This window comes from Coenobita brevimanus, chromosome 103 (genome assembly GCF_032717465.1).
Source record: "Coenobita brevimanus isolate Jiangsu-jjx chromosome 103, ASM3271746v2, whole genome shotgun sequence".
Lineage (NCBI taxonomy): Eukaryota > Metazoa > Arthropoda > Malacostraca > Decapoda > Coenobitidae > Coenobita > Coenobita brevimanus.
In genome coordinates this window covers 28,463,461-28,535,549 of record NC_137056.1, presented here as the reverse complement: position 1 = coordinate 28,535,549, position 72,089 = coordinate 28,463,461, and positions in this window count along the sequence as shown.

Genomic DNA, 72,089 nt, shown 5'->3' with positions numbered 1-72,089 from the left:
TCTTCTGAAAGTAGCATTGAGCAAAGGCTAACCTCCCCTCTGTGTTGTTGTATCAGGCTTTCTATCATTGCTGGAATTCTATAGTGTATACCAGCGTCATGCAGCCTTTAAAGGTCTGACAATCAGCGCGGACACATCTCACTGAAGACTGTCCCTTATGGCCACCGCGATCGTAAGGGGTGTTGCCCCTGCTGCTGCGACAATAGCAGCATCTCCAGCCTGGGTGGTTCTTCGAGGGGCTCCCGTCCTTTCTAACATGAAAGTATTCGCTATTAGTAAATATGGCACTAATAAAAATCAACGCCGAAAGTCTAGTTTGGGAAAACATTACGAGTATGTATACTTGTGCTGAAATATATTGTATGATATGAAAATATTGTTACAAGGGCAACAGTTGTACTAAACAAACTGCTGCCTATAAAGATAGTGGCGTAGCGAGACTAAATGCAGCTCAAGGCCGGATATTCTAGTTTCATCCCATCACTGCACGGGACAGCCCTGCAGAGGCGATTGCTTGACGGTGGTTAAGGCTCTGCGCTGGCCAGACAGACCAGGGTTACACAACAACAACAACAACAGCTACATCAAGAGATGGGAATTGAAGCCTCGTTCTTAGAATGACTAGGACTGATTTGTATGTGACCACCTTAAATCAAAACCCTGTCAGCTCCATCCAAAGAAACGTAAACACAAATATCCATTTCAATGAGATGCCTGGATGCACAGCGTTCGAAATAATGTGGCACTATGCATTGGAAAAAGACATCCTAAGACATTTCAACAATTAACTAGTCATATACAAGAAAGGCAGATTACTAGTTAACAGATGCATCACAGAGCGGGTGAGAGGATGGGGCAAGGCTAGTGCCTCGTTTCAGTCGTAATGGGGGAGAGAAACAAGCAGAGAATTCAGAGGAACAGTGGTGCGTGTGTGTGTGTGTATAGAGGGAGAGAGAGAGAGACAGGGATGGCCCGAGGAGTATGTGATTGGGGGGGAGGGTAAGGACAATTTTGACCAATTTGATCCGTTTGGCGTTACGGTTTGACCAACTAAATAGATGGAAACAAACCAAATTTATGAGAAAGTAATTTCTATTGTAACAGACGTACAGTATTTCTTGGAAAGTAATTTATTTACTGGTGACAAATTTTAACAAACAATCATTCTGGATTTCTGGTGCATATAAACACAACTTAATTCAAAATTGCACTACTGTTCACTGATTTTCAGTCATACAGTGAGAGATACAAGATGCTTAAACTGACTACTTAAAAAAAAAAAAAATAACATACACATACACAAATCACACTTGTTAAGTCAAATAAGGAAAAAGGTGAAAAACGAATGTTGAGTCAACTTGAAGTGAATGTGGATAATGGATTAATAAGGATTCAGCAGTAACAACCTGTATATACAGAGTGTGTAATGATTATGGCTTTTAGAATTTTATTCATGTTTTCATGAGTTTCCACCAATTTGCAGTTTTTTTGAAGATCTAACTGATCAGTTAGGTCACTTTCACAAGCTAGAACCATCAGATAATGTAACGTTTTTTCTTTGGTTCGGTTTCGCAAATAGGCCTATGTTTTTAAAAGCTTAAGCCTGCTAAATGACTTCTCGATTTTTTACCAACTCGGTAATTCTTTGACCAACTCAGAACACACACTGGGGGGGGAACCCCCTCTCCCGGTCGCGAAATTTTTTTTCCTGCCCAGTTCCGTCACTTTGCACATATGGCAATGTTGCCCTATGTTTAGTTTGGCAACGCCGCGCAGCAGTGAGCCATATCGGATGCCAGGTTTAGTATTCATCACAATTATTTACTTTTTTTATGCTTGACTATAAATATAATACCTGACTATCTATATTTTACATGGATTGAAAGAATAATAGAGACATAGAGGTCATATAGTTTTCGCTGCCTTAGCTTAAATAAATATAAAAAGGGGCCATACCACTGTCTTTACTTCGTCACTCGTCTGCTGAGAGAGAGAGAGAGAGAGAGAGAGAGAGAGAGAGAAGATACTCTCTACACTTTGCTAAAATTAGTTATATGTTGATTTAATGAAAATGCGGTACGTCTTAGGGGTGGTACATGACTGCTCGTTGAGAACACTTATCAGTAACATATGTTGTAGGCCTACACTACTTTCCCTGTCATTTCTTGTCATTGCTCCCAGACGTACGATTCAATCAGCTGTGTTTACAATCGGCAATGGCGCATCACTGGATCTGCTGGTCATGAATTAACTTCAAGGTAAGCTATGGTGTAACGGGGTTGTTAATAACAGTAACTTGGTTAGTTTTTAGAGTGAGCATCATGCGTAGGTCTGCCTATTATATATAACCAGAGAGTGGACGCTAACAGAAGAATAAAAGGGATACAGCAAGGCCATGAGAGTCGGGTCAGGTGAGTGCAACAATGGGTTCTGGGAGGCCACATATGGTATGGAGAAGTGGGAAAATATATAGAGGAGAGACTGTTTTCCCCTATATGGAAAAGGCATTGTAGCAAGAGCAAAAATGGTGTATCTTGACAAAGCATGGAGGAACTTTTGTGTGGTAAATTCTAAGTTTTGGATGTCTCTGAAATTCATGTTTATATATATATATATATATATATATATATATATATATATATATATATATTATTTTTTTTTCATTATTTTAGACAGTTCTAAGTAACTTTCCTTTACCGTGTGGCATATTTACGGGAAATAATTTCAATTTTACTCATTAAAAGAACCAGCCCAACCTTACCTAACCTATCCTTGAGGAGTAAAATAAAAACTAGAGGGCACTCAGTAGAGCTCATATTCTCCGCCATGCCACATATTATCCAGAATCTGTATCCAGTTTCGGATCATCTCCAAAATTAAGTATGTTTGTCCTTGCCTTAGGGGCAAAATATCTATAAAATTTTGTGAAAATAGGTCAAGCCGTTTCCTCCGGATCCGGATCCAAAATCTGTTTTCAGATCAGGATCATCACTAAAATCTAATCACTTTGTCCTTGGATCATAACGAACATGTCCACCAAATTTCATTGAAATTGATTGAGTAGTTTTTGCGTAAAGTTGCTCGCAATCAAATGGATCCAAAACCCGGATCCGGATACGGATCATCTCAAAAGTCAGATATGTTTGTCCTTGTTATAGGGGCAACATATCTTGAGTTTCATGAAAATGGGTCAAGCCGTTTCCTCCGGATCTGGATCCAAAATCCTTATTCGGATCAGGATAATCAACATTTAATCGATTTGTTCTTGGGTCATTCCGAACCTGTCCACCAAGTTCCATTGAAATTGATCGAGTATTTTTTTTTGTAGTTATCCTGATGAGAAACAGACAAACAAATAAACACCGGTAAAACATAACCTCCTTTCTGGAGGTAATAATTTTCGGAAAAAATACCGGTAAAAATATCGAACCAACCAGGCTAGGAATTCATTGTTTTTTATACTTTTTTTGTCATTTTAGACAGTTGTAATAAGAAACTTGTCTTCTATGGCATATTAACCGGAAATTATTTAAATTTTACTCACTAAAAGAACCAAAGAACCTAACCTAACCTATCTTTACCGAGTAAAATAGAAATAATTTCTGAGAAAAAATGCCATTGAAGATGTCTTTCTTAGAATTGTCTAACATACCAAAAATATGTATAAAAAACAATGAATTCCTCACCTGGCTGGTTTGATGATAAAACCAATATGCCATAAAGAAAAGTTTCTTCAAATTGCCTAAAATACCAAAAAAAATAAAGTATATATATATATATATATATATATATATATATATATATATATATATATATATATATATATATACATACAGTAGATATACAGTAAATAACCTGTATATATATATATATATATATATATATATACAGTATATATATATATATATATATATATATATATATATATATATATATATATATACAGTATATATACTGTATATATATATATATATATATATATATATATTCATTTATATATATATATATATATATATATATATATATATATATATATATATATATATATATATATATATATATATATATATATATATATATATATACTGTATATTTATATATATATATATATATATATATATATATATATATATATATATATATATAAATGAATTCCAGAGATGTCCGAAACTGAAATAATACCTTCTGTCATCCATCCTTTGAGTTTAGTGAGGGTTTCCCAGAGACAAGTTCATACTCACCAACTCTTTACCAGTCCCAACTATTTTAGGCTATCCGAGAAAACGTCATTTTTGACTTGAGACATTCCTTACTCAAGATGTCTCATATTTTTAGAGGTGTATATACTGTATGGTGAGAAAAACATCCATAGAGTTCTTAGCAAAATCCACTCGTCTGGCTGTCTCTTGATTTGTATATTTTGGTATTTCAAAATGAACCTGTTTGTCTAATTTAAAGTTCAGATGCATTTTTGCATACCTTCATGGATCATAGCTTCATTTGCAAAAAGAATTAGGTCTTTACTAATTCCCCTTCTTGTGATCTATCCAACACAAATTGCTTTATAGGTATCAGTTAGCGAAGTGCAAGTTGCCCAGCAGCACATTCTTACTCAACAGTACGTATGTGCTTTGGTGTGGGCGTACAGTAATGTGAAATTATTGTAATTGTTGTAGCTAATATATTCAAATTTTCTCACTCAGATGTGCAGTGACAAGCTGAATATATGCTCAATAGAGTCACATACAGCTTCATTTCATCAGGATCTACAGCTACTTGATGTAAGCTAAAAGTTAAAGTTGTAAAACATATGAAAGACGAAGGTATGTGAAGATTAGCTGAGTTTGTAGGAAAACTGTAATTGATTGGATCTGCAAAATAGGTAGATTTGTGTGAGAACGAGAAAGGGTGCCAGCTTCTGAAAGTCTAGTATAATAGTGTTGAGCAAGGGTAGAATTTTGGCAAATGAGATACAGGAGAGTGGAGCAGGGCAGAAAAGTTTTTAAACATGTACAGCCGATAAAATGGCAAACCAAAGAACAGGTGCATGCCTATATAATTTTTTCAGGTATTTTCACTTTTCTTATTCATATTTTGATTGAACAATTAATTTTAGTAACTTTTACACAGCATTAAATAATCTGGCCTGACCTGACCTAACAACCCAGAGATTTGTCATAGTCTTAGTTGAGGTCAAGATAAATTAAGTTAAAAAGTTCTTTCCCCACAACTCTCTAATGCAAGAGTTAACCAATACTCTGTCCTTTAATATAGGTCAACTCTGGAACTGTCTCCCTTTGTCTGTATTTCCCTCTACCTATGACCTCCAATCTTTTAACCCTTTAACCGCGGGTGTCATTCCAGAATGACAGTGACAAAACTGGACCAAACCGCGGGTGTCATTCTAGAATGATCGTGAATATTTTGAACACCGCGCGTTTTCCTGGCGCGCAAATTGTCTCACGCAAGAGTAGCTGTCGAGTTCTTTCACGCCAGCCATCCCACACCTCCCTCCTCCAACCCCGAGGGGGCCCCCCCCACCCCTGCCCTGACCCGCATCAGTCAGTATCTGTCCAGCTCTGTGCGTGATAATGGGGCTCCGTCCCGACTCATCGTCGCTCGCTTCCTCCTCTACAATGATTAGTGCTAGTGTTCCCTCTACCTCTACGCCGGTAAAGGAACTGCCAACGGCGAGGCAAAAGGGGTTGAGCACTCCTGAAATTAGAACTGAGCTGGACAAAACTGTAAGTACTACTCTTGATTGTGGCAGTGAAAGTGACACACTCACAGCAAGCAGTGATGATTTGGCAGTGATTGGTGGTGAACCATTTTCCATTGATAGTGACAGTGATGAAAGTGATCGTGTTGTTTCCCCCCCACCACCCCCAACTTACTCTGGGAAAGGAAAGGCTCCTATGGGCAAATCTGGTATTGCACGTGGGAAGGAAGTGAAGCACAGGCTCACGTCTCCCACACCAGGCCCTAGTAAGCATTTCCCATCAATTTCCCGTTCCCCTAGCCCTATTGCCCTCACATCATCATCATCATCATCTGTCGTGCCCTCTCCTCAGTCTACATCATCTGAGGAGTACGAATTACCAAAGCCTGCAAAGCGAGGGAAGGCAGGCCGTGCAGGCCGTGCAGGCAGGCCAAGAACAAAGGGGATGCGTGGCAGTTGGAGGGCAAAGCTGGGCGATGAGCGAGGTGATAAGCGGGGTAGAAAGGGTCAAGTTTCACCACGCACCAGGTCAGAAACCCCCCCGCCTGCCCCCCGCTCAGCTCCCTCACCCTCGCCACCCCCCCACTCACCGCCCCCACACTCACCCCCCACCCCGTTGCCTCCTGCCTCACCCACCTCCCGCTTGCCTCCTGCCTCACCTCCTGCCTCACCCATTGCCTCCACCTCAGCTCCTTCTCACGGGGAAACGAGTGGAATGCAACCTGACCCTGCCACTGAACCACGCACAGGGCAAGTGGATGCATTTGTTTGGTCTGACGGTGCAGATTTTCAGCCACACAATCCACGGTTTGATATGACAAATGCTGGAATACAGCCTGCCTTCCCATGCAACGCAGGAGATGACTTTGTTGATTACTTCCTGGCCTTCATGGATGATGAAATCGTGCAGCATGTCAGCGATGAGACCAATAGGTATGCAGCTTAGTGTGCAGCAGAAGGACTGGGACCTATTGGCTCACCAAAGCAAGTGTCGTGGTTGCCTGTCGGGATCAGAGAGCTGTATGTGTTCTTTGCACTAATGTTTTTGATGCCCCATATAAAGAGACATGAGTTGGAGGAGTACTGGCTCGTGGATGACATCACTACTATCCCAATATTCGGGAAGTATATGTCACGGGATCGGTTCCGACAGCTGCTTGGATACCTGCACTTCGCTGACAATGCAAACCCGTCCCAAACTGACCCTTTGTGGAAAGTGAGGGATTTTCTCAACAGGATTAGGGATCGATTTATGCGATTTTTCCGGCCTATGCAGAAAGTCGTCATAGACGAATCCCTGGTATTGTTCAGAGGACGTCTCAAATTCATGCAGTACATCCCCAGCAAACGCCACCGCTTTGGGATAAAGTTCTTTGTGCTGTGTGACTGTGAGACGGGGTATATCCTGGATTTTGTCATCTACTCGGCTAGCACAATGGATGTGAACAGGAAAGACCCCCTTGGCTTCTCTGGCTCCGTTGTAAAAGTGCTGATGGAGAGGTATTTTGGTGGTAATCATGTGCTGTACACAGACAATTACTACACAGCACCGAAACTCTCCAAATACCTTGCTGAACACGGCATTGGCACTGTTGGCACTGTACGGAGCTATAGGAAAGAGTGGCCTAGTTTCCCCGAAGCATCATCATCATCCAGGGGAGATGTTCACCTGAAGAAGTCAGACAAGCTTCTTGCGATCAGGTGGCATGACAAGAAGGTCGTGAATATGATCAGCACCATCCACAAGGGGGAATTGAAGAGAACTGGGAAGGTCAGCTACAGGACGGGAGAGCCAATCATTCAGCCTGATGCCGTCATTGATTATAATGTAAATATGAGACTTGATAAGTCTGATATGATGATTGGTGAAATCGACTGTCTCAGGAGAAACACCCGATGGTACAGGAAGGCTTGCCTCCACATGCTCGATATGTGCATGCTCAACGCCTTCATTCTCTACAAGACACAAGTCGGGGGCATAAGGCAACCATCACTGAGACAGTTTTCCAAGACTGTCGTGCAGCAGCTACTTGCACGATTTGGTCAGGTGACGGCATTGATCCCGAGGCGACACTCTGACACACAACCTGACGGTCTTGAGTGCCGCAATTACACGAGCCAGCACCAGCTTGTGAAATTGCCTCTTACAGCAGGCGGCAGGTTGTCACAGGGCCGCTGCAGAGTATGTTCTACCACCACACGGAGGCCTAGGACGAGAAAAATGAACACACACCAGTGCCTGGAATGCCAAGTCGCTCTATGTGTAACTCCGTGCTTTGCCGAGTACCACTCTCTGAGTAAATACTGAAAGTGACAGTGATATATAGTGATGCGACAGTGACGTGCTTTGCCAATAATTGTATAATGGATAATGTAGTAATAAGGGATATTTTGCCTAGAAAAAAAAGGAAATATTGGCCAGTATAATAAGTGATATTGTAATAAGAGAATCTGCGGCACTTGTGGAATTCTGCGGCACTTATGTAATTCTGTGATGCGCCAGTGACGCAATATAGTAATAAGTGCATTGTAAATATAATGTATATTGCCCAGATTATATGTAAAATAATATTAGAAGTTAGAAAGAATGAAAAGATCGTATGAAACGTCAGTGAGCGGGTGCCGCCGCAGTGAAGTGAGGCGCAGCCGCAGTGAAGAGCGGGCGCAGCCGCAGGGAAGTGCCTTTTACCTACCTCAGTGAACACAGAGTGGGTGTTTATCGTATGTACAGTGTTCATATATGTTTATATTACTATTATGAGAGAGTGGTTGGCATTTGGTACTGGTGTTTGGGGCGTAAAATAGTTATTTCACACCCCTCACTTCTAACGGCTCTCCCCGTCCTGTGAAAGTCAACAAAGTCATGAAACCTACATCAATGGAAAGCTGAAGGTTAGTACTTTCTAATGGTACCTTATTTTTTTTCTCAAGCTTTATTCTGTGCAGAGTTATTAAGGTTTAAAGGTTCGTTTACATTTGGCTGAAACCCCCGCGGGAGAGGACAGTCAGACCAAAACAATACCCGCGGTTAAAGGGTTTAACACAATGTGTCCAGGCATCTCGGAGGAACTGTACATTGAATTTGTCATTTTTTTTGGCATTCTCTTGTTTTTCTTTCCGGGAGGGAACAACTTTTCAGGCCTTTGGTTCCCTCTTGTCTTCATAAAAAAAAAAAAAGGCCCATTCTTTTGTTTTACTAAGTACTGCAATTTTTCTTCTTTTCAGGCACTGCTACCTGATCAGTACCAGTACACAGTGTGTAAGTACTCCACTGCAACAGGAAGCATCCATGCTGTACTGAGATTGAAGATCACTTCGGGAGAAATTGCATGTAGGTGGATAAGAGAATTCCAAGAGAAAACCAAAACAACTTTACGATATGACAGGAAGAAGTATCCTACTGGCCCAATTAGTGTGTACAACTGACCCATGTACCACAGGCGAGCAATTGCTCATGCAAGATAATCCCATGCAGTTGACATATGTTCCCTTGCGACAGACAGCACTCCACGACGGTGAGGAGCAGGAATATTGTGAAGGTTTGGCTCCTAGGTGGAAGCTGCAGTCGCACATTCCACCCAGTTAACAGGGGCACCTCGGTGGGCTTCACATCACCCCCATGAAATGTAAAGAACAAGACAGAGGAGGGACAGCAAGCACAAGGGTAAAAGAAGGAAAGGAGGGACAGCAAGCACAAGGATAAAAGAAGGAAAGGAGGGACAGCAAGCACAAGGGTAAAGAAGGAAAGGAGGGACAGTGGAAGAGCTGAAAAGGACTGACTTGGGACCGAAGGGGCGCCAAAACCACTGCATAGGATAAACTTGCAGGGGCGATTGCTTGCCTATGGTAGATGGGTCAGTTGCACAGACTGTCTGAGATTATTCACGAACAACAAAGTAGACCCTTAATATGACAACAATAATTGCTTATTTTCCAATCATTATTTTACATTCAGTCCCTCACTGAAGATCAGCAAATGTGTTCCCAGCCCAATGCTATTACCAAATAGAATATATTAAGTGAGTTTATTTTTTTAATTCCTTGTTTCTCTTGATTTACTTATTTTGCACACAATGGTCTATAATGTCTCATGTCTGACCCAATGCCTGTCATCAGCACATGGGAAATAGCATATGGTGCCTGGTGCTGTGTAATATTTAATAAAGATTATACCGTAACATAAAGCTTTGCATTTCATCAAATACACAAACCCTTCAAGCATACTTAACATGAAATAAAGGACATGAGAACATGAAAATAATTTGAAATGTAACCTGACATATGATTTTACTAATATACCTAAGAAAAACAAGAAAATAATCTGAAATCTAACCTGACAAATGATTTTACTAATATACCTAAGAAAAACAAGAAAATAATCTGAAATCTAACCTGACATATATACCTAAGAAAATGTCTAATGAAACATTGATATTCAGGCATCATTGATACCAATATTTCCCAGCTTGCAGCAGAAATTACCAAGGTTAACCCTTAAGAATGATCATGAAAAGCGTTTTAGGTGATAAAATATTATGGGTCATTAACCTCTCTCTCTCTCTCTCTCTCTCTCTCTCTCTCCTGTAAACACAGCTGATTGAATCGTACGTCTGGGAGCAATGACAAGAAATGACAGGTAAAGTAGTATAGGCCTACAACATATGTTACTGATAACTGTTCTCAACGAACAGTCATGTACCACCCCTAAAACGTACCGCATTTTCATTAAATCAACTTATAACTAATTTTAGCAAAGTGTAGAGAGTTCCTCGCATACTCACTTTTTATTGATGACCCTGCATGTTATTATTTTATACTGTTTCAAGCTCTCTCTCTCTCTCTCTCTCTCTCTCTCTCTCTCAGCAGACGAGTGACGAAGTAAAGACAGTGGTATGGCCCCTTTTTATATTTATTTAAGCTAAGGCAGCGAAAACTATATGACCTCTATGTCTCTATTATTCTTTCAATCCATGTAAAATATAGATAGTCAGGTATTATATTTATAGTCAAGCATAAAAAAAGTAAATAATTGTGATGAATACTAAACCTGGCATCCGATATGGCTCACTGCTGCGCGGCGTTGCCAAACTAAACACAGGGCAACGTTGCCATATGTGCAAAGTGACGGAACTGGGAGGAAAAAAAATCTCTGGAGAGAGAGAGAGAGAGAGACCGAAGGGAGTCAGCAGAGTTAAGGAGACGAACAAAGCCTAAAGAATAAGTACAGTATGCATCAAAATCATTATTATAGATCACTTTCATCAAGATGCAAAATTATTTCCAAAGATCATATGAATATGTGAGACAGTTAATTGCTGTAGCTCAGTACCCATCTCACCCTTGCAATTTCATGTTGCATGACCGCCATCCAAAAATAAACAAACGAATAACTGCCCAACACTACACAGAGTATCTCAGCAACATACCCCCTTCTCCACCCAATAATACAAATCACAGATCACCCAACACTACAAATCACAGACATACAGTGCATAAACACAGCCATTAGCCACCACAGCCATCCAAACCCATCAGTCACACAGCATCCTTCGTGAACCACCACAAGACATACACTCCTCATGAACCCTACACAGAAAGACACGAACACACCTATACTCCTTTTTTTTTTAAATTGAGGCGAAGATGCACTTGACAGGTTGGTGATGATTGGCTGAATGCAACATGTCCGAATAACATCCTCGTATTTCAAATAATTACCAGGTAATGTCACATTACTTGATAATTATTTGAAATACACCTATGTTACTCGGACATGTCGCATTCAGCCAGTCATCATCAACCTGTCAAGTGCATCTTCGTCTTAAAAAAAAAAAAAAAAAAAAAAAAAAAAAACAGTATAGTCAGACTGCGATGTGGTCACCACTGTTCCCTGCTACGGTTCCGACACAAAATACAACTCACAAACAAGTTACTTTGCCCACACTGCAAGGCAACCCCCCACACCACAACACATTCATTCACCACATGCACATAACTATTGCAACACAGTCTTTAAATATAACCTCAACCAAAGACTTTTGGAAACGACGGGTAGAAGCTTCTGATTTCCATTGGGATCGCAACGAGATGAACCTGGGGTTGCAACAACAACAACTACAACATCCAAACCTCCGCCGACTTTCAAACTCGACTTTACTTTTTAACAACCTATCAAGATCCATTCTCTCTTCATGACCACACCAACTGTATATCATTATATTTTATCAATAAGCCTCCTCACACCAACAATTTTTCAGTTCCTATTATTCTCCATTCTCTCTTCATGACCACACCAACTGTTTATGTTATCAATAAGGCTCCTCACACCAATTTCTCAGTTCCTGTTATTCATTATTTAACCCACTTTGCACACGCCACACATTCCAAAACTGTCCCATTTCCAGTGCCATTACTCCATAATTTTCGTCCTTATGCCATACAAAGAGTTTAAGTGATTACACACCCACACCCACACCCAAACACACCCATAGCCAGACACACACCCTGACACAAACACATACACACCTATACCCACACCCACAAACTCACACCCACACCCATACCCACACCCCCACAACTCACCCATACCCCCACACCCCTATACTCCCCCACTCCCCCCCACTCCCACAACCCCCCCCCCACACACACACACTGTGTGGACAATGCATCACTGAACCGAAGTCTGATATTTTGTGAAAGATCAAGACAAGGTTCAGCAAACACTGGCTGGGAAAGTATCACTGAACATTATATATATTGCATGTAAATCACGACTTTATTAGGCTTAATGAATATTCGGATGTGAGGTGTGTGAACGTGAAAAAAGCAACAGAAGAGGCGAAGTGAACATCGGCCACCGTGCGTGGCCACGCCCGCTGGCTCTGGCAGCCACTAATAATTGTGGATGTAGTGTAGGGGATATTTGGCCATGAAAGTAATGCATAATAATTACTATTTTTACACCTGTTGCATATGCTTTACATTAATCACCCACACCACGTCAAAAAGTAAAATGGGAACGTTGACTATAATACTCAGGATGTAATTTGCCACTCTCCCAAAAACTGATGCTCGAGAAGGTTGCAACCCCGCTCCCACCCCTTTTACTACGCCAGTCCACTGTATAATGCTGTTTTCACTGACATCTTCCACAGGGACCGAAAACTAGTTTTAGTTTCTATTAGCACTGGCATATAACGGAGCTATTGTTCACAATTATTCATTATTAGCATAACATTACAGTAATACAAAAGACATGACTTACGTTGGTCCTGAAGGTTGGCACTCTCTTCCCATCTCTTTATCCACTTCATCACAGTTTTTGTAGTGAGGTCAAGTTGATGCGCTGTTGCCCTTATAGAAAAGCCATCATCACGTAGCTCGAAAAATTTGACCTCTGAACATTAATTTCTCGTCTCGCCGATTTATGTCAACTTGGTGGGGCACGTGATAGTGCTGATTTCACCTTTGAGCAGAGGATAGCCAAAACACCTCGGTGGAACACCCCCTCCCACACCCCACAGAGAGAGAGAGAGAGAGAGAGAGAGAGAGAGAGAGAGAGAGAGAGAGACCGACGGTTACATAGAGGAAACATCATGTTTGCTACTTCATCTTAAAACATATGATTTCCATTATTCCTTAGACTCCACCAATCGTTTTCATCTACTTTTGAGTATGAACATGAATTTTAGCTGTTCAGATACATCGTAAATGTTTGAATATCTTGCCTGCATACACATTATTTTTGGCTGCTTAGATTTTCCTTGAAACGGTAGAACTGTTCATAAATACTGAGCTAAGATGATTAGTTGAAAAACTGCCCGTGTCTAGGGATTAAGACATGCGATAACTCACTAACTCGCATAATCATATTGATTCATAGCCGAGCTTCTAATATTCTGTTATGTGCTTTTCTTCTGTTATTTTATTATTTCTTTTAATCCGGGCGAATATAAACATACTTTCATCATTTAATCAGCAGTAAGGTTGACTGATATATGTGAGTATGAAAATAAAATTCTCATTTCATTTAACAGTCGGTGAGCGAATGACACTGCTTTGATACTAGCCAAAGTCTGGTTGCTCGTGGGACGTCTGAAGCTGTAACCTGTCGTCCGGGAAGGAGGGGCAGAGACTAGCGCCTTCCACGCTGGGTGTAGTACGAACTTCTGAACGGAGCTGTACATTTAGTAAATCTCGCCCTATACAGGCACAGTCGATTTAAAGGATTCAGTGACCATGATATTACACTATATATGTGTAAAGGCAGGAACGTAGATACTTTATGTAAAGTTTTGCACCCACCCCAGCCCAACTGTATGGTGGGTGAGGTGAGTGACTGAAAATTTATACAGTAGGCCCCGGGTCGAGTCCCATAATTATCATAACCTTTCTGACTAAAAATCTTGCAGAATTAGACGCTTAAATATACCTTCCAAAGCATAAAACATTGGGTTCCTAAATAGCTCACTTGGTAAGCTTCTGTACTCACGCAGTTGCAAGCGCTTGTTCGAATCCTGGCAATATTTAATTTATTTTAAAAAGTCATGGAGATTTAGACGCTGAAATACACCTTCCAAAGTGCAGAGTTTTAGACTGCTCTATAGCTCAGTTGGTTGGTTGTGCTGTTATATTCATGGCACTGGCTGGTCAAACGCTGGTTCGAATCCTGGCAGCATTTCCACACAACTGAGTGACAGAGCGATACTTGCTGACTCGTCAATAGTCCCCTGCTGTGCGGGTGGGATGAAGATGCTGAGAGTGGGTGAGAAGGTGAGGAAGGAGCTCAAGAGGTTGGGGGTGAGAGTGGGTAGGATTAGTTTGATGATAGTGAAGGGGGTGGGACTGTATGCCCTACAGGTATGTTTCCAGGTCTTGGGTCTCGGATTGGTGGTTGTTGTGGTGCCTGTAGGGCTGGTGGTGTCGGTTGCAGCTGCCGTGTATCACCTGGTGAAGGCAGTGAAGAGGGATCTAAGAGAACGCGCGGCTCACGGGTGATTTTCTGAGTATCATGAGACTTAATTGATCTTAATAAAAATGAGATTCTTGTTAAAAAATTCAAAATTTTTCAAACATAAAATGAAAAATATAAAAATTGTAATCTTTCTTTTCGTTTTCTTTATTTTCCTGATTCTTACGCCAACGCCGACAACTTCCAGTGACCCCTCTATTCAGATCTTCCAGTCTCTTCCTTCAAATATACATCAATTTCATCTTCAGCTTTACCCTGACAATATAATCTAGTATAGTTTGTGAGACACAGAGGGATCCTTTATTATCTGAATAAACCCAGTGTATATTTCCTTCTTATGAACCTGTTCAGTAGTACATACCGACCGACGGGCATATGGTATTGGATACATTTACCTAAGGTACTTCATGGAAACACACAGAGTATTCGGTAAACAATAAAACCACTTCGTAATACTTAGGTGTAGAGGACAATATGCATAAAGTACATTATTTATGCACAAATGATAATTAAATGTTCTCCATATAAATGGTAATTTTCGAGCAATAATCCTCAGTCATCAACAACATGTGCAGTGGGAAAGACCGCGGTGTAACATAGACGCAAACAGCATGCCCAATACCCAGGCATGATGCAGGGATATACAACTTTTATTTTATTTAGATGCAGGATTAGATGATAATGATGATGATGATGATGATGATGATGATGATGATTGATGATGATTGATGATGATGGTGATGATGATGTTGATGATTGATGATGATGATGATTGATGATGATTGATGATGATGATTGATGATGATTAATGATTGATGATCGTTGATGATGATTGATGATGATGATGATGATGATTGATGATGATGATTGGTGATGATGATTATTGATGATGATGATTGATGATGATTGATGATGATGATTATTGATGATGATGATTGATGATGATGATGATGATTGATGATGATGATTAATGATGATGATTGATGATGATGATGATGATGATGATTGATGATGATGATTGATGATGATGATTGATGATGATGATGATGATGATTGATGATGATGATGATGATGATGATTGATGATGATGATTGATGATGATTAATGATGATTGATGATGATGATGATTGATGATGACGATTGATGATGATGATGATGATTGATGATTGATGATGATGATTGATGATGATGATGATGATGATAGAATTTTTGCAACATTTTAATTCTTCTCATCACGAGCACATCACACTGTGAGTGGAAACAAATATTTTTTTCAAGTACATTTAGTAAATCTCGCCCAGTACAGGCACAGTCAGTTTACTGATTCAGTGTCAATTATATTACACTATATATGTGTAAAGGCAGGAACGTAGATACTTTATGTACAGTTTTGCACCCACACCAGCCCAACAGTATGGTGGGTGAGGTGAGTGACCGAAATTTTATACAGTACGCCCCGGGTCGTGTCCCATAATTGTCATAACCTTTATGACTAAAAATCTTGCAGAATTAGACGCTTAAATATACCTTCCAAAGGATAAAAATATTGGGTTCCTAAATAGCTCACTTGGTAAGCTGCTGTAGTCACGCAGTTGTAAGCGCTAGTTCGAATCCTCGCAATATTTAATTTATTTTAAAAAGTCATGGAGATTTAGACGCTGAAATACACCTTCCAAAGTGCAGAGTTTTAGACTGCTCTATAGCTCAGTTGGTTGGTTGTGCTGTTATATTCATCGCACTAGCTGGTCAAACGCTGGTTCGAATCCTGGCAGCATTTCCACACAACTGAGTGACAGAGCGATACTTGCTGACCCGTCATTAGTCCCCTGACTGTGCGGGTGGGATGAAGATGCTGAGAGTGGGTGAGAAGGTGAGGAAGGAGCTCAAGAGGGTGGGGGTGAGAGTGGGTAGGATTAGTTTGATGATAGTGAAGGGGGTGGGACTGTATGCCCTACAGGTATGTTTCCAGGTCTTGGGTCTCGGATTGGTGTTTGTTGTGGTGCCTGTAGGGCTGGTGGTGTCGGTTGCAGCTGCCGTGTATCACCTGGTGAAGGCAGTGAAGAGGGATCTAAGAGAACGCGCAGCTAACGGCTGATTGGCTGAGTATCATGAGACTTAATTGATCTTAATAAAAATGAGATACTTGTTAAAAAATTCAAAATTTTTCAAACATAAAATGAAAAATTAAAAAATTGTAATCTTTCTTTTCGTTTTCTTTATTTTCCTGATTCTTACGCCAACGCCGACAACTTCCAGTGACCCCTCTATTCAGATCTTCCAGTCTCTTTCTTCAAATATACATCAATTTCATCTTCAGCTTTACCATGACAATATAATCTAGTATAGTCTGTGAGACTCAGAGGGATCCTTTATTATCTGAATAAACCCAGTGTATATTTCCTTCTTATGAACCTGTTCAGTAGTACATACCGACCGACGGGCATATGGTATAGGATACATTTACCTAAGGTACTTCATGGAAACACACAGAGTATTCGGTAAACAATAAAACCACTTCGTAATACTTAGGTGTAGAAGACAATATGCATAAAGTACATTATTTATGCACAAATGATAATCAAATGTTCTCCACATATAAATGGTAATTTTCGAGCAATAATCCTCAGTCATCAACAACATGTGCAGTGGGAAAGACCGCGGTGTAACATAGACGCAAACAGCATGCGCAATACCCAGGCATGATGCAGGGATATACAACTTTTATTTTATTTAGATGCAGGGTTACATGATGATGATGATGATGATGATGATGATGATGATGATAATTGATGATGATTGACGATGATGATGATGATGATTGATGATGATGATTTATGATGATGATGATTGATGATGATTGATGATTGATGATGATTGATGATTGATGATCGTTGATGATGATTGATGATGATTGATGATTGATGATTGATGATGATTGATGATTGATGATCGTTGATGATGATTGATGATGATGATGATGATGATTGATGATGATGATTGATGATGATGATTATTGATGATGATGATTGATGATGATTGATGATGATGATGATTGATGATGATGATTGATGATGATGATGATGATTGATGATGATGATTGATGATGATGATTGATGATGATGATGATGATGATGATTGATGATGATGATTGATGATGATGATTGATGATGATGATGATGATTGATGATGATGATGATGATGATGATTGATGATGATGATTGATGATGATTAATGATGATTGATGATGATGATGATTGATGATGACGATTGATGATGATGATGATGATTGATGATTGATGATGATGATTGATGATGATGATGATGATGATAGAATTTTTGCAACATTTTAATTCTTCTCATCACGAGCACATCACACTGTGAGTGGAAACAAATATTATTTTCAAGTACATTTAGTAAATCTCGCCCAGTACAGGCACAGTCAGTTTACTGATTCAGTGTCAATGATATTACACTATATATGTGTAAAGGCAGGAACGTAGATACTTTAAGTACAGTTTTGCACCCACTAAAAAGCAGACTTTCATGATCTACCGGATGACCCGCCGACATGTCGTAAAAGTACTCCCGCTAATACCAGTACACTAGTCCTGTATGAGACAGACCTAGCATGTATTCAATATGGCCGGTGGGTGTTAGCGCCGAAGTGGTGACATGTGGAGGTGTAGGAGGACTACTGGGCCTTGGGATGGGCCATTGCCCCCAAGAAATAGACCCTGAGCCTTTGCCCAGATTCGGACACGTAAAAAAATAAATTAAAAAAAAAAAAATACTGTATGGTGGGTGAGGTGATTGACTGAAAATTTATACAGTAGGCCCCGGGTCGTGTCCCATAATTGTCATAACCTTTATGACTAAAAATCTTGCAGAATTAGAAGCTTAAATATACCTTCCAAATGATAAAAATATTGGGTTCCTAAATAGCTCACTTGGTAAGCTGCTGTAGTCACGCAGTTGTAAGCGCTAGTTCGAATCCTCGCAATATTTAATTTATTTTAAAAAGTCATGGAGATTTAGACGCTGAAATACACCTTCCAAAGTGCAGAGTTTTAGACTGCTCTATAGCTCAGTTGGTTGGTTGTGCTGTTATATTCATCGCACTAGCTGGTCAAACGCTGGTTCGAATCCTGGCAGCATTTCCACACAACTGAGTGACAGAGCGATACTTGCTGACATGTCATTAGTCCCCTGACTGTGCGGGTGGGATGAAGATGCTGAGAGTGGGTGAGAAGGTGAGGAAGGAGCTCAAGAGGGTGGGGGTGAGAGTGGGTAGGATTAGTTTGATGATAGTGAAGGGGGTGGGACTGTATGCCCTACAGGTATGTTTCCAGGTCTTGGGTCTCGGATTGGTGGTTGTTGTGGTGCCTGTAGGGATGGTGGTGTCGGTTGCAGCTGCCGTGTATCACCTGGTGAAGGCAGTGAAGAGGGATCTAAGAGAATGCGCGGCTCACGGGTGATTGGGTGAGTATCATGAGACTTAATTGATCTTAATAAAAAAGAGATACTTGTTAAAAAATTCAAAATTTTTCAAACATAAAATGAAAAATTAAAAAATTGTAATCTTTCTTTTCGTTTTCTTTATTTTCCTGATTATTACGCCAACGCCGACAACTTCCAGTGACCTCTCTATTCAGATCTTCCAGTCTCTTTCTTCAAATATACACCAATTTCATCTTCAGCTTTACCATGACAATATAATCTAGTATAGTCTGTGAGACTCAGAGGGATCCTTTATTATCTGAATAAACCCAGTGTATATTTCCTTCTTATGAACCTGTTCAGTAGTACATACCGACCGACGGGCATATGGTATAGGATACATTTACCTAAGGTACTTCATGGAAACACACAGAGTATTCGGTAAACAATAAAACCACTTCGTAATACTTAGGTGTAGAAGACAATATGCATAAAGTACATTATTTATGCACAAATGATAATCAAATGTTCTCCACATATAAATGGTAATTTTCGAGCAATAATCCTCAGTCATCAACATGTGCAGTGGGAAAGACCGCGGTGTAACATACAGTAGACGCAAACAGCATGCGCAATACCCAGGCATGATGCAGGGATATACAACTTTTATTTTATTTAGATGCAGGGTTACATGATGATGATGATGATGATGATGATGATGATGATGATGATGATTGATGATGATTGATGATGATGATTGATGATGATGATGATTGATGATGATTGATGATTGATGATGATGATTGATGATGATTGATGATTGATGATCGTTGATGATGATTGATGATGATGATGATGATGATTGATGATGATGATGATGATGATGATGATTGATGATGATTGATGATGATGATTATTGATGATGATGATTGATGATGATGATGATGATTGATGATGATGATTAATGATGATGATTGATGATGATGATGATTGATGATGATGATTGATGACGATGATGACGATTGATGATGATGATTGATGATGATGATTGATGATGATGATGATTGATGATGATGATGATGATGATTGATGATGATGATGATTGATGATGATGATTGATGATGATGATTGATGATGATTAATGATGATTGATGATGATGATGATGATTGATGATGACGATTGATGATGATGATGATGATTGATGATGATGATGATTGATGATGATGATTGATGATGATGATGATGATGATAGAATTTTTGCAACATTTTAATTCTTCTCATCACGAGCACATCACACTGTGAGTGGAAACAAATATTTTTTTCAAGTACATTTAGTAAATCTCGCCCAGTACAGGCACAGTCAGTTTACTGATTCAGTGTCAATGATATTACACTATATATGTGTAAAGGCAGGAACGTAGATACTTTAAGTACAGTTTTGCACCCACTAAAAAGCAGACTTTCATGATCTACCGGATGACCCGCCGACATGTCGTAAAAGTACTCCCGCTAATACCAGTACACTAGTCCTGTATGAGACAGACCTAGCATGTATTCAATATGGACGGTGGGTGTTAGCGCCGAAGTGGTGACATGTGGAGGTGTAGGAGGACTACTGGGCCTTGGGATGGGCCATTGCCCCCAAGAAATAGACCCTGAGCCTTTGCCCAGATTCGGACACGTAAAAAAAATAAATTAAAAAAAAAAAAATACTGTATGGTGGGTGAGGTGAGTCACTGAAAATTTATACAGTAGGCCCCGGGTCGAGTCCCATAATTGTCATAACCTTTCTGACTAAAAATCTTGCAGAATTAGACGCTTAAATATACCTTCCAAAGCATAAAACATTGGGTTCCTAAATAGCTCACTTGGTAAGCTTCTGTACTCACGCAGTTGCAAGCGCTTGTTCGAATCCTGGCAATATTTAATTTATTTTAAAATGTCATGGAAATTTAGACGCTGAAATACACCTTCCAAAGTGCAGAGTTTTAGACTGCTCTATAGCTCAGTTGGTTGATTGTGCTGTTATATTCATCGCACTACCTGGTCTAACGCTGGATCGAATCCTGCCAGCATTTCCACACAACTGAGTGATACAGCGATACTTGCTGACATGTCATTAGTCCCCTGACTGTGTGGGTGGGATGAAGATGCTGAGAGTGGGTGAGAAGGTGAGGAAGGAGCTCAAGAGGGTGGGGGTGAGAGTGGGTAGGATTAGTTTGATGATAGTGAAGGGGGTGGGACTGTATGCCCTACAGGTATATTTCCAGGTCTTGGGGCTCGGATTGGTGGTTGTTGTGGTGCCTGTAGGGATGGTGGTGTCGGTTGCAGCTGCCGTGTATCACCTGGTGAAGGCAGTGAAGAGGGATCTAAGAGAATGCGCGGCTCACGGGTGATTGGGTGAGTATCATGAGACTTAATTGATCTTAATAAAAAAGAGATACTTGTTAAAAAATTCAAAATTTTTCAAACATAAAATGAAAAATTAAAAAATTGTAATCTTTCTTTTCGTTTTCTTTATTTTCCTGATTCTTACGCCAACGCCGACAACTTCCAGTGACCCCTCTATTCAGATCTTCCAGTCTCTTCCTTCAAATATACATCAATTTCATCTTCAGCTTTACCATGACAAAATAATCTAGTATAGTCTGTGAGACACAGAGGGATCCTTTATTATCTGAATAAACCCAGTGTATATTTCCTTCTTATAAAGCCGTTCAGTAGTACATACCGACCGACGGGCATATGGTATAGGATACATTTACCTAAGGTACTTCATGGAAACACACAGAGTATTCGGTAAACAATAAAAACTACTTCGTAATAGTTAGGTGTAGAGGACAATATGCATAAAGTACATTATTTATGAACAAATGATAATTAAATTTTCTCCACATATAAATGGTAATTTTCGAGCAATAATCCTCAGTTATCAACAACATGTGCAGTGGGAAAGACCGCTGTGTAACATAGACGCAAACAGCATGCGCAATACCCAGGCATGATGCATGGATATACAACTTTTATTTTATTTAGATGCAGGATTACATGATGATGATGATGATGATAATTGATGATGATGATGATGATGATGATGATGATGATGATGATTGATGATGATTGATGATTGATGATGACTGATGATTGATGATGATGATTGATGATGATTGATGATTGATGATCGTTGATGATGATTGATGATGATGATGATGATGATTGATGATGATGATGATGATGATGATGATTGATGATGATTGATGATGATGATGATGATGATGATTGATGATGATGATGATGATTGATGATGATGATTAATGATGATGATTGATGATGATGATGATTGATGATGATGATTGATGATGATGATGATGATTGATGATGATGATGATGATGATGATTGATGATGATGATGATTGATGATGATGATGATGATGATGATGATGATGATGATGATTGATGATGATGATTGATGATGATGATGATTGATGATGATTAATGATGATTGATGATGATGATGATGATTGATGATGACGATTGATGATGATGATGATGATTGATGATGATGATGATTGATGATGATGATTGATGATGATGATGATGATGATAGAATTTTTGCAACATTTTAATTCTTCTCATCACGAGCACATCACACTGTGAGTGGAAACAAATATTATTTTCAAGTACATTTAGTAAATCTCGCCCAGTACAGGCACAGTCAGTTTACTGATTCAGTGTCCATGATATTACACTATATATGTGTAAAGGCAGGAACGTAGATACTTTAAGTACAGTTTTGCACCCACTAAAAAGCAGACTTTCATGATCTACCGGATGACCCGCCGACATGTCGTAAAAGTACTCCCGCTAATACCAGTACACTAGTCCTGTATGAGACAGACCTAGCATGTATTCAATATGGCCGGTGGGTGTTAGCGCCGAAGTGGTGACATGTGGAGGTGTAGGAGGACTACTGGGCCTTGGGATGGGCCATTGCCCCCAAGAAATAGACCCTGAGCCTTTGCCCAGATTCGGACACGTAAAAAAATAAATTAAAAAAAAAAAAATACTGTATGGTGGGTGAGGTGAGTCACTGAAAATTTATACAGTAGGCCCCGGGTCGAGTCCCATAATTGTCATAACCTTTATGACTACAAATCTTGCAGAATTAGACGCTTAAATATACCTTCCAAAGCATAAAAATATTGGGTTGCTAAATGGCTCGCTTGGTAAGCTGCTGTACTCACGCAGTTGCAAGCGCTGGTTCGAATCCTGGCAATATTTAATTTATTTTAAAATGTCATGGAAATTTAGACGCTGAAATACACCTTCCAAAGTGCAGAGTTTTAGACTGCTCTATAGCTCAGTTGGTTGATTGTGCTGTTATATTCATCGCACTAGCTGGTCTAACGCTGGATCGAATCCTGCCAGCATTTCCACACAACTGAGTGACAGAGCGATACTTGCTGACCCGTCATTAGTCCCCTGACTGTGCGGGTGGGATGAAGATGCTGAGAGTGGGTGAGAAGGTGAGGAAGGAGCTCAAGAGGGTGGGGGTGAGAGTGGGTAGGATTAGTTTGATGATAGTGAAGGGGGTGGGACTGTATGCCCTACAGGTATGTTTCCAGGTCTTGGGTCTCGGATTGGTGGTTGTTGTGGTGCCTGTAGGGCTGGTGGTGTCGGTTACAGCTGCCGTGTATCACCTGGTGAAGGCAGTGAAGAGGGATCTAAGAGAACGCGCGGCTCACGGCTGATTGGCTGAGTATCATGAGACTTAATTGATCTTAATAAAAATGAGATACTTGTTTAAAAATTCAAAATTTTTCAAACATATAATGAAAAATAAAAAAAATGTAATCTTTCTTTTCGTTTTCTTTATATTTCATGTTCTTACGCCAACGCCGACAACTTCCACTGACATCTCTATTCAGATCTTCCAGTCTCTTATTTCAAATATACATCAATTTCATCTTCAGCTTCACCATAACAATATAATCTAGCATAGTCTGTGAGACACAGAGGGATCCTTTATTATCTGAATAAACCCAGTGTATATTTCCTTCTTATGAACCTGTTCAGTAGTACATACCGACCGACGGGCATATGGTATAGGATACATTTACCTAAGGTACTTTATGGAAACACACAGAGTATTCGGTACACAATATAACCACTTCGTAATACTTAGGTGTAGAGGACAATGTGCATCAAGTACTTTATTTATGCACAAATGATAGTTAAATGTTCTCCACATATAAATGGTAATTTTCGAGCAATAATCCTCAGTCATCAACAACATGTGCAGTGGGAAAGACTGCGGTGTAACATAGACGCAAACAGCATGCCCAATACCCAGGCATGATGCAGGGATATACAACTTTTATTTTATTTAGATGCAGGATTACATGATGATGATGATGATGATGATGATGATGATGATGATGATGATGATGATGATGATGATGATGATGATGATGATGATGATGATGATGATGATGATGATGATGATGATGATGATGATGATGATGATGATGATGATGATGATGATGATGATGATGATGATGATGATGATGATGATGATGATGATGATGATGATGATGATGATGATGATGATGATGATGATGATGATGATGATGATGATGATGATGATGATGATGATGATGATGATGATGATGATGATGATGATGATGATGATGATGATGATGATGATGATGATGATGATGATGATGATGATGATGATGATGATGATGATGATGATGATGATGATGATGATGATGATGATGATGATGATGATGATGATGATGATGATGATGATGATGATGATGATGATGATGATGATGATGATGATGATGATGATGATGATGATGATGATGATGATGATGATGATGATGATGATGATGATGATGATGATGATGATGATGATGATGATGATGATGATGATGATGATGATGATGATGATGATGATGATGATGATGATGATGATGATGATGATGATGATGATGATGATGATGATGATGATGATGATGATGATGATGATGATGATGATGATGATGATGATGATGATGATGATGATGATGATGATGATGATGATGATGATGATGATGATGATGATGATGATAGAATTTTTGCAACATTATAATTCTTCTCATCACGAGCACATCACACTGTGAGTGGAAACAAATATTATTTTCAAGTACATTTAGTAAATCTCGCCCTATACAGGCACAGTCAGTTTACTGATTCAGTGTCCATGATATTACACTATATATGTGTAAAGGCAGGAACGTAGATACTTTAAGTACAGTTTTGCACCCACTAAAAAGCAGACTTTCATGATCTACCGGATGACCCGCCGACATGTCGTAAAAGTACTCCCGCTAATACCAGTACACTAGTCCTGTATGAGACAGACCTAGCATGTATTCAATATGGCCGGTGGGTGTTAGCGCCGAAGTGGTGACATGTGGAGGTGTAGGAGGACTACTGGGCCTTGGGATGGGCCATTGCCCCCAAGAAATAGACCCTGAGCCTTTGCCCAGATTCGGACACGTAAAAAAAATAAATTAAAAAAAAAAATACTGTATGGTGGGTGAGGTGAGTCACTGAAAATTTATACAGTAGGCCCCGGGTCGAGTCCCATAATTGTCATAAAATTTATGACTTAAAATCTTGCAGAATTAGACGCTTAAATATACCTTCCAAAACATAGAAGTGAGTGGATTCTAAATGGCTCACTTGGTAAGCTGCTGTACTCACGCAGTTGCAAGCGCTGGGTCGAAGCACCGCAATATTTAATTTATTTTAATAAGTCATGGAGATTTAGACGCTGAAATACACCTTCCAAAGTGCAGAGATTTAGACTTCTCTATAGCTCAGTTGGTTGATTGTGCTGTTATATTCATCGCACTAGCTGTTCAATCGCTGGTTCGAATCTTGACAGCATTTCCACACAACTGAGTGACAGAGCGATACTTGCTGACCTGTCATTAGTCCCCTGACTGTGCGGGTGGGATGAAGATGCTGAGAGTGGGTGAGAAGGTGAGGAAGGAGCTCAAGAGGGTGGGGGTGAGAGTGGGTAGGATTAGTTTGATGATAGTGAAGGGGGTGGGACTGTATGCCCTACAGGTATGTTTCCAGGTGTTGGGTCTCGGACTGGTGATTGTTGTGGTGCCTGTAGGGCTGGTGGTGTCGGTTGCAGCTGCCGTGTATCACCTGGTGAAGGCAGTGAAGAGGGATCTAAGAGAACGCGCGGCTCACGGCTGATTGGCTGAGTATCATGAGATTTAATTCATCCTAATGAAAATGAGATAATTGTTACAAAATTCAAAATTTTTCAAACATAATGAAAAATAAAAAATATTTAATCTTTCTTTTCATTTTCTTTATTTTCCTTGTTCTTACGCCAACGCCGACAACTTCCACTGACTCCTCTATTCAGATCTTCCAGTCTCTTCCTTCAAATATACATTAATTTCATCTTCAGCTTTACCATGACAATATAATCTAGTATAGTCTGTGACTCACAGAGGGATCCTTTATTATCTGAATAAACCCAGTGTATATTACCTTCTTATGAACCTGTTCAGTAGCACATGCCGACCGACGGGTATATGGTATAGGATACATTTATCTAAGGTACTTGATGGAAACACACAGAGTATTCGGTACACAATATAACCACTTCGTAATCCTGAGGTGTAGATGACAATGTGCATCAAGTACTTTATTTATGCACAAATGATAGTTAAATGTTCTCCACATATAAATGGTAATTTTCGAGCAATAATCCTCAGTCATCAACAACATGTGCAGTGGGAAAGTCTGCGGTGTAACATAGACGCAAACAGCATGCGCAATACCCAGGCATGATGCAGGGATATACAACTTTTATTTTATTTAGATGCAGGGTTACATGATGATGATGATGATGATGATGATGATAATTGATGATGATTGACGATGATGATGATGATGATTGATGATGATGATTTATGATGATGATGATGATGATGATGATGATGATGATGATGATGATGATGATGATGATGATGATGATGATGATCGTTGATGATGATTGATGATGATGATGATGATGATGATTGATGATGATGATGATGATGATGATGATGATGATGATGATGATGATGATGATGATGATTGATGATGATGATGATGATGATGATGATGATGATGATGATGATGATGATGATGATGATGATGATGATGATGATGATTATGATGATGATGATTGATGATGATGATGATGATGATGATGATGATGATGATGATGATGATGATTGATGATGATGATTGATGATGATGATGATGATGATGATGATGATGATGATGATGATGATGATGATGATGATGATGATGATGATTGATGATGATGATGATGATGATGATTATGATGATGATGATGATGATGATGATGATGATGATGATGATGATGATTGATGATGATGATGATGATGATGATGATGATGATGATGATGATGATGATGATGATGATGATTGATGATGATGATGATGATGATAGAATTTTTGCAACATTATAATTCTTCTCATCACGAGCACATCACACTGTGAGTGGAAACAAATATTATTTTCAAGTACATTTAGTAAATCTCGCCCTATACAGGCACAGTCAGTTTACTGATTCACTGTCCATGATATTACACTATATATGTGTAAAGGCAGGAACGTAGATACTTTAAGTACAGTTTTGCACCCACTAAAAAGCAGACTTTCATGATCTACCGGATGACCCGCCGACATGTCGTAAAAGTACTCCCGCTAATACCAGTACACTAGTCCTGTATGAGACAGACCTAGCATGTATTCAATATGGACGGTGGGTGTTAGCGCCGAAGTGGTGACATGTGGAGGTGTAGGAGGACTACTGGGCCTTGGGATGGGCCATTGCCCCCAAGAAATAGACCCTGAGCCTTTGCCCAGATTCGGACACGTAAAAAAAATAAATTAAAAAAAAAAAATACTGTATGGTGGGTGAGGTGAGTCACTGAAAATTTATACAGTAGGCCCCGGGTCGAGTCCCATAATTGTCATAACCTTTATGACTACAAATCTTGCAGAATTAGACGCTGAAATATACCTTCCAAAACATAGAAGTGTGGGGTGTCTAAATGGCTCACTTGGTAAGCTGCTGTACTCACGCAGTTGCAAGCGCTGGTTCGAAGCCCCGCAATATTTAATTTATTTTAATAAGTCATGGAGATTTAGACGCTGAAATACTCCTTCAAAAGTGAAGAGATTTAGACACCTCTATAGCTCAGTTGGTTGATTGTGCTGTTATATTCATCGCACTAGCTGTTCAATCGCTGGTTCGAATCCTGACAGCATTTCCACACAACTGAGTGACAGAGCGATACTTGCTGACCTGTCATTAGTCCCCTGACTGTGCGGGTGGGATGAAGATGCTGAGAGTGGGTGAGAAGGTGAGGAAGGAGCTCAAGAGGGTGGGGGTGAGAGTGGGTAGGATTAGTTTGATGATAGTGAAGGGGGTGGGACTGTATGCCCTACAGGTATGTTTCCAGGTGTTGGGTCTCGGACTGGTGATTGTTGTGGTGCCTGTAGGGCTGGTGGTGTCGGTTGCAGCTGCCGTGTATCACCTGGTGAAGGCAGTGAAGAGGGATCTAAGAGAACGCGCGGCTCACGGCTGATTGGCTGAGTATCATGAGATTTAATTCATCTTAATGAAAATGAGATAATTGTTACAAAATTCAAAATTTTTCAAACTTATAATGAAAAATAAAAAATATGTAATCTTTCTTTTCATTTTCTTTATTTTCCTTGTTCTTACGCCAACGCCGACAACTTCCACTGACTCCTCTATTCAGATCTTCCAGTCTCTTCCTTCAAATATACATTAATTTCATCTTCAGCTTTACCATGACTATATAATCTAGTATTGTCTGTGACTCACAGAGGGATCCTTTATCATCTGAATAAACCCAGTGTATATTTCCTTCTTATGATCCTGTTCAGTAGCACATGCCGACCGACGGGTATATGGTATAGGATACATTTATCTAAGGTACTTTATGGAAACACACAGAGTATTCGGTACACAATATAACCACTTCGTAATCCTTGGGTGTAGAGGGCAATGTGCATCAAGTACTTTATTTATGCACAGATGATAGTTAAATGTTCTCCACATATAAATGGTAATTTTCAAGCAATAATCCTCAGTCATCAACAACATGTGCAATGGAAAAGACTACCGTGTAACCTAGACGCAAACAGCATGCCTAATACCCAGGCATGATGCAGGGATATACATCTTTTATTTTATTTAGTAGATGATGATGATGATGATGATGATGATGATGATGATGATGATGATGATGATGATGATGATGATGATGATGATGATGATGATGATGATGATGATGATGATGATGATGATGATGATGATGATGATGATGATGATGATGATGATGATGATTATGATGATGATGATGATGATGATGATGATGATGATGATGATGATGATGATGATGATGATGATGATGATGATGATGATGATGATGATGATGATGATGATGATGATGATGATGATGATGATGATGATGATGATGATGATGATGATGATGATGATGATGATGATGATGATGATGATGATGATGATTATGATGATGATGATGATGATGATGATGATGATGATGATGATGATGATGATGATGATGATGATGATGATGATGATGATGATGATGATGATGATGATGATGATGATGATGATGATGATGATGATGATGATGATGATGATGATGATGATGATGATGATGATGATGATGATGATGATGATGATGATGATGATGATGATGATGATGATGATGATGATGATGATGATGATGATGATGATGATGATGATGATGATGATGATGATGATGATGATGATGATGATGATGATGATGATGATGATGATGATGATGATGATGATGATGATGATGATGATGATGATGATGATGATGATGATGATGATGATGATGATGATGATGATGATGATGATGATGATGATGATGATGATGATGATGATGATGATGATGATGATGATGATGATGATGATGATGATGATGATGATGATGATGATGATGATGATGATGATGATAGAATTTTTGCAACATTATAATTCTTCTCATCACGAGCACATCACACTGTGAGTGGAAACAAATATTATTTTCAAGTACATTTAGTAAATCTCGCCCTATACAGGCACAGTCAGTTTACTGATTCACTGTCCATGATATTACACTATATATGTGTAAAGGCAGGAACGTAGATACTTTAAGTACAGTTTTGCACCCACTAAAAAGCAGACTTTCATGATCTACCGGATGACCCGCCGACATGTCGTAAAAGTACTCCCGCTAATACCAGTACACTAGTCCTGTATGAGACAGACCTAGCATGTATTCAATATGGCCGGTGGGTGTTAGCGCCGAAGTGGTGACATGTGGAGGTGTAGGAGGACTACTGGGCCTTGGGATGGGCCATTGCCCCCAAGAAATAGACCCTGAGCCTTTGCCCAGATTCGGACACGTAAAAAAAATAAATTAAAAAAAAAAAATACTGTATGGTGGGTGAGGTGAGTCACTGAAAATTTATACAGTAGGCCCCGGGTCGAGTCCCATAATTGTCATAACCTTTATGACTAAAAATCTTGCAGAATTAGACGCTGAAATATACCTTCCAAAACATAGAAGTGTTGGGTGTCTAAATGGCTCACTTGGTAAGCTGCTGTACTCACGCAGTTGCAAGCGCTGGGTCGAAGCACCGCAATATTTAATTTATTTTAATAAGTCATGGAGATTTAGACGCTGAAATACACCTTCCAAAGTGCAGAGTTTTAGACTTCTCTATAGCTCAGTTGGTTGATTGTGCTGTTATATTCATCGCACTAGCTGTTCAATCGCTGGTTCGAATCTTGACAGCATTTCCACACAACTGAGTGACAGAGCGATACTTGCTGACCTGTCATTAGTCCCCTGACTGTGCGGGTGGGATGAAGATGCTGAGAGTGGGTGAGAAGGTGAGGAAGGAGCTCAAGAGGGTGGGGGTGAGAGTGGGTAGGATTAGTTTGATGATAGTGAAGGGGGTGGGACTGTATGCCCTACAGGTATGTTTCCAGGTGTTGGGTCTCGGACTGGTGATTGTTGTGGTGCCTGTAGGGCTGGTGGTGTCGGTTGCAGCTGCCGTGTATCACCTGGTGAAGGCAGTGAAGAGGGATCTAAGAGAACGCGCGGCTCACGGCTGATTGGCTGAGTATCATGAGATTTAATTCATCTTAATGAAAATGAGATAATTGTTACAAAATTCAAAATTTTTCAAACTTATAATGAAAAATAAAAAATATGTAATCTTTCTTTTCATTTTCTTTATTTTCCTTGTTCTTACGCCAACGCCGACAACTTCCACTGACTCCTCTATTCAGATCTTCCAGTCTCTTCCTTCAAATATACATTAATTTCATCTTCAGCTTTACCATGACTATATAATCTAGTATAGTCTGTGACTCACAGAGGGATCCTTTATTATCTCAATAAACCCAGTGTATATTTCCTTCTTATGATCCTGTTCACTAGCACATGCCGACCGACGGGTATATGGTATAGGATACATTTATCTAAGGTACTTTATGGAAACACACAGAGTATTCGGTACACAATATAACCACTTCGTAATCCTTGGGTGTAGAGGGCAATGTGCATCAAGTACTTTATTTATGCACAAATGATAGTTAAATGTTCTCCACATACAAATGGTAATTTTCGAGCAATAATCCTCAGTCATCAACAACATGTGCAGTGGAAAAGACTGCGGTGTAACATAGACGCAAACGGCATGCCCAATACCCAGGCATGATGCAGGGATATACAACTTATATTTTATTTAGATGCAGGATTAGATGATGATGATGATGATGATGATGATGATGATGATGATGATGATGATGATGATGATGATGATGATGATGATGATGATGATGATGATGATGATGATGATGATGATGATGATGATGATGATGATGATGATGATGATGATGATGATGATGATGATGATGATGATGATGATGATGATGATGATGATGATGATGATGATGATGATGATGATGATGATGATGATGATGATGATGATGATGATGATGATGATGATGATGATGATGATGATGATGATGATGATGATGATGATGATGATGATGATGATGATGATGATGATGATGATGATGATGATGATGATGATGATGATGATGATGATGATGATGATGATGATGATGATGATGATGATGATGATGATGATGATGATGATGATGATGATGATGATGATGATGATGATGATGATGATGATGATGATGATGATGATGATGATGATGATGATGATGATGATGATGATGATGATGATGATGATGATGATGATGATGATGATGATGATGATGATTATGATGATGATGATGATGATGATGATGATGATGATGATGATGATGATGATGATGATGATGATGATGATGATGATGATGATGATGATGATGATGATGATGATGATGATGATGATGATGATGATGATGATGATAGAATTTTTGCAACATTATAATTCTTCTCATCACGAGCACATCACACTGTGAGTGGAAACAAATATTATTTTCAAGTACATTTAGTAAATCTCGCCCTATACAGGCACAGTCAGTTTACTGATTCACTGTCCATGATATTACACTATATATGTGTAAAGGCAGGAACGTAGATACTTTAAGTACAGTTTTGCACCCACTAAAAAGCAGACTTTCATGATCTACCGGATGACCCGCCGACATGTCGTAAAAGTACTCCCGCTAATACCAGTACACTAGTCCTGTATGAGACAGACCTAGCATGTATTCAATATGGCCGGTGGGTGTTAGCGCCGAAGTGGTGACATGTGGAGGTGTAGGAGGACTACTGGGCCTTGGGATGGGCCATTGCCCCCAAGAAATAGACCCTGAGCCTTTGCCCAGATTCGGACACGTAAAAAAAATAAATTAAAAAAAAAAAAATACTGTATGGTGGGTGAGGTGAGTCACTGAAAATTTATACAGTAGGCCCCGGGTCGAGTCCCATAATTGTCATAACCTTTATGACTACAAATCTTGCAGAATTAGACGCTGAAATATACCTTCCAAAACATAGAAGTGTGGGGTGTCTAAATGGCTCACTTGGTAAGCTGCTGTACTCACGCAGTTGCAAGCGCTGGTTCGAAGCCCCGCAATATTTAATTTATTTTAATAAGTCATGGAGATTTAGATGCTGAAATACACCTTCCAAAGTGCAGAGATTTAGACTCCTCTATAGCTCAGTTGGTTGATTGTGCTGTTATATTCATCGCACTAGCTGTTCAATCGCTGGTTCGAATCTTGACAGCATTTCCACACAACTGAGTGACAGAGCGATACTTGCTGACCTGTCATTAGTCCCCTGACTGTGCGGGTGGGATGAAGATGCTGAGAGTGGGTGAGAAGGTGAGGAAGGAGCTCAAGAGGGTGGGGGTGAGAGTGGGTAGGATTAGTTTGATGATAGTGAAGGGGGTGGGACTGTATGCCCTACAGGTATGTTTCCAGGTGTTGGGTCTCGGACTGGTGATTGTTGTGGTGCCTGTAGGGCTGGTGGTGTCGGTTGCAGCTGCCGTGTATCACCTGGTGAAGGCAGTGAAGAGGGATCTAAGAGAACGCGCGGCTCACGGCTGATTGGCTGAGTATCATGAGATTTAATTCATCTTAATGAAAATGAGATAATTGTTACAAAATTCAAAATTTTTCAAACTTATAATGAAAAATAAAAAATATGTAATCTTTCTTTTCATTTTCTTTATTTTCCTTGTTCTTACGCCAACGCCGACAACTTCCACTGACTCCTCTATTCAGATCTTCCAGTCTCTTCCTTCAAATATACATTAATTTCATCTTCAGCTTTACCATGACTATATAATCTAGTATTGTCTGTGACTCACAGAGGGATCCTTTATCATCTGAATAAACCCAGTGTATATTTCCTTCTTATGATCCTGTTCAGTAGCACATGCCGACCGACGGGTATATGGTATAGGATACATTTATCTAAGGTACTTTATGGAAACACACAGAGTATTCGGTACACAATATAACCACTTCGTAATCCTTGGGTGTAGAGGGCAATGTGCATCAAGTACTTTATTTATGCACAAATGATAGTTAAATGTTCTCCACATATAAATGGTAATTTTCAAGCAATAATCCTCAGTCATCAACAACATGTGCAATGGAAAAGACTACGGTGTAACCTAGACGCAAACAGCATGCCTAATACCCAGGCATGATGGAAGGATATACAACTTATATTTTATTTAGATGCAGGATTAGATGATGATGATGATGATGATGATGATGATGATGATGATGATGATGATGATGATGATGATGATGATGATGATGATGATGATGATGATGATGATGATGATGATGATGATGATGATGATGATGATGATGATGATGATGATGATGATGATGATGATGATGATGATGATGATGATGATGATTGATGATGATGATGATGATGATGATGATGATGATGATGATGATGATGATGATGATGATGATGATGATGATGATGATGATGATGATGATGATGATGATGATGATGATGATGATGATGATGATGATGATGATGATGATGATGATGATGATGATGATGATGATGATGATTATGATGATGATGATGATGATGATGATGATGATGATGATGATGATGATGATGATGATGATGATGATGATGATGATGATGATGATGATGATGATGATGATGATGATGATGATGATGATGATGATGATGATGATGATGATGATGATGATGATGATGATGATGATGATGATGATGATGATGATGATTATGATGATGATGATGATGATGATGATGATGATGATGATGATGATGATGATGATGATGATGATGATGATGATGATGATGATGATGATGATGATGATGATGATGATGATGATGATGATGATGATGATGATGATGATAGAATTTTTGCAACATTATAATTCTTCTCATCACGAGCACATCACACTGTGAGTGGAAACAAATATTATTTTCAAGTACATTTAGTAAATCTCGCCCTATACAGGCACAGTCAGTTTACTGATTCACTGTCCATGATATTACACTATATATGTGTAAAGGCAGGAACGTAGATACTTTAAGTACAGTTTTGCACCCACTAAAAAGCAGACTTTCATGATCTACCGGATGACCCGCCGACATGTCGTAAAAGTACTCCCGCTAATACCAGTACACTAGTCCTGTATGAGACAGACCTAGCATGTATTCAATATGGCCGGTGGGTGTTAGCGCCGAAGTGGTGACATGTGGAGGTGTAGGAGGACTACTGGGCCTTGGGATGGGCCATTGCCCCCAAGAAATAGACCCTGAGCCTTTGCCCAGATTCGGACACGTAAAAAAAATAAATTAAAAAAAAAAATACTGTATGGTGGGTGAGGTGAGTCACTGAAAATTTATACAGTAGGCCCCGGGTCGAGTCCCATAATTGTCATAACCTTTATGACTACAAATCTTGCAGAATTAGACGCTGAAATATACCTTCCAAAACATAAAAGTGTGGGGTGTCTAAATGGCTCACTTGGTAAGCTGCTGTACTCACGCAGTTGCAAGCGCTGGGTCGAAGCACCGCAATATTTAATTTATTTTAATAAGTCATGGAGATTTAGACGCTGAAATACACCTTCCAAAGTGCAGAGATTTAGACTTCTCTATAGCTCAGTTGGTTGATTGTGCTGTTATATTCATCGCACTAGCTGTTCAATCGCTGGTTCGAATCTTGACAGCATTTCCACACAACTGAGTGACAGAGCGATACTTGCTGACCTGTCATTAGTCCCCTGACTGTGCGGGTGGGATGAAGATGCTGAGAGTGGGTGAGAAGGTGAGGAAGGAGCTCAAGAGGGTGGGGGTGAGAGTGGGTAGGATTAGTTTGATGATAGTGAAGGGGGTGGGACTGTATGCCCTACAGGTATGTTTCCAGGTGTTGGGTCTCGGACTGGTGATTGTTGTGGTGCCTGTAGGGCTGGTGGTGTCGGTTGCAGCTGCCGTGTATCACCTGGTGAAGGCAGTGAAGAGGGATCTAAGAGAACGCGCGGCTCACGGCTGATTGGCTGAGTATCATGAGATTTAATTCATCTTAATGAAAATGAGATAATTGTTACAAAATTCAAAATTTTTCAAACTTATAATGAAAAATAAAAAATATGTAATCTTTCTTTTCATTTTCTTTATTTTCCTTGTTCTTACGCCAACGCCGACAACTTCCACTGACTCCTCTATTCAGATCTTCCAGTCTCTTCCTTCAAATATACATTAATTTCATCTTCAGCTTTACCATGACTATATAATCTAGTATAGTCTTAGAGACACAGAGGGATCCTTTATTATCTCAATAAACCCAGTGTATATTTCCTTCTTATGATCCTGTTCAGTAGCACATGCCGACCGACGGGTATATGGTATAGGATACATTTATCTAAGGTACTTTATGGAAACACACAGAGTATTCGGTACACAATATAACCACTTCGTAATCCTTAGGTGTAGATGACAATGTGCATCAAGTACTTTATTTATGCACAAATGATAGTTAAATGTTCTCCACATATAAATGGTAATTTTCGAGCAATAATCCTCAGTCATCAACAACATGTGCAGTGGAAAAGACTACGGTGTAACATAGACGCAAACAGCATGCCTAATACCCAGGCATGATGCAGGGATATACAACTTATATTTTATTTAGTAGATGATGATGATGATGATGATGATGATGATGATGATGATGATGATGATGATGATGATGATGATGATGATGATGATGATGATGATGATGATGATGATGATGATGATGATGATGATGATGATGATGATGATGATGATGATGATGATGATGATTATGATGATGATGATGATCATGATGATGATGATGATGATGATGATGATGATGATGATGATGATGATGATGATGATGATGATGATGATGATGATGATGATGATGATGATGATGATGATGATGATGATGATGATGATGATGATGATGATGATGATGATGATGATGATGATGATGATGATGATTATGATGATGATGATGATGATGATGATGATGATGATGATGATGATGATGATGATGATGATGATGATGATGATGATGATGATGATGATGATGATGATGATGATGATGATGATGATGATGATGATGATGATGATGATGATGATGATGATGATGATGATGATGATGATGATGATGATGATGATGATGATGATGATGATGATGATGATGATGATGATGATGATGATGATGATGATGATGATGATGATGATGATGATGATGATGATGATGATGATGATGATGATGATGATGATGATGATGATGATGATGATGATGATGATGATGATGATGATGATGATGATGATGATGATGATGATTGATGATGATTATGATGATGATGATGATGATGATGATGATGATGATGATGATGATGATGATGATGATGATGATGATGATGATGATGATGATGATGATGATGATGATGATGATGATGATGATGATAGAATTTTTGCAACATTATAATTCTTCTCATCACGAGCACATCACACTGTGAGTGGAAACAAATATTATTTTCAAGTACATTTAGTAAATCTCGCCCTATTCAGGCACAGTCAGTTTACTGATTCACTGTCCATGATATTACACTATATATGTGTAAAGGCAGGAACGTAGATACTTTAAGTACAGTTTTGCACCCACTAAAAAGCAGACTTTCATGATCTACCGGATGACCCGCCGACATGTCGTAAAAGTACTCCCGCTAATACCAGTACACTAGTCCTGTATGAGACAGACCTAGCATGTATTCAATATGGCCGGTGGGTGTTAGCGCCGAAGTGGTGACATGTGGAGGTGTAGGAGGACTACTGGGCCTTGGGATGGGCCATTGCCCCCAAGAAATAGACCCTGAGCCTTTGCCCAGATTCGGACACGTAAAAAAAATAAATTAAAAAAAAAAATACTGTATGGTGGGTGAGGTGAGTCACTGAAAATTTATACAGTAGGCCCCGGGTCGAGTCCCATAATTGTCATAACCTTTATGACTACAAATCTTGCAGAATTAGACGCTGAAATATACCTTCCAAAACATAGAAGTGTGGGGTGTCTAAATGGCTCACTTGGTAAGCTGCTGTACTCACGCAGTTGCAAGCGCTGGGTCGAAGCACCGCAATATTTAATTTATTTTAATAAGTCATGGAGATTTAGATGCTGAAATACACCTTCCAAAGTGCAGAGTTTTAGACTCCTCTATAGCTCAGTTGGTTGATTGTGCTGTTATATTCATCGCACTAGCTGTTCAATCGCTGGTTCGAATCCTGACAGCATTTCCACACAACTGAGTGACAGAGCGATACTTGCTGACCTGTCATTAGTCCCCTGACTGTGCGGGTGGGATGAAGATGCTGAGAGTGGGTGAGAAGGTGAGGAAGGAGCTCAAGAGGGTGGGGGTGAGAGTGGGTAGGATTAGTTTGATGATAGTGAAGGGGGTGGGACTGTATGCCCTACAGGTATGTTTCCAGGTGTTGGGTCTCGGACTGGTGATTGTTGTGGTGCCTGTAGGGCTGGTGGTGTCGGTTGCAGCTGCCGTGTATCACCTGGTGAAGGCAGTGAAGAGGGATCTAAGAGAACGCGCGGCTCACGGCTGATTGGCTGAGTATCATGAGATTTAATTCATCTTAATGAAAATGAGATAATTGTTACAAAATTCAAAATTTTTCAAACTTATAATGAAAAATAAAAAATATGTAATCTTTCTTTTCATTTTCTTTATTTTCCTTGTTCTTACGCCAACGCCGACAACTTCCACTGACTCCTCTATTCAGATCTTCCAGTCTCTTCCTTCAAATATACATTAATTTCATCTTCAGCTTTACCATGACTATATAATCTAGTATTGTCTGTGACTCACAGAGGGATCCTTTATCATCTGAATAAACCCAGTGTATATTTCCTTCTTATGATCCTGTTCAGTAGCACATGCCGACCGACGGGTATATGGTATAGGATACATTTATCTAAGGTACTTTATGGAAACACACAGAGTATTCGGTACACAATATAACCACTTCGTAATCCTGAGGTGTAGATGACAATGTGCATCAAGTACTTTATTTATGCACAAATGATAGTTAAATGTTCTCCACATATAAATGGTAATTTTCAAGCAATAATCCTCAGTCATCAACAACATGTGCAATGGAAAAGACTACCGTGTAACCTAGACGCAAACAGCATGCCTAATACCCAGGCATGATGCAGGGATATACATCTTTTATTTTATTTAGTAGATGATGATGATGATGATGATGATGATGATGATGATGATGATGATGATGATGATGATGATGATGATGATGATGATGATGATGATGATGATGATGATGATGATGATGATGATGATGATGATGATGATGATGATGATGATGATGATGATGATGATGATGATGATGATGATGATGATGATGATGATGATGATGATGATGATGATGATGATGATGATGATGATGATGATGATGATGATGATGATGATGATGATGATGATGATGATGATGATGATGATGATGATGATGATGATGATGATGATGATGATTATGATGATGATGATGATGATGATGATGATGATGATGATGATGATGATGATGATGATGATGATGATGATGATGATGATGATGATGATGATGATGATGATGATGATGATGATGATGATGATGATGATGATGATGATGATGATGATGATGATGATGATGATGATGATGATGATGATGATGATGATGATGATGATGATGATGATGATGATGATGATGATGATGATGATGATGATGATGATGATGATGATGATGATGATGATGATGATGATGATGATGATGATGATGATGATGATGATGATGATGATGATGATGATGATGATGATGATGATGATGATGATGATGATGATGATGATGATGATGATGATGATGATGATGATGATGATGATGATGATGATGATGATGATGATGATGATGATGATGATAGAATTTTTGCAACATTATAATTCTTCTCATCACGAGCACATCACACTGTGAGTGGAAACAAATATTATTTTCAAGTACATTTAGTAAATCTCGCCCTATACAGGCACAGTCAGTTTACTGATTCACTGTCCATGATATTACACTATATATGTGTAAAGGCAGGAACGTAGATACTTTAAGTACAGTTTTGCACCCACTAAAAAGCAGACTTTCATGATCTACCGGATGACCCGCCGACATGTCGTAAAAGTACTCCCGCTAATACCAGTACACTAGTCCTGTATGAGACAGACCTAGCATGTATTCAATATGGCCGGTGGGTGTTAGCGCCGAAGTGGTGACATGTGGAGGTGTAGGAGGACTACTGGGCCTTGGGATGGGCCATTGCCCCCAAGAAATAGACCCTGAGCCTTTGCCCAGATTCGGACACGTAAAAAAAATAAATTAAAAAAAAAAAATACTGTATGGTGGGTGAGGTGAGTCACTGAAAATTTATACAGTAGGCCCCGGGTCGAGTCCCATAATTGTCATAACCTTTATGACTACAAATCTTGCAGAATTAGACGCTGAAATATACCTTCCAAAACATAGAAGTGTGGGGTGTCTAAATGGCTCACTTGGTAAGCTGCTGTACTCACGCAGTTGCAAGCGCTGGGTCGAAGCACCGCAATATTTAATTTATTTTAATAAGTCATGGAGATTTAGACGCTGAAATACACCTTCCAAAGTGCAGAGATTTAGACTCCTCTATAGCTCAGTTGGTTGATTGTGCTGTTATATTCATCGCACTAGCTGTTCAATCGCTGGTTCGAATCTTGACAGCATTTCCACACAACTGAGTGACAGAGCGATACTTGCTGACCTGTCATTAGTCCCCTGACTGTGCGGGTGGGATGAAGATGCTGAGAGTGGGTGAGAAGGTGAGGAAGGAGCTCAAGAGGGTGGGGGTGAGAGTGGGTAGGATTAGTTTGATGATAGTGAAGGGGGTGGGACTGTATGCCCTACAGGTATGTTTCCAGGTGTTGGGTCTCGGACTGGTGATTGTTGTGGTGCCTGTAGGGCTGGTGGTGTCGGTTGCAGCTGCCGTGTATCACCTGGTGAAGGCAGTGAAGAGGGATCTAAGAGAACGCGCGGCTCACGGCTGATTGGCTGAGTATCATGAGATTTAATTCATCTTAATGAAAATGAGATAATTGTTACAAAATTCAAAATTTTTCAAACTTATAATGAAAAATAAAAAATATGTAATCTTTCTTCTCGTTTTCTTTATTTTCCTTGTTCTTACGCCAACGCCGACAACTTCCACTGACTCCTCTATTCAGATCTTCCAGTCTCTTCCTTCAAATATACATTAATTTCATCTTCAGCTTTACCATGACTATATAATCTAGTATAGTCTGTGACTCACAGAGGGATCCTTTATTATCTCAATAAACCCAGTGTATATTTCCTTCTTATGATCCTGTTCACTAGCACATGCCGACCGACGGGTATATGGTATAGGATACATTTATCTAAGGTACTTTATGGAAACACACAGAGTATTCGGTACACAATATAACCACTTCGTAATCCTTAGGTGTAGAGGACAATGTGCATCAAGTACTTTATTTATGCACAGATGATAGTTAAATGTTCTACATATACAAATGGTAATTCTCGAGCAATAATCCTCAGTCATCAACAACATGTGCAGTGGAAAAGACTGCGGTGTAACATAGACGCAAACGGCATGCCCAATACCCAGGCATGATGCAGGGATATACAACTTATATTTTAGTTAGATGCAGGATTAGATGATGATGATGATGATGATGATGATGATGATGATGATGATGATGATGATGATGATGATGATGATGATTGATGATGATGATTGATGATGATGATGATGATGATGATGATGATGATGATGATGATGATGATGATGATGATGATGATGATGATGATGATGATGATGATGATGATCGTTGATGATGATTGATGATGATGATGATGATGATGATTGATGATGATGATGATGATGATGATGATGATGATGATGATGATGATGATGATGATGATGATTGATGATGATGATGATGATGATGATGATGATGATGATGATGATGATGATGATGATGATGATGATGATGATGATGATTATGATGATGATGATGATGATGATGATGATGATGATGATGATGATGATGATGATGATGATGATGATGATGATGATGATGATGATGATGATGATGATGATGATGATGATGATGATGATGATGATGATGATGATGATGATGATGATGATGATGATGATGATGATGATGATGATGATGATGATTATGATGATGATGATGATGATGATGATGATGATGATGATGATGATGATGATGATGATGATGATGATGATGATGATGATGATGATGATGATGATGATGATGATGATGATGATTGATGATGATGATGATGATGATAGAATTTTTGCAACATTATAATTCTTCTCATCACGAGCACATCACACTGTGAGTGGAAACAAATATTATTTTCAAGTACATTTAGTAAATCTCGCCCTATACAGGCACAGTCAGTTTACTGATTCACTGTCCATGATATTACACTATATATGTGTAAAGGCAGGAACGTAGATACTTTAAGTACAGTTTTGCACCCACTAAAAAGCAGACTTTCATGATCTACCGGATGACCCGCCGACATGTCGTAAAAGTACTCCCGCTAATACCAGTACACTAGTCCTGTATGAGACAGACCTAGCATGTATTCAATATGGACGGTGGGTGTTAGCGCCGAAGTGGTGACATGTGGAGGTGTAGGAGGACTACTGGGCCTTGGGATGGGCCATTGCCCCCAAGAAATAGACCCTGAGCCTTTGCCCAGATTCGGACACGTAAAAAAAATAAATTAAAAAAAAAAAAAATACTGTATGGTGGGTGAGGTGAGTCACTGAAAATTTATACAGTAGGCCCCGGGTCGAGTCCCATAATTGTCATAACCTTTATGACTACAAATCTTGCAGAATTAGACGCTTAAATATACCTTCCAAAACATAAAATTATAGTGTGCAGAAATGGCTCACTTGGTAAGCTGCTGTACTCACGCAGTTGCAAGCGCTGGTTCGAAGCCCCGCAATATTTAATTTATTTTAATAAGTCATGGAGATTTAGACGCTGAAATACACCTTCCAAAGTGCAGAGATTTAGACTTCTCTATAGCTCAGTTGGTTGATTGTGCTGTTATATTCATCGCACTAGCTGTTCAATCGCTGGTTCGAATCTTGACAGCATTTCCACACAACTGAGTGACAGAGCGATACTTGCTGACCTGTCATTAGTCCCCTGACTGTGCGGGTGGGATGAAGATGCTGAGAGTGGGTGAGAAGGTGAGGAAGGAGCTCAAGAGGGTGGGGGTGAGAGTGGGTAGGATTAGTTTGATGATAGTGAAGGGGGTGGGACTGTATGCCCTACAGGTATGTTTCCAGGTGTTGGGTCTCGGACTGGTGATTGTTGTGGTGCCTGTAGGGCTGGTGGTGTCGGTTGCAGCTGCCGTGTATCACCTGGTGAAGGCAGTGAAGAGGGATCTAAGAGAACGCGCGGCTCACGGCTGATTGGCTGAGTATCATGAGATTTAATTCATCTTAATGAAAATGAGATAATTGTTACAAAATTCAAAATTTTTCAAACTTATAATGAAAAATAAAAAAATATGTAATCTTTCTTTTCATTTTCTTTATTTTCCTTGTTCTTACGCCAACGCCGACAACTTCCACTGACTCCTCTATTCAGATCTTCCAGTCTCTTCCTTCAAATATACATTAATTTCATCTTCAGCTTTACCATGACTATATAATCTAGTATAGTCTGTGACTCACAGAGGGATCCTTTATTATCTCAATAAACCCAGTGTATATTTCCTTCTTATGATCCTGTTCACTAGCACATGCCGACCGACGGGTATATGGTATAGGATACATTTATCTAAGGTACTTTATGGAAACACACAGAGTATTCGGTACACAATATAACCACTTCGTAATCCTTAGGTGTAGAGGACAATGTGCATCAAGTACTTTATTTATGCACAAATGATAGTTAAATGTTCTCCACATATAAATGGTAATTTTCGAGCAATAATCCTCAGTCATCAACAACATGTGCAGTGGAAAAGACTGCGGTGTAACATAGACGCAAACAGCATGCCTAATACCCAGGCATGATGCAGGGATATACATCTTTTATTTTATTTAGTAGATGATGATGATGATGATGATGATGATGATGATGATGATGATGATGATGATGATGATGATGATGATGATGATGATGATGATGATGATGATGATGATGATGATGATGATGATGATGATGATGATGATGATGATGATGATGATGATGATTATGATGATGATGATGATGTTGATGATGATGATGATGATGATGATGATGATGATGATGATGATGATGATGATGATGATGATGATGATGATGATGATGATGATGATGATGATGATGATGATGATGATGATGATGATGATGATGATGATGATGATGATGATGATGATGATGATGATGATGATGATTATGATGATGATGATGATGATGATGATGATGATGATGATGATGATGATGATGATGATGATGATGATGATGATGATGATGATGATGATGATGATGATGATGATGATGATGATGATGATGATGATGATGATGATGATGATGATGATGATGATGATGATGATGATGATGATGATGATGATGATGATGATGATGATGATGATGATGATGATGATGATGATGATGATGATGATGATGATGATGATGATGATGATGATGATGATGATGATGATGATGATGATGATGATGATGATGATGATGATGATGATGATGATGATGATGATGATGATGATGATGATGATGATGATGATGATGATGATGATGATGATGATGATGATGATGATGATGATGATGATGATGATGATGATGATGATGATGATGATGATGATGATGATGATGATGATGATGATGATGATGATGATGATGATGATGATGATGATGATGATGATAGAATTTTTGCAACATTATAATTCTTCTCATCACGAGCACATCACACTGTGAGTGGAAACAAATATTATTTTCAAGTACATTTAGTAAATCTCGCCCTATACAGGCACAGTCAGTTTACTGATTCACTGTCCATGATATTACACTATATATGTGTAAAGGCAGGAACGTAGATACTTTAAGTACAGTTTTGCACCCACTAAAAAGCAGACTTTCATGATCTACCGGATGACCCGCCGACATGTCGTAAAAGTACTCCCGCTAATACCAGTACACTAGTCCTGTATGAGACAGACCTAGCATGTATTCAATATGGCCGGTGGGTGTTAGCGCCGAAGTGGTGACATGTGGAGGTGTAGGAGGACTACTGGGCCTTGGGATGGGCCATTGCCCCCAAGAAATAGACCCTGAGCCTTTGCCCAGATTCGGACACGTAAAAAAAATTAAAAAAAAAAAAAAAATACTGTATGGTGGGTGAGGTGAGTCACTGAAAATTTATACAGTAGGCCCCGGGTCGAGTCCCATAATTGTCATAACCTTTATGACTAGAAATCTTGCAGAATTAGACGCTTAAATATACCTTCCAAAACATAGAAATATTGGGTGCCTAAATGGCTCACTTGGTAAGCTGCTGTACTCACGCAGTTGCAAGCGCTGGTTCGAATCCTCGCAATATTTAATTTATTTTAAAATGTCATGGAAATTTAGACGCTGAAATACACCTTCCAAAGTGCAGAGTTTTAGACTGCTCTATAGCTCAGTTGGTTGATTGTGCTGTTATATTCATCGCACTAGCTGGTCTAACGCAGGATCGAATCTTGACAGCATTTCCACACAACTGAGTGACAGAGCGATACTTGCTGACCTGTCATTAGTCCCCTGACTGTGCGGGTGGGATGAAGATGCTGAGAGTGGGTGAGAAGGTGAGGAAGGAGCTCAAGAGGGTGGGGGTGAGAGTGGGTAGGATTAGTTTGATGATAGTGAAGGGGGTGGGACTGTATGCCCTACAGGTATGTTTCCAGGTCTTGGGTCTCGGACTGGTGATTGTTGTGGTGCCTGTAGGGCTGGTGGTGTCGGTTGCAGCTGCCGTGTATCACCTGGTGAAGGCAGTGAAGAGGGATCTAAGAGAACGCGCGGCTCACGGCTGATTGGCTGAGTATCATGAGATTTAATTGATCTTAATGAAAATGAGATAATTGTTACAAAATTCAAAATTTTTCAAACTTATAATGAAAAATAAAAAAATTGTAATCTTTCTTTTCATTTTCTTTATTTTCCTTGTTCTTACGCCAACGCCGACAACTTCCACTGACTCCTCTATTCAGATCTTCCAGTCTCTTCCTTCAAATATACATTAATTTCATCTTCAGCTTTACCATGACTATATAATCTAGTATAGTCTGTGACTCACAGAGGGATCCTTTATTATCTGAATAAACCCAGTGTATATTTCCTTCTTATGATCCTGTTCACTAGTACATACCGACCGACGGGAATATGGTATAGGATACATTTATCTAAGGTACTTGATGGAAACACACAGAGTATTCGGTACACAATATAACCACTTCGTAATCCTGAGGTGTAGATGACAATGTGCATCAAGTACTTTATTTATGCACAAATGATAGTTAAATGTTCTCCACATATAAATGGTAATTTTCGAGCAATAATCCTCAGTCATCAACAACATGTGCAGTGGGAAAGACTGCAGTGTAATATAGACGGAAACAGCATGCCCAATACCCAGGCATGATGCAGGGATATACAACTTTTATTTTATTTAGATGCAGGATTACATGATGATGATGATGATGATGATGATGATGATGATGATGATGATGATGATGATGATGATGATGATGATGATGATGATGATGATGATGATGATGATGATGATGATGATGATGATGATGATGATGATGATGATGATGATGATGATGATGATGATGATGATGATGATGATGATGATGATGATGATGATGATGATGATGATGATGATGATGATGATGATGATGATGATGATGATGATGATGATGATGATGATGATGATGATGATGATGATGATGATGATGATGATGATGATGATGATGATGATTATGATGATGATGATGATGATGATGATGATGATGATGATGATGATGATGATGATGATGATGATGATGATGATGATGATGATGATGATGATGATGATGATGATGATGATGATGATGATGATGATGATGATGATGATGATGATGATGATGATGATGATGATGATGATGATGATGATGATGATGATGATGATGATGATGATGATGATGATGATGATGATGATGATGATGATGATGATGATGATGATGATGATGATGATGATGATGATGATGATGATGATGATTATGATGATGATGATGATGATGATGATGATGATGATGATGATGATGATGATGATGATGATGATGATGATGATGATGATGATGATGATGATGATTGATGATGATGATGATGATGATGATGATGATAGAATTTTTGCAACATTTTAATTCTTCTCATCACGAGCACATCACACTGTGAGTGGAAACAAATATTATTTTCAAGTACATTTAGTAAATCTCGCCCTATACAGGCACAGTCAGTTTAATGATTCAGTGTCCATGATATTACACTATATATGTGTAAAGGCAGGAACGTAGATACTTTATGTACAGTTTTGCACCCACACCAGCCCAACTGTATGGTGGGTGAGGTGAGTGACTGAAAATTTATACAGTAGGCCCCGGGTCGAGTCCCATAATTGTCATAACCTTTATGACTAAAAATCTTGCAGAATTAGACGCTTAAATATACCTTCCAAAGCATAAAAATATTGGGTTCCTAAATAGTTCACTTAGTAAGCTGCTGTACTCACGGAGTTGCAAGCGCTGGTTCGAATGCTCGCTATATTTAATTTATTTTAAAAGGCCTGGAGATTTAGACGCTGAAATACACCTTCCAAAGTGCAGAGTTTTAGACTGCTCTATAGCTCAGTTGCTTGGTTGTGCTGTTATATTCATCGCACTATTTGGTCAAACGCTGGTTCGAATCCTGACAGCATTTCCACACAACTGAGTGACAGAGCGATACTTGCTGACCTGTCATTAGTCCCCTGACTGTGCGGGTGGGATGAAGATGCTGAGAGTGGGTGAGAAGGTGAGGAAGGAGCTCAAGAGGGTGGGGGTGAGAGTGGGTAGGATTAGTTTGATGATAGTGAAGGGGGTGGGACTGTATGCCCTACAGGTATGTTTCCAGGTGTTGGGTCTCGGATTGGTGATTGTTGTGGTGCCTGTAGGGCTGGTGGTGTCGGTTGCAGCTGCCGTGTATCACCTGGTGAAGGCAGTGAAGAGGGATCTAAGAGAACGCGCGGCTCACGGCTGATTGGCTGAGTATCATGAGATTTAATTCATCTTAATGAAAATGAGATAATTGTTACAAAATTCAAAATTTTTCAAACTTATAATGAAAAATAAAAAATATGTAATCTTTCTTTTCATTTTCTTTATTTTCCTTGTTCTTACGCCAACGCCGACAACTTCCACTGACTCCTCTATTCAGATCTTCCAGTCTCTTCTTTCAAATATACATTAATTTCATCTTCAGCTTTACCATGACTATATAATCTAGTATAGTCTGTGACTCACAGAGGGATCCTTTATTATCTGAATAAACCCAGTGTATATTTCCTTCTTATGAACCTGTTCAGTAGCACATGCCGACCGACGGGTATATGGTATAGGATACATTTACCTAAGGTACTTTATGGAAACACACAGAGTATTCGGTACACAATATAACCACTTCGTAATACTTAGGTGTAGAGGACAATGTGCATCAAGTACTTTATTTATGCACAGATGATAGTTAAATGTTCTACATATACAAATGGTAATTCTCGAGCAATAATCCTCAGTCATCAACAACATGTGCAGTGGAAAAGACTGCGGTGTAACATAGACGCAAACGGCATGCCCAATACCCAGGCATGATGCAGGGATATACAACTTATATTTTATTTAAATAATGATGATGATGATGATGATGATGATGATGATGATGATGATGATGATGATGATGATGATGATGATGATGATGATGATGATGATGATGATGATTGATGATGATGATGATGATGATGATGATGATGATGATGATGATGATGATGATGATGATGATGATGATGATGATGATGATGATGATGATGATTGATGATGATTGATGATGATGATGATGATGATGATGATGATGATGATGATGATGATGATGATGATGATGATGATGATGATGATGATGATGATGATGATGATGATGATGATGATGATGATGATGATGATGATGATGATGATGATGATGATGATGATGATGATGATGATGATGATGATTATGATGATGATGATGATGATGATGATGATGATGATGATGATGATGATGATGATGATGATGATGATGATGATGATGATGATGATGATGATGATGATGATGATGATGATGATGATGATGATGATGATGATGATGATGATGATGATGATGATGATGATGATGATGATGATGATGATGATGATGATGATGATTATGATGATGATGATGATGATGATGATGATGATGATGATGATGACGATGATGATGATGATGATGATGATGATGATGATGATGATGATGATGATGATGATGATGATGATGATGATGATGATGATGATGATGATGATAGAATTTTTGCAACATTATAATTCTTCTCATCACGAGCACATCACACTGTGAGTGGAAACAAATATTATTTTCAAGTACATTTAGTAAATCTCGCCCAGTACAGGCACAGTCAGTTTACTGATTCAGTGTCCATGATATTACACTATATATGTGTAAAGGCAGGAACGTAGATACTTTAAGTACAGTTTTGCACCCACTAAAAAGCAGACTTTCATGATCTACCGGATGACCCGCCGACATGTCGTAAAAGTACTCCCGCTAATACCAGTACACTAGTCCTGTATGAGACAGACCTAGCATGTATTCAATATGGCCGGTGGGTGTTAGCGCCGAAGTGGTGACATGTGGAGGTGTAGGAGGACTACTGGGCCTTGGGATGGGCCATTGCCCCCAAGAAATAGACCCTGAGCCTTTGCCCAGATTCGGACACGTAAAAAAAAAAAAAAAAAAAAAAAAAACTATGGTGGGTGAGGTGAGTGACTGAAAATTTATACAGTAGGCCCCGGGTCGAGTCCCATAATTGTCATAACCTTTATGACTAGAAATCTTGCAGAATTAGACGCTTAAATATACCTTCCAAAACATAGAAATATTGGGTGCCTAAATGGCTCACTTGGTAAGCTGCTGTACTCACGCAGTTGCAAGCGCTGGTTCGAATCCTCGCAATATTTAATTTATTTTAAAATGTCATGGAAATTTAGACGCTGAAATACACCTTCCAAAGTGCAGAGTTTTAGACTGCTCTATAGCTCAGTTGGTTGATTGTGCTGTTATATTCATCGCACTAGCTGGTCTAACGCTGGTTCGAATCTTGACAGCATTTCCACACAACTGAGTGACAGAGCGATACTTGCTGACCTGTCATTAGTCCCCTGACTGTGCGGGTGGGATGAAGATGCTGAGAGTGGGTGAGAAGGTGAGGAAGGAGCTCAAGAGGGTGGGGGTGAGAGTGGGTAGGATTAGTTTGATGATAGTGAAGGGGGTGGGACTGTATGCCCTACAGGTATGTTTCCAGGTGTTGGGTCTCGGACTGGTGATTGTTGTGGTGCCTGTAGGGCTGGTGGTGTCGGTTGCAGCTGCCGTGTATCACCTGGTGAAGGCAGTGAAGAGGGATCTAAGAGAACGCGCGGCTCACGGCTGATTGGCTGAGTATCATGAGACTTAATTGATCTTAATGAAAATGAGATAATTGTTACAAAATTCAAAATTTTTCAAACTTATAATGAAAAATAAAAAAATATGTAATCTTTCTTTTCATTTTCTTTATTTTCCTTGTTCTTACGCCAACGCCGACAACTTCCACTGACTCCTCTATTCAGATCTTCCAGTCTCTTCCTTCAAATATACATTAATTTCATCTTCAGCTTTACCATGACTATATAATCTAGTATAGTCTGTGACTCACAGAGGGATCCTTTATTATCTCAATAAACCCAGTGTATATTTCCTTCTTATGATCCTGTTCAGTAGCACATGCCGACCGACGGCCATATGGTATAGGATACATTTACCTAAGGTACTTCATGGAAACACACAGAGTATTCCGTAAACAATAAAACCACTTCGTAATACTTAGGTGTAGAGGACAATATGCATAAAGTACATTATTTATGCATAAAGTACATTATTTATGCATAAATGATAATTAAATGTTCTCCATATAAATGGTAATTTTCAAGCAATAATCCTCAGTCATCAACAACATGTGCAGTGGAAAAGACTACGGTGTAACATAGACGCAAACAGCATGCCTAATACCCAGGCATGATGCAGGGATATACATCTTTTTTTTTATTTAGTAGATGATGATGATGATGATGATGATGATGATGATGATGATGATGATGATGATGATGATGATGATGATGATGATGATGATGATGATGATGATGATGATGATGATGATGATGATGATGATGATGATGATGATGATGATGATGATGATGATTATGATGATGATGATGATGTTGATGATGATGATGATGATGATGATGATGATGATGATGATGATGATGATGATGATGATGATGATTATGATGATGATGATGATGATGATGATGATGATGATGATGATGATGATGATGATGATGATGATGATGATGATGATGATGATGATGATGATGATGATGATTATGATGATGATGATGATGATGATGATGATGATGATGATGATGATGATGATGATGATGATGATGATGATGATGATGATGATGATGATGATGATGATGATGATGATGATGATGATGATGATGATGATGATGATGATGATGATGATGATGATGATGATGATGATGATGATGATGATGATGATGATGATGATGATGATGATGATGATGATGATGATGATGATGATGATGATGATGATGATGATGATGATGATGATGATGATGATGATGATGATGATGATGATGATGATGATGATGATGATGATGATGATGATGATGATGATGATGATGATGATGATGATGATGATGATGATGATGATGATGATGATGATGATTATGATGATGATGATGATGATGATGATGATGATGATGATGATGATGATGATGATGATGATGATGATGATGATGATGATGATGATGATGATGATGATGATGATGATGATGATGATAGAATTTTTGCAACATTTTAATTCTTCTCATCACGAGCACATCACACTGTGAGTGGAAACAAATATTATTTTCAAGTACATTTAGTAAATCTCGCCCTATACAGGCACAGTCAGTTTACTGATTCAGTGTCCATGATATTACACTATATATGTGTAAAGGCAGGAACGTAGATACTTTAAGTACAGTTTTGCACCCACTAAAAAGCAGACTTTCATGATCTACCGGATGACCCGCCGACATGTCGTAAAAGTACTCCCGCTAATACCAGTACACTAGTCCTGTATGAGACAGACCTAGCATGTATTCAATATGGCCGGTGGGTGTTAGCGCCGAAGTGGTGACATGTGGAGGTGTAGGAGGACTACTGGGCCTTGGGATGGGCCATTGCCCCCAAGAAATAGACCCTGAGCCTTTGCCCAGATTCGGACACGTAAAAAAAATAAATTAAAAAAAAAAATACTGTATGGTGGGTGAGGTGAGTGACTGAAAATTTATACAGTAGGCCCCGGGTCGAGTCCCATAATTGTCATAACCTTTCTGACTAAAAATCTGCAGAATTAGACGCTTAAATATACCTTCCAAAGCATAAGAATATTGGTTTCCTAAATAGCTCACTTGGTAAGCTTCTGTACTCACGCAGTTGCAAGCGCTTGTTCGAATCCTCGCAATATTTAATTTATTTTAAAATGTCATGGAAATTTAGACGCTGAAATACACCTTCCAAAGTGCAGAGTTTTAGACTGCTCTATAGCTCAGTTGGTTGATTGTGCTGTTATATTCATCGCACTAGCTGGTCTAACGCTGGATCGAATCCTGCCAGCATTTCCACACAACTGAGTGATACAGCGATACTTGCTGACATGTCATTAGTCCCCTGACTGTGCGGGTGGGATGAAGATGCTGAGAGTGGGTGAGAAGGTGAGGAAGGAGCTCAAGAGGGTGGGGGTGAGAGTGGGTAGGATTAGTTTGATGATAGTGAAGGGGGTGGGACTGTATGCCCTACAGGTATGTTTCCAGGTCTTGGGTCTCGGATTGGTGGTTGTTGTGGTGCCTGTAGGGCTGGTGGTGTCGGTTGCAGCTGCCGTGTATCACCTGGTGAAGGCAGTGAAGAGGGATCTAAGAGAACGCGCGGCTCACGGCTGATTGGCTGAGTATCATGAGACTTAATTGATCTTAATGAAAATGAGATACATAGAAAAAAAAATTAAAAATTTTCAAACATAATATGAAAAAAAAAAAAAAATGTAATCTTTCTTTTCGTTTTCTTTATTTTCCTTGTTCTTACGCCAACGCCGACAACTTCCACTGACCCCTCTATTCAGATCTTCCAGTCTCTTCCTTCAAATATACATCAATTTCATCTTCAGCTTTACCATGACAATATAATCTAGTATAGTCTGTGAGACACAGAGGGATCCTTTATTATCTGAATAAACCCAGTGTATATTTCCTTCTTATGAACCTGTTCAGTAGTACATACCGACCGACGGGCATATGGTATAGGATACATTTACCTAAGGTACTTTATGGAAACACACAGAGTATTCGGTACACAATATAACCACTTCGTAATACTTAGGTGTAGAGGACAATGTGCATCAAGTACATTATTTATGCACAAATGATAATTAAATGTTCTCCACATATAAATGGTAATTTTCGAGCAATAATCCTCAGTCATCAACAACATGTGCAGTGGGAAAGACCGCGGTGTAACATAGACGCAAACAGCATGCCCAATACCCAGGCATGATGCAGGGATATACAACTTTTATTTTATTTAGATGCAGGATTACATGATGATGATGATGATGATGATGATGATGATGATGATGATGATGATTGATGATGATGATGATGATGATGATGATGATTGATGATGATGATTGATGATGATGATGATTGATGATGATTGATGATGATGATGATGATGATGATTGATGATGATGATGATGATGATGATGATTGATGATGATGATGATGATGATTGATGATGATGATGATGATGATGATGATGATGATGATGATGATGATGATGATGATGATGATGATGATGATGATGATGATGATGATGATGATTGATGATGATGATGATGATGATGATGATGATGATTGATGATGATGATTGATGATGATGATGATGATGATGATGATGATGATGATGATGATGATGATGATGATGATGATGATGATGATGATGATGATGATGATGATGATGATGATGATGATGATGATGATGATGATGATGATGATGATGATGATGATGATGATGATGATGATGATGATGATGATGATGATGATGATGATGATGATGATGATGATGATGATGATGATGATGATGATGATGATGATGATGATGATGATGATGATGATGATGATTATGATGATGATGATGATGATGATGATGATGATGATGATGATGATGATGATGATGATGATGATGATGATGATGATGATGATGATTGATGATGATGATGATGATGATGATGATGATGATGATGATGATGATGATGATGATGATGATGATGATGATGATGATGATGATGATGATGATGATGATGATGATGATGATGATGATGATGATGATGATGATGATGATGATGATGATGATGATGATGATGATGATGATGATGATGATGATGATGATGATGATGATGATGATGATGATGATGATGATGATGATGATGATGATGATGATGATGATGATGATGATGATGATGATGATGATGATGATGATGATGATGATTATGATGATGATGATGATGATGATGATGATGATGATGATGATGATGATGATGATGATGATGATGATGATGATGATGATGATGATGATGATGATGATGATGATGATGATGATGATAGAATTTTTGCAACATTATAATTCTTCTCATCACGAGCACATCACACTGTGAGTGGAAACAAATATTATTTTCAAGTACATTTAGTAAATCTCGCCCAGTACAGGCACAGTCAGTTTACTGATTCAGTGTCCATGATATTACACTATATATGTGTAAAGGCAGGAACGTAGATACTTTAAGTACAGTTTTGCACCCACTAAAAAGCAGACTTTCATGATCTACCGGATGACCCGCCGACATGTCGTAAAAGTACTCCCGCTAATACCAGTACACTAGTCCTGTATGAGACAGACCTAGCATGTATTCAATATGGACGGTGGGTGTTAGCGCCGAAGTGGTGACATGTGGAGGTGTAGGAGGACTACTGGGCCTTGGGATGGGCCATTGCCCCCAAGAAATAGACCCTGAGCCTTTGCCCAGATTCGGACACGTAAAAAAAAAAAAAAAATACTGTATGGTGGGTGAGGTGAGTCACTGAAAATTTATACAGTAGGGCCCGGGTCGAGTCCCATAATTGTCATAACCTTTATGACTAAAGATCTTGCAGAATTAGACGCTTAAATATACCTTCTAAATCAAAAAAATATTGGGTTCCTAAATAGCTCACTTGGTAAGCTTCTGTACTCACGCAGTTGCAAGCGCTTGTTCGAATCCTCGCAATATTTAATTTATTTTAAAATGTCATGGAAATTTAGACGCTGAAATACACCTTCCAAAGTGCAGAGTTTTAGACTGCTCTATAGCTCAGTTGGTTGATTGTGCTGTTATATTCATCGCACTAGCTGGTCAAACGCTGGATTGAATCCTGCCAGCATTTCCACACAACTGAGTGATACAGCGATACTTGCTGACATGTCATTAGTCCCCTGACTGTGCGGGTGGGATGAAGATGCTGAGAGTGGGTGAGAAGGTGAGGAAGGAGCTCAAGAGGGTGGGGGTGAGAGTGGGTAGGATTAGTTTGATGATAGTGAAGGGGGTGGGACTGTATGCCCTACAGGTATGTTTCCAGGTCTTGGGGCTCGGATTGGTGGTTGTTGTGGTGCCTGTAGGGATGGTGGTGTCGGTTGCAGCTGCCGTGTATCACCTGGTGAAGGCAGTGAAGAGGGATCTAAGAGAATGCGCGGCTCACGGGTGATTGGGTGAGTATCATGAGACTTAATTGATCTTAATAAAAATGAGATACTTGTTAAAAAATTCAAAATTTTTCAAACATAAAATGAAAAATAAAAAATTTGTAATCTTTCTTTTCGTTTTCTTTATTTTCCTGATTTTTACGCCAACGCCGACAACTTCCAGTGACCCCTCTATTCAAATCTTCCAGTCTCTTTCTTCAAATATACACCAATTTCATCTTCAGCTTTACCATTACAATGTAATCTAGTATAGTCTGTGAGACTCAGAGGGATCCTTTATTATCTGAATAACCCAGTGTATATTTCTTTCTTATGAACATGTTCAGTAGTACATACCGACCGACGGGCACATGGTATAGGATACATTTACCTAAGGTACTTCATGGAAATACACAGAGTATTCGGTAAACAATAAAACCACTTCGTAATACTTAGGTGTAGAGGACAATATGCATAAAGTACATTATTTATGCACAAATGATAATTAAATGTTCTCCACATATAAATGGTAATTTTCGAGCAATAATCCTCAGTCATCAACAACATGTGCAGTGGGAAAGACCGCGGTGTAACATAGACGCAAACAGCATGCGCAATACCCAGGCATGATGCAGGGATATACAACTTTTATTTTATTTAGATGCAGGATTACATGATGATGATGATGATGATGATGATGATGATGATGATGATGATTGATGATGATTGATGATGATGGTGATGATGATTGATGATGATGATTGATGATGATGATGATTGATGATGATTGATGATGATGATTGATGATGATTAATGATTGATGATCGTTGATGATGATTGATGATGATGATGATGATGATTGATGATGATGATTGATGATGATGATTATTAATGATGATGATTGATGATGGTTGATGATGATGATGATTGATGATGATGATTGATGATGATGATGATGATTGATGATGATGATTAATGATGATGATTGATGATGATGATGATTGATGATGATGATTGATGATGATGATGATGATTGATGATGATGATTGATGATGATGATGATGATGATGATGATGATGATGATGATGATGATGATGATGATGATGATTGATGATGATGATGATGATGATGATGATGATGATGATGATGATGATGATGATGATGATGATGATGATGATGATGATGATGATGATGATGATGATGATGATGATGATGATGATGATGATGATGATTATGATGATGATGATGATGATGATGATGATGATGATGATGATGATGATGATGATGATGATGATGATGATGATGATGATGATGATGATGATGATGATGATGATGATGATGATGATGATGATGATGATGATGATGATGATGATGATGATGATGATGATGATGATGATGATGATGATGATGATGATGATGATGATGATGATGATGATGATGATGATGATGATGATGATGATGATGATGATGATGATGATGATGATGATGATGATGATGATGATGATGATGATGATGATGATGATGATGATGATGATGATGATGATGATTGATGATGATGATTGATGATGATTAATGATGATGATGATGATGATGATGATTGATGATGATGATGATGATGATGATGATGATGATGATGATGATGATGATGATGATGATGATGATGATGATGATGATGATGATGATAGAATTTTTACATTTTAATTCTTCTCATCACGAGCACATCACACTCTGAGTGGAGACAAATGTTATTTTCAAGTACATTTAATAAATCTCGCCCAATACAGGCACAGTCAGTTTACTGATTCAGTGTCCATGATATTACACTATATATGTGTAAAGGCAGGAACGTAGATACTTTAAGTACAGTTTTGCACCCACTAAAAAGCAGACTTTCATGATCTACCGGATGACCCGCCGACATGTCGTAAAAGTACTCCCGCTAATACCAGTACACTAGTCCTGTATGAGACAGACCTAGCATGTATTCAATATGGCCGGTGGGTGTTAGCGCCGAAGTGGTGACATGTGGAGGTGTAGGAGGACTACTGGGCCTTGGGATGGGCCATTGCCCCCAAGAAATAGACCCTGAGCCTTTGCCCAGATTCGGACACGTAAAAAAAAAAAAAAAAAAAAAAAAATACTGTATGGTGGGTGAGGTGAGTCACTGAAAATTTATACAGTAGGCCCCGGGTCGAGTCCCATAATTGTCATAACCTTTCTGACTAAAAATCTTGCAGAATTAGACGCTTAAATATACCTTCCAAAGCATAAAACATTGGGTTCCTAAATAGCTCACTTGGTAAGCTTCTGTACTCACGCAGTTGCAAGCGCTTGTTCGAATCCTCGCAATATTTAATTTATTTTAAAATGTCATGGAAATTTAGACGCTGAAATACACCTTCCAAAGTGCAGAGTTTTAGACTGCTCTATAGCTCAGTTGGTTGATTGTGCTGTTATATTCATCGCACTAGCTGGTCAAACGCTGGATCGAATCCTGCCAGCATTTCCACACAACTGAGTGATACAGCGATACTTGCTGACATGTCATTAGTCCCCTGACTGTGCGGGTGGGATGAAGATGCTGAGAGTGGGTGAGAAGGTGAGGAAGGAGCTCAAGAGGGTGGGGGTGAGAGTGGGTAGGATTAGTTTGATGATAGTGAAGGGGGTGGGACTGTATGCCCTACAGGTATGTTTCCAGGTCTTGGGTCTCGGATTGGTGGTTGTTGTGGTGCCTGTAGAGCTGGTGGTGTCGCTTACAGCTGCCGTGTATCACCTGGTGAAGGCAGTGAAGATGGATCTAAGAGAACGCGCTTCTCACGGCTGACTGGCTGAGTATCATGAGACTTAATTGATCTTAATGAAAATGAGATACTTGGTAAAAAATTCAATATTTTTCAAACATAAAATGAAAAATATAAAAACTGTAATCTTTCTTTTCGTTTTCTTTATTTTCCTTGTTGTTACGCCAACGCCGACAACTTCCAGTGACCCCTCTATTCAGATCTTCCAGTCTCTTCCTTCAAATATACATCAATTTCATCTTCAGCTTTACTATGACAATATAATCTAGTATATTCTGTGACACACAGAGGGATCCTTTATTATCTGAATAAACCCAGTGTATATTTCCTTCTTATGAACCTGTTCAGTAGTACATGCCGACAGACGGCCATATGGTATAGGATACATTTACCTAAGGTACTTTATGGAAACACACAGAGTATTCGGTACACAATATAACCACTTCGTAATACTTAGGTGTAGAGGACAATGTGCATCAAGTACTTTATTTATGCACAAATGATAGTTAAATGTTCTCCACATACAAATGGTAATTTTCGAGCAATAATCCTCAGTCATCAACAACATGTGCAGTGGAAAAGACTGCGGTGTAACATAGACGCAAACGGCATGCCCAATACCCAGGCATGATGCAGGGATATACAACTTTTATTTTATTTAGATGCAGGATTAGATGATGATGATGATGATGATGATGATGATGATGATGATAATTGATGATGATTGATGATGATGATGATGATGATTGATGATGATTGATGATGATTGATGATTGATGATGATTGATGATTGATGATGATGATTGATGATGATTGATGATTGATGATGATGATGATGATTGATGATGATGATGATGATGATTGATGATGATGATTGATGATGATGATGATTGATGATGATGATTGATGATGATGATGATGATGATGATTGATGATGATGATGATGATGATGATGATGATGATGATGATGATGATGATGATGATGATGATTATGATGATGATGATTGATGATGATGATGATTGATGATGATGATGATGATGATGATGATTGATGATGATGATGATGATGATGATGATGATGATGATTGATGATGATGATGATGATGATGATGATGATGATGATGATGATGATGATGATGATGATGATGATGATGATTGATGATGATGATGATGATGATGATGATGATTGATGATGATGATGATGATGATGATGATGATGATTGATGATGATGATTGATGATGATGATGATGATGATGATGATGATGATGATGATGATGATGATGATTGATGATGATGATTGATGATGATGATGATGATGATGATGATGATGATGATGATGATTGATGATGATGATGATGATGATGATGATGATGGTTGATGATGATGATTAATGATGATGATTGATGATGATGATGATGATGATGATGATGATGATGATGATGATGATGATGATGATGATGATGATGATGATGATGATGATGATGATGATGATTGATGATGATGATTGATGATGATAATTGATGATGATGATTGATGATGATAAATGATGATTGATGATGATGATGATTGATGATGACGATTGATGATGATGATGATGATGATGATGATGATGATGATGATGATGATGATGATGATGATGATGATGATATAATTTTTAAAACATTTTAATTCTTCTCATCACGAGCACATCACACTGTGAGTGGAAACAAATATTATTTTCAAGTACATTTAGTAAATCTCACCCTATACAGGCACAGTCAGTTTAATGATTCAGTGTCCATGATATTACACTATATATGTGTAAAGGCAGGAACGTAGATACTTTAAGTACAGTTTTGCACCCACTAAAAAGCAGACTTTCATGATCTACCGGATGACCCGCCGACATGTCGTAAAAGTACTCCCGCTAATACCAGTACACTAGTCCTGTATGAGACAGACCTAGCATGTATTCAATATGGCCGGTGGGTGTTAGCGCCGAAGTGGTGACATGTGGAGGTGTAGGAGGACTACTGGGCCTTGGGATGGGCCATTGCCCCCAAGAAATAGACCCTGAGCCTTTGCCCAGATTCGGACACGTAAAAAAATAAATTAAAAAAAAAAAAAATACTGTATGGTGGGTGAGGTGAGTCACTGAAAATTTATACAGTAGGCCCCGGGTCGAGTCCCATAATTATCATAACCTTTCTGACTAAAAATCTTGCAGAATTAGACGCTTAAATATACCTTCCAAAGCATAAAACATTGGGTTCCTAAATAGCTCACTTGGTAAGCTTCTGTACTCACGCAGTTGCAAGCGCTTGTTCGAATCCTGGCAATATTTAATTTATTTTAAAATGTCATGGAAATTTAGACGCTGAAATACACCTTCCAAAGTGCAGAGTTTTAGACTGCTCTATAGCTCAGTTGGTTGATTGTGCTGTTATATTCATCGCACTAGCTGGTCAAACGCTGGATCGAATCCTGCCAGCATTTCCACACAACTGAGTGATACAGCGATACTTGCTGACATGTCATTAGTCCCCTGACTGTGCGGGTGGGATGAAGATGCTGAGAGTGGGTGAGAAGGTGAGGAAGGAGCTCAAGAGGGTGGGGGTGAGAGTGGGTAGGATTAGTTTGATGATAGTGAAGGGGGTGGGACTGTATGCCCTACAGGTATGTTTCCAGGTCTTGGGTCTCGGATTGGTGGTTGTTGTGGTGCCTGTAGGGCTGGTGGTGTCGGTTACAGCTGCCGTGTATCACCTGGTGAAGGCAGTGAAGAGGGATCTAAGAGAACGCGCGGCTCACGGCTGATTGGCTGAGTATCATGAGACTTAATTGATCTTAATAAAAATGAGATACTTGTTAAAAAATTCAAAATTTTTCAAACATAAAATGAAAAATAAAAAAAATGTAATCTTTCTTTTCGTTTTCTTTATTTTCCTTGTTCTTACGCCAACGCCGACAACTTCCACTGACCCCTCTATTCAGATCTTCCAGTCTCTTCCTTCAAATATACATCAATTTCATCTTCAGCTTTACCATGACAATATAATCTAGTATAGTCTGTGAGACACAGAGGGATCCTTTATTATCTGAATAAACCCAGTGTATATTTCCTTCTTATGAACCTGTTCAGTAGTACATACCGACCGACGGGCATATGGTATAGGATACATTTACCTAAGGTACTTTATGGAAACACACAGAGTATTCGGTACACAATATAACCTCTTCGTAATACTTAGGTGTAGAGGACAATGTGCATCAAGTACTTTATTTATGCACAAATGATAATTAAATGTTCTCCACATATAAATGGTAATTTTCGAGCAATAATCCTCAGTCATCAACAACATGTGCAGTGGGAAAGACCGCTGTGTAACATAGACGCAAACAGCATGCGCAATACCCAGGCATGATGCAGGGATATACAACTTTTATTTTATTTAGTAGATGATGATGATGATGATGATGATGATGATGATGATGATGATGATGATGATGATGATGATGATGATGATGATGATTGATGATGATGATTGATGATGATTGATGATTGATGATGATTGATGATTGATGATGATGATTGATGATGATTGATGATTGATGATCGTTGATGATGATTGATGATGATGATGATGATGATGATTGATGATTGATGATGATGATTATTAATGATGATGATTGATGATGGTTGATGATGATGATGATTGATGATGATGATGATGATTGATGATGATGATTAATGATGATGATGATGATGATGATGATGATTGATGATGATGATTGATGATGATGATGACGATTGATGATGATGATTGATGATGATGATTGATGATGATGATGATGATGATGATGATGATGATGATGATGATGATGATGATGATGATGATGATTGATGATGATGATGATGATGATGATGATGATGATGATGATGATGATGATGATGATGACGATGATGACGATTGATGATGATGATTGATGATGATGATGATGATGATGATGATGATGATGATGATGATGATGATGATGATGATGATGATGATGATGATGATGATGATTGATGATGATGATTGATGATGATTATGATGATGATGATGATGATGATGATGATTGATGATGACGATGATGATGATGATGATGATGATGATGATGATGATGATGATGATGATTGATGATGATGATGATGATGATAGAATTTTTGCAACATTTTAATTCTTCTCATCACGAGCACATCACACTGTGAGTGGAAACAAATATTATTTTCAAGTACATTTATTAAATCTCGCCCTATACAGGCACAGTCAATTTACTGTTTCACTGTCCATGATATTTCACTATATATGTGTAAAGGCAGGAACGTAGATACTTTAAGTACAGTTTTGCACCCACTAAAAAGCAGACTTTCATGATCTACCGGATGACCCGCCGACATGTCGTAAAAGTACTCCCGCTAATACCAGTACACTAGTTCCTGTATGAGACAGACGTAGCATGTATTCAATATGGACGGTGGGTGTTAGCGCCGAAGTGGTGACATGTGGAGGTGTAGGAGGACTACTGGGCCTTGGGATGGGCCATTGCCCCCAAGAAATAGACCCTGAGCCTTTGCCCAGATTCGGACACGTAAAAAAAATTATTAAAAAAAAAAAAATACTGTATGGTGGGTGAGGTGAGTCACTGAAAATTTATACAGTAGGCCCCGGGTCGAGTCCCATAATTGTCATAACCTTTTTGACTTCAAATCTTGCAGAATTAGACGCTGAAATATACCTTCCAAAGCATAAAAATATTGGGTTCCTAAATAGTTCACTTGGTAAGCTGCTGTACTCACGCAGTTGCAAGCGCTGGTTCGAATCCTCGCAATATTTAATTTATTTTAAAAAGTCATGGAGATTTAGACGCTGAAATACACCTTCCAAAGTGCAGAGTTTTAGACTGCTCTATAGCTCAGTTGGTTGGTTGTGCTGTTATATTCATCGCACTAGCTGGTCAAACGCTGGTTCGAATCCTGGCAGCATTTCCACACAACTGAGTGACAGAGCGATACTTGCTGACCCGTCATTAGTCCCCTGACTGTGCGGGTGGGATGAAGATGCTGAGAGTGGGTGAGAAGGTGAGGAAGGAGCTCAAGAGGGTGGGGGTGAGAGTGGGTAGGATTAGTTTGATGATAGTGAAGGGGGTGGGACTGTATGCCCTACAGGTATGTTTCCAGGTCTTGGGTCTCGGATTGGTGGTTGTTGTGGTGCCTGTAGGGCTGGTGGTGTCGGTTGCAGCTGCCGTGTATCACCTGGTGAAGGCAGTGAAGAGGGATCTAAGAGAACGCGCAGCTAACGGCTGATTGGCTGAGTATCATGAGACTTAATTGATCTTAATAAAAATGAGATTCTTGTTAAAAAATTCAAAAATTTTCAAACATAAAATGAAAAATTAAAAAAAATTAATTATTCTTTTCGTTTTCTTTATTTTCCTGATTCTTACGCCAACGCCGACAACTTCCAGTGACCCCTCTATTCAGATCTTCCAGTCTCTTCCTTCAAATATACATCAATTTCATCTTCAGCTTTACCATGACAATATAATCTAGTATAGTCTGTGAGACACAGAGGGATCCTTTATTATCTGAATAAACCCAGTGTATATTTCCTTCTTATGAACCTGTTCAGTAGTACATACCGACCGACGGGCATATGGTATAGGATACATTTACCTAAGGTACTTCATGGAAACACACAGAGTATTCGGTAAACAATAAAACCACTTCGTAATACTTAGGTGTAGAGGACAATATGCATAAAGTACATTATTTATGCACAAATGATAATTAAATGTTCTCCACATATAAATGGTAATTTTCGAGCAATAATCCTCAGTCATCAACAACATGTGCAGTGGGAAAGACCGCGGTGTAACATAGACGCAAACAGCATGCCCAATACCCAGGCATGATGCAGGGATATACAACTTTTATTTTATTTAGATGCAGGATTACATGATGATGATGATGATGATGATGATGATGATGATGATGATTGATGATGATTGATGATGATGGTGATGATGATTGATGATGATGATTGATGATGATGATGATTGATGATGATTGATGATTGATGATGATGATTGATGATGATTAATGATTGATGATCGTTGATGATGATTGATGATGATGATGATGATTGATGATGATGATTGGTGATGATGATTATTGATGATGATGATTGATGATGATGATGATGATGATGATGATGATGATGATGATGATGATGATGATGATGATGATGATGATGATGATGATGATGATGATGATGATGATGATGATGATGATGATGATGATGATGATGATGATGATGATGATGATGATGATGATGATGATGATGATGATGATGATGATGATGACAATTGATGATGATGATTGATGATGATGATTGATGATGATGATGATTGATGATGATGATGATGATGATGATTGATGATGATGATGATTGATGATGATGATGATTGATGATGATGATTGATGATGATGATTGATGATGATGATGATGATTGATGATGATGATGATGATTGATGATGATGATTAATGATGATGATTGATGATGATGATGATGATTGATGATGATGATTGATGACGATGATGACGATTGATGATGATGATTGATGATGATGATGATTGATGATGATGATGATGATGATGATGATGATGATGATGATTGATGATGATGATGATGGTTGATGATGATGATGATGATGATGATGATGATGATGATGATGATGATGATGATGATGATGATGATGATGATGATGATGATGATGATGATGATGATGATGATGATGATGATGATGATGATGATGATGATGATGATGATGATGATGATGATTGATGATGATGATTGATGATGATTAATGATGATTGATGATGATGATGATTGATGATGACGATTGATGATGATGATGATTGATGATTGATGATGATGATTGATGATGATGATGATGATGATAGAATTTTTGCAACATTTTAATTCTTCTCATCACGAGCACATCACACTGTGAGTGGAAACAAATATTATTTTCAAGTACATTTAGTAAATCTCGCCCAGTACAGGCACAGTCAGTTTACTGATTCAGTGTCAATGATATTACACTATATATGTGTAAAGGCAGGAACGTAGATACTTTAAGTACAGTTTTGCACCCACTAAAAAGCAGACTTTCATGATCTACCGGATGACCCGCCGACATGTCGTAAAAGTACTCCCGCTAATACCAGTACACTAGTCCTGTATGAGACAGACCTAGCATGTATTCAATATGGACGGTGGGTGTTAGCGCCGAAGTGGTGACATGTGGAGGTGTAGGAGGACTACTGGGCCTTGGGATGGGCCATTGCCCCCAAGAAATAGACCCTGAGCCTTTGCCCAGATTCGGACACGTAAAAAAAATAATTTAAAAAAAATACTGTATGGTGGGTGAGGTGAGTGACTGAAAATTTATACAGTAGGCTACGGGTCGAGTCACATAATTGTCATAACCTTTATGACTAAAGATCTTGCAGAATTAGACTCTTAAATATACCTTCTAAATCAAAAAAATATTGGGTTCCTAAATAGTTCACTTAGTAAGCTGCTGTACTCACGGAGTTGCAAGCGCTGGTTCGAATGCTCGCAATATTTAATTTATTTTAAAAAGTCATGGAGATTTAGACGCTGAAATACACCTTCCAAAGTGCAGAGTTTTAGACTGCTCTATAGCTCAGTTGGTTGGTTGTGCTGTTATATTCATCGCACTAGCTGGTCAAACGCTGGTTCGAATCCTGGCAGCATTTCCACACAACTGAGTGACAGAGCGATACTTGCTGACCCGTCATTAGTCCCCTGACTGTGCGGGTGGGATGAAGATGCTGAGAGTGGGTGAGAAGGTGAGGAAGGAGCTCAAGAGGGTGGGGGTGAGAGTGGGTAGGATTAGTTTGATGATAGTGAAGGGGGTGGGACTGTATGCCCTACAGGTATGTTTCCAGGTCTTGGGTCTCGGATTGGTGGTTGTTGTGGTGCCTGTAGGGCTGGTGGTGTCGGTTGCAGCTGCCGTGTATCACCTGGTGAAGGCAGTGAAGAGGGATCTAAGAGAACGCGCGGCTCACGGGTGATTTTCTGAGTATCATGAGACTTAATTGATCTTAATAAAAATGAGATTCTTGTTAAAAAATTCAAAATTTTTCAAACATAAAATGAAAAATATAAAAATTGTAATCTTTCTTTTCGTTTTCTTTATTTTCCTGATTCTTACGCCAACGCCGACAACTTCCAGTGACCCCTCTATTCAGATCTTCCAGTCTCTTCCTTCAAATATACATCAATTTCATCTTCAGCTTTACCCTGACAATATAATCTAGTATACTCTGTGAGACACAGAGGGATCCTTTATTATCTGAATAAACCCAGTGTATATTTCCTTCTTATGAACCTGTTCAGTAGTACATACCGACCGACGGGCATATGGTATTGGATACATTTACCTAAGGTACTTCATGGAAACACACAGAGTATTCGGTAAACAATAAAACCACTTCGTAATACTTAGGTGTAGAGGACAATATGCATAAAGTACATTATTTATGCATAAATGATAATTAAATGTTCTCCATATAAATGGTAATTTTCGAGCAATAATCCTCAGTCATCAACAACATGTGCAGTGGGAAAGACGCGGTGTAACATAGACGCAAACAGCATGCCCAATACCCAGGCATGATGCAGGGATATACAACTTTTATTTTATTTAGATGCAGGATTAGATGATAATGATGATGATGATGATGATGATGATGATGATTGATGATGATGGTGATGATGATTGATGATGATGATTGATGATGATGATGATTGATGATGATTGATGATTGATGATGATGATTGATGATGATTAATGATTGATGATCGTTGATGATGATTGATGATGATGATGATGATGATTGATGATGATGATTGGTGATGATGATTATTGATGATGATGATTGATGATGATTGATGATGATGATTATTGATGATGATGATTGATGATGATGATGATGATTGATGATGATGATTAATGATGATGATTGATGATGATGATGATGATGATGATTGATGATCATGATTGATGACGATGGTGACGATTGATGATGATGATTGATGATGATGATGATTGATGATGATGATGATGATTGATGATGATGATTGATGATGATGATGATGGTTGATGATGATGATTAATGATGATGGTTGATGATGATGATGATTGATGACGATGATGACGATTGATGATGATGATTGATAATGATGATTGATGATGATGATGATTGATGATGATGATGATGAATTTTTGCAACATTTTAATTCTTCTCATCACGAGCACATCACACTGTGAGTGGAAACAAATATTTTTTTCAAGTACATTTAGTAAATCTCGCCCAGTACAGGCACAGTCAGTTTACTGATTCAGTGTCAATTATATTACACTATATATGTGTAAAGGCAGGAACGTAGATACTTTATGTACAGTTTTGCACCCACACCAGCCCAACAGTATGGTGGGTGAGGTGAGTGACCGAAATTTTATACAGTACGCCCCGGGTCGTGTCCCATAATTGTCATAACCTTTATGACTAAAAATCTTGCAGAATTAGACGCTTAAATATACCTTCCAAAGGATAAAAATATTGGGTTCCTAAATAGCTCACTTGGTAAGCTGCTGTAGTCACGCAGTTGTAAGCGCTAGTTCGAATCCTCGCAATATTTAATTTATTTTAAAAGTCATGGAGATTTAGACGCTGAAATACACCTTCCAAAGTGCAGAGTTTTAGACTGCTCTATAGCTCAGTTGGTTGGTTGTGCTGTTATATTCATCGCACTAGCTGGTCAAACGCTGGTTCGAATCCTGGCAGCATTTCCACACAACTGAGTGACAGAGCGATACTTGCTGACCCGTCATTAGTCCCCTGACTGTGCGGGTGGGATGAAGATGCTGAGAGTGGGTGAGAAGGTGAGGAAGGAGCTCAAGAGGGTGGGGGTGAGAGTGGGTAGGATTAGTTTGATGATAGTGAAGGGGGTGGGACTGTATGCCCTACAGGTATGTTTCCAGGTCTTGGGTCTCGGATTGGTGGTTGTTGTGGTGCCTGTAGGGCTGGTGGTGTCGGTTGCAGCTGCCGTGTATCACCTGGTGAAGGCAGTGAAGAGGGATCTAAGAGAACGCGCAGCTAACGGCTGATTGGCTGAGTATCATGAGACTTAATTGATCTTAATAAAAATGAGATTCTTGTTAAAAAATTCAAAAATTTTCAAACATAAAATGAAAAATTAAAAAAAATTAATTATTCTTTTCGTTTTCTTTATTTTCCTGATTCTTACGCCAACGCCGACAACTTCCAGTGACCCCTCTATTCAGATCTTCCAGTCTCTTCCTTCAAATATACATCAATTTCATCTTCAGCTTTACCATGACAATATAATCTAGTATAGTCTGTGAGACACAGAGGGATCCTTTATTATCTGAATAAACCCAGTGTATATTTCCTTCTTATGAACCTGTTCAGTAGTACATACCGACCGACGGGCATATGGTATAGGATACATTTACCTAAGGTACTTCATGGAAACACACAGAGTATTCGGTAAACAATAAAACCACTTCGTAATACTTAGGTGTAGAGGACAATATGCATAAAGTACATTATTTATGCACAAATGATAATTAAATGTTCTCCATATAAATGGTAATTTTCGAGCAATAATCCTCAGTCATCAACAACATGTGCAGTGGGAAAGACCGCGGTGTAACATAGACGCAAACAGCATGCCCAATACCCAGGCATGATGCAGGGATATACAACTTTTATTTTATTTAGATGCAGGATTAGATGATAATGATGATGATGATGATGATGATGATGATGATGATTGATGATGATTGATGATGATGGTGATGATGATTGATGATGATGATTGATGATGATGATGATTGATGATGATTGATGATTGATGATGATGATTGATGATGATTAATCATTAATGATCGTTGATGATGATTGATGATGATGATGATGATTGATGATGATGATTGGTGATGATGATTATTGATGATGATGATTGATGATGATTGATGATGATGATTATTGATGATGATGATTGATGATGATGATGATGATTGATGATGATGATTAATGATGATGATTGATGATGATGATTGATGACGATGATGACAATTGATGATGATGATTGATGATGATGATTGATGATGATGATGATTGATGATGATGATGATGATTGATGATGATGATGATTGATGATGATGATTGATGATGATGATTGATGATGATTAATGATGATTGATGATGATGATGATGATTGATGATGACGATTGATGATGATGATGATGATTGATGATGATGATGATTGATGATGATGATTGATGATGATGATGATGATGATAGAATTTTTGCAACATTTTAATTCTTCTCATCACGAGCACATCACACTGTGAGTGGAAACAAATATTTTTTTCAAGTACATTTAGTAAATCTCGCCCAGTACAGGCACAGTCAGTTTACTGATTCAGTGTCAATGATATTACACTATATATGTGTAAAGGCAGGAACGTAGATACTTTATGTACAGTTTTGCACCCACACCAGCCCAACAGTATGGTGGGTGAGGTGAGTGACCGAAATTTTATACAGTACGCCCCGGGTCGTGTCCCATAATTGTCATAACCTTTATGACTAAAAATCTTGCAGAATTAGACGCTTAAATATACCTTCCAAAGGATAAAAATATTGGGTTCCTAAATAGCTCACTTGGTAAGCTGCTGTAGTCACGCAGTTGTAAGCGCTAGTTCGAATCCTCGCAATATTTAATTTATTTTAAAAAGTCATGGAGATTTAGACGCTGAAATACACCTTCCAAAGTGCAGAGTTTTAGACTGCTCTATAGCTCAGTTGGTTGGTTGTGCTGTTATATTCATCGCACTAGCTGGTCAAACGCTGGTTCGAATCCTGGCAGCATTTCCACACAACTGAGTGACAGAGCGATACTTGCTGACCCGTCATTAGTCCCCTGACTGTGCGGGTGGGATGAAGATGCTGAGAGTGGGTGAAAAGGTGAGGAAGGAGCTCAAGAGGGTGGGGGTGAGAGTGGGTAGGATTAGTTTGATGATAGTGAAAGGGGTGGGACTGTATGCCCTACAGGTATGTTTCCAGGTCTTGGGTCTCGGATTGGTGGTTGTTGTGGTGCCTGTAGGGCTGGTGGTGTCGGTTGCAGCTGCCGTGTATCACCTGGTGAAGGCAGTGAAGGGGGATCTAAGAGAACGCGCAGCTAACGGCTGATTGGCTGAGTATCATGAGACTTAATTGATCTTAATAAAAATGAGATACTTGTTAAAAAATTCAAAATTTTTCAAACATAAAATGAAAAATAAAAAAATTGTAATCTTTCTTTTCGTTTTCTTTATTTTCCTGATTCTTACGCCAACGCCGACAACTTCCAGTGACCCCTCTATTCAGATCTTCCAGTCTCTTCCTTCAAATATACATCAATTTCATCTTCAGCTTTACCATGACAAAATAATCTAGTATAGTCTGTGAGACACAGAGGGATCCTTTATTATCTGAATAAACCCAGTGTATATTTCCTTCTT